The following is a 71,628-nucleotide window of genomic DNA, read 5'->3' as shown; positions in this document are numbered from 1 at the left end:
TGTAACAAAGGTAATGCAATAATTGTGGAGGATTTTAATCCTCATATAGACTTGGCAAATCAAATTGGCAAAAGTAGTTTGGAGGATGAGTTCATGGAAAAATGCATTTGAGACAGTTTCCTAGAACAATATTTCATGGAACCAGCCAGGGAACAGGCTGTTTTAGATCTTGTCTTGTGTAATGAGATGGGGTTAATTAGTAATTTCATTGTAAGGGATCCTCTGGGGAACAGTGATCATAATATGTTAAAATTTCACATTGAGTTTGAGAGCGACATAGTAATTCCAAAACTAGAGACTTAAACTTAAACAAAGCCAATTACATAGGGATGAGGGGCGAGTTGGCTAAGGTTGATTGGGAAAGTAGATTAAAAGATGTGATGGTAGATAAGCAATGGTGAACGTTTAAAGAAATATTTCATAATTCTCAACAAATATACATTCCATTGAGGAACAAAATCTCCACGGATAAAGTGATCCATCCGTGGATAACTAAAGAAGTTAAGGATAGTATTAGATTAAAAGAAGAGGCTTATAATGTTGCGAAGAAGAGTAGTAAGCCTGGGGATTGGGAGAGTTTTAGAAACCAGCAAAAGATGATCAAAAAATTGATAAAGAGGGCAAAAATAGAATATGAGAATAAACTAGCAAGAATCATGGAATCATAGAAGTTTACAACATGGAAACAGGCCCTTCGGCCCAACATGTCCATGTCGCCCAGTTTATACCACTAAGCTAGTCCCAATTGCCTGCATTTGGCCCATATCCCTCTATACCCATCTTACCCATGTAACTGTCCAAATGCTTTTTAAAAGACAAAATTGTACCCGCCTCTACTACTGCCTCTGGCAGCTCGTTCCAGACACTCACCACCCTATGAGTGAAAAAATTGCCCCTCTGGACCCTTTTGTATCTCTCCCCTCTCACCTTAAATCTATGTCCCCTCGTTATAGACTCCCCTACCTTTGGGAAAAGATTTTGACTATCTACCTTATCTATGCCCCTCATTATTTTATAGACTTCTATAAGATCACCCCTAAACCTCCTACTCTCCAGGGAAAAAAATCCCAGTCTATCTAACCTCTCCCTATAAGTCAAACCATCAAGTCCCAGTAGCATCCTAGTAAATCTTTTCTGCACTCTTTCTAGTTTAATAATATCCTTTCTATAATAGGGTGACCAGAACTGTACACAGTATTCCAAGTGTGGCCTTACTAATGTCTTGTACAACTTCAACAAGACATCCCAACTCCTGTATTCAATGTTCTGACCAATGAAACCAAGCATGCTGAATATAAAAACAAATTGTAAGAGCTTCTACAAGTATGTAAAAAGGAAGAGATTAGCAAAAGTAAACATGGGTTCCTTAGAGGCTGAGACAGGAGAAATTATAATGGGGAATAAGGAAATGGCAGAGACATTAAACAAATATTTTGTATCTGTCTTCACAGTAGAAGACACAAAAAATGTGCCAGAAATAGTGGGGAACCAAGAGTCTAATGAAAGCGAGGAACTTAAAGTAATTAAGATTAGTAAAGAAAAAGTACTGGAGAAATGAATGGGACTAAAAGCCAACAAATCCCCTGGACCTGATGGCCTGGGGTTCTAAAAGAGGTGGTTGCAGAGATAGTGGATGCATTGGTTCTGATTTTCCTAAATTCCTTAGATTCTAGAACAGTCCCAGTGGATTGGAAGGTAGCAAATGTAACACACCGCTATTCAAGAAAGGAGGGAGAGAAAACAGGGAACTACAGGCCAGTAAGGCTGACATCGTAGTCGGGAAAATGTTGGAATCTATTATTAAGGAAGTGGTAACGGGACACTTAGAAAATCATAATATGATTCGGCAGAGTCAACATGGTTTTATGAAAGGGAAATCATGTTTGACAAATCTATTAGAGTTTTTTGAGGATGTAACTAGCAGGGTAGATAAAGGGGAATGAGTGGATGCAATACATTTGGATGTTCAAAAGTCATTCAATAAGGTGCCGCATAAAAGGTTGTTACACAAGATAAGGGCTCATGATGTTGGGGGTAATATATTAGCATGGATAGAGGATTGGTTAACAGACAGAAAACAGAGAGTAGGAATAAATGGTCATTTTCAGGTTGGCAGGCTGTAACTAGTGGGGTGCCGCAAGGATCAGTGCTTGGGCCTCAGCTATTTACAATCTGTATTAATGACTCAGATGAAGGGACCGAGTGTAATGTATCCAAATTTGCTGATGATACAAAACTAGGTGGGAAAGTAAGCTGTGAAGAGGACACAAAAAGAGTCTGCAAAGGGATATAGACAGGTTAAGTAAGTGGGCAAGAAGGTGGCAGATGGAGTATAATGTGGGGAAATGTGAGGTTATTCACTTTGGTAGGAAGAATAGAAAAACAGAATATTTTTTAAATGGTGGGAAACTATTAAATGTTGGTGTTCAGAGGGATTTGGGTGTCCTTGTACATGAATCACAGAAAGTTAACGTGTGGGTACAGCAAGCAATTAGGAAGGCAAATGGAATGTTGGTCTTTATTGCAAGGGGTTTGGAGTACAAGAATAAGGAAGTCTTGCTACAATTGTACAGAGCTTTGGTGAGACTACAGCAGGAGTACTGTGTACAGTTTTGGTCTCCTTATCTAAGGGAGGATATACTTGCCTTAGCGGGGGGTGCAACGAAGATTCACTAGATTGATTCCTGGGATGAGAGGGTTGTCCTATGAGGAGAGATTGAGTAGAATGGGCCTACACTCCCTGGAGTTTAGAAGACTGAGAGGTGATCTCATTGAAACATACAAGATTCTGAGGGGGTTTGACAGGGTAGATGCTGAGAGGCTTTTTCCCCTGGCTGGAGAGTCTAGAACTAGGGGGCATAGTCTCAGGATAAGGGGTCGGCCATTTAGGACTGAGATGAGGAGAAATGTCTTCAGTCAGAGGGTTGTGAATCTTTGGAATTCTCTACCCCAGAGGGCTTTGGATGCTCAGTCGTTGAGTATATTCAAGACTTAGATCAATAGATTTTTGGACTCTAAAGGAATCAAGTGTTATGGGGATCGGGCAGGAAAGTGGAGTTGAGGTCGAAGATCAGCCATGATCTTATTGAATGGCGGAGCAGGCTCAAGGGGCCGGATAGCCTACTCCTGCTCCTCTTTCTTATATTCTTATGTTCCCCTTAAATGCATCTATTTAGTCGCCTCAACCACTCCTTGTGGTAGCGAGTTCCACATTCTAACCACTCTCTGGGTAAAGAAGTTTCTCCTGCATTCCTGATTGGATTTATTAGTGACTATCTTATATTTATGGCTCCTAGTTCTGGTCTGCCCCACGAATGGAAACATTTTCTTTACGTCTACTCTGTCAAACCCTTTCAAATCTTAAAGACCTCTCTCATGTCACCCCTCAGCCTTTGAAAAGAGCCCTAGCCTGCTCATCTTTCTTGATAGATGTAACCGCCCAGTTCTGGTATCATCCTCGTAAAACTTTTTTTGCACCTTCTCCAGTGCCTCTATATCCTTTTATAATATGGAGACCAAAACTGTTCACAGTACTCCAAGTGTGGTCTAACCAAAGTTCTATACAAGTTTAACATAATTTCTCTACTTTTCAATTCTATCCCTCTAGAAATGAACCCTAGTGCTTGATTTGCCTTTTTTATGGTTTATTAACCTGCTTCGCTACTTTTAGTGATTTGTGTATCTGTACCCCAGATCCCTCTGCTCCTCTCCCCCATTTAGACTCTTATTATCCAAGCAGTGTGGGGCCCCCTTATTCTTCCTATCAAAATGTAATACCTCACACTTATCTCTATTGAAATTCATTTGCCAACTACACGTCCATTCTGCAAGTTTATTCATGTCTTCCTGTATTTTGTCACAGTCCTCCTTGATATTATCTCTTCCCCCCAATTTGGTGTCGTCCCCAAATTTTGAAATTGTACTTCCGATTCCCGAGTCCAAATTGTTTTTTGTAAATTGTGAACAACAGTGGTCCCAGCACCGATCCCTGCGGAACACCACTCCCCAACTTTTGCCAGTCTGAGTAACTACGGGCATCCTTAAGAGAAACTCTGGGAACGGATAGTGGGAGCCCCATATTAACTGTTACACTGTGTTCTGTACATGTCACATAAATATCTATCAATCAGAATGCATGTTAAATCACAGTGTCTGTACGGTCAGTAAAGACGGCAGCACAATAAATCACTAGCGGCCAATTATTTATTTATTTCCTACGGCCTGGAAGAAGTGGAGAATTAATGGCCCAGATTTTCCCGGAGTGGGGCATCTCAGGCCCTGCCCCCTCAATTAGACACTTTCCCTCACCATTTAGCTTGAATTAGAGTCAAATCAGGTACAGAAAGAGAAATAAAGAGAGGGAAAGAAAGATTGGATTAAGAGGGAGAAAAAAAAGACAGAAAGGAATAGTAAAAAAAAAATTTAAAAATGTAAAATTTTAAATTTTAAAAATCTCTAACGACAATTGATTACCTGCGGGAATGAGACTCCACAGTTTCTAATTGTTCCCTTTCTGGGCCTGAGAGGTTGATTGGCATTACAGGAACATAAGTCTCTTCATTAAAAAGGTACTTACGCTGTTAGGTACCAGCCCTAACTTTCTACGACGAGTTTAATTGGCAGTTAATGCGCAAATGCAGCAATTTCATGAAACTCACGGGGTGGTTGAGGGTGAGCTGTTGTTTTCACGAGGTTAACGGCGGAGCGGCTCAAATAGTCCAGCGACTTGTGATGATTCGCAATCCACGGGGTAACTCTTCCTCGCCACAGGCTGCTGGACGATTCACACATTAATAACAGCGAGCCATTAAACTCGCCGTGATCTTTTGCCAGCAAAAATCTGGGCCATTAATTTATTTTTGCAGCTGGGTGGAGTGGGAGGGTGCGGGGGTATGAATAAGTTACTTAAGTTACTAGAGCCCAAATCTAAGAAGAGTTCTGAATAAATTGTAGAAGTAAAATACTTAAAGATTTGGAGTTTTGAAGAGCAAAGTTTCGAAGCAGCCATTAGCTGTGGGATTCTTGCAGTGAGTGAACAGGTCACTAGATTCTTGCAGTGAGTGAACAGGTCACTAGAGGGCAGCGAGTCAACACATTGGATTAGAGGTTCAGCAGTGCCACCAATGGAGGAAGTGTGTATTGCAGACTTTACCCGATTGGAAAAGAAAGACTTGCATTTATATAGCGCCTTTCACGGTCTCAGGACGTCCCAAAGTGCTTTACCGCCAATGAAGTACTTTCGAAGTGTAGTCACTGTTGTAATGTAGGAAATGCGGAGGAGAAGCCCGAGAGCAAGAGGATAAAAGAAGCGGGAGTGAAGGCCGAGAGCGAGAGCGGAGGAGAGGCCCGGGAGCGGGAGGAGAGGCCCAGGAGGGCAGGAGGAGAGGCCTGGGGGTGGGAGGAGAGGCCTGGGGGTGGGAGGAGAGGCCCGGGAGGCAGGTCCAGGAGTGGGAGGAGAGGCCCGGGAGCGGGAGGAGAGGCCCAGGGGGCGGGAGGGCAGGTCCAGGAGTGGGAGGAGAGGCCCGGGAGCGGAGGAGAGGCCCGGGGGGCGGGAGGGCAGGTCCAGGAGTGGGAGGAGAGGCCCAGGGGATAGGAGGAGAGGCCCGGGAGCGGGAGGAGAGGCCCGGGGGACGGGAGGGCAGGTCCAGGAGTGGGAGGAGAGGCCCGGGAGCGGAGGAGAGGCCCGGGGGGCGGGAGGGCAGGTCCAGGAGTGGGAGGAGAGGCCCAGGGGCGGGAGGAGAGGCCCGGGGGCGGGAGGAGAGGCCCGGGGGTGGGAGGAGAGGCCCGGGGGCGGGAGGAGAGGCCTGGGGGTGGGAGGAGAGGCCCGGGGGCGGGAGGAGAGGCCCGGGGGCGGACGGACCTCCTTCAATTACAGTTGAGATCAACTCACACAGGCTGAAATTTGAAAGAGCAATGTCAGAGGACAGCAGGTAGGTGATTGGTTGGTGAGTATTACTATATTTTTTCTTTTAAGTTAGAGCAGTGGGTTAAACTAAGAGCTGGGGAACTATAACTTGCTATTACTTTATTAAATTAGTAACTTAAACTAGATAAACTAATTAGTTAATAAAACTAAAAACAAGTGAATAAAAATTCTAATTAAGTAAATATATGAAACAAGTTTGGATAAAGATATCAGGGCAGGTGGTGTGGTGTAACTGGAGCCTGTGGGAGTTTGTGGAGACCAGCGAGATCCCGAGCAACCACATCTGCAGTAAGTGCCTGCAACTCGAGGAAACGCGGCTCAGAGTTGTTGAGCTGGAGTCCGAGCTGCAGACATTGCGATGTATCCGGGAGGGGGAGAGTCACCTGGACACTTTGATCCAGGAGGTAGTCACACCCCTTAGGTTAGGTAGTAGTTTAGTTTTGGTCAGTGGTCAGGGACAGGAGGATGTGACTGCGAGTCAGGCCGGGACGGGGACCCAGCGTGCAGAGATGAAGGAGCCTCAGCCTTTGACCTTGTCCAACAGGTACGAGGTATTCGCTACCTGTGTGGATGAGAACAAAGGGAGGATGGGCAAACTGACCACGGTACCGTGGAGGCCATTCAAGTGGGGCGGGGGTGAAAAGGAATGTGCTGGTGGTAGGGGATAGTATAGTCAGGGGATAGACACTGTTCTCTGCAGTCGCGATCGGGGGTCCCGAAGGCTGTGTTGCCTGCCCGGTGCCAGGGTTAAGGATATCTCCTCGCGGCTGCAAAATAACTTGGAGCGTGAGGGGGAGGGTCCAGTTGTCGCGGTCCACGTAGGGACCAATGACATAGATGGAACTAGGAATGAGGTACTGCTGAGGGAGTTTGAGGAGCTAGGGACCAAATTAAAAAGCAGAACCTCAAGAGTAATCATCTCTGGATTATTACCTGAGACACACGCACATTGGCATAGGGACAAACAGATCAGAGAGTTAAATGCGTGGCTGAAAGGGTGGTGTGGGAGACAGGGGTTTCAATTCACGGGGCACTGGCACCAGTACTGGGGAAGGAGGGAGCTGTTCCATTGGGATGGGCTTCACTTAAACCGGGCTGGGACCAGTGTCCTGGCATCGAATAACTAGGGCGGTAGATAGAACTTTAAACTAATAAGGGCAGGGGGAGAGTTCAGGTAAGGGTAAATTTAATTTTATCAGTCTAAAAAGAAAAGTCAAGGCTGTAGAGCAGAGTAGCCATTTCGATAAGAACAAGCAGAGTGTGTCAGGAAGGGACAGAGAGTTTAACAAAGGTAATAGGGCATTAGTGACTGAGGTCACATCAGGGAAAAAAGTAAAAAGTTAAAATTAAAGGCACTGTATCTAAATGCACGAAGCATTCATAACAATCACTGGTGGGAGTAGTCTACAGGCCCCCTAACAGTAGCTACACTGTAGGGCAGAACATAAATCAAGAAATAAGGGGGGTTTGTAAAAAAGGCAATGCAATAATCATGGGCGATTTTAATTTTCATTTAGATTGGACAAATCAAATTGGCAAAAGTAGCCCTGAGGAGGAGTTCATACAGTGTATTTGGGACTGTTTCTTAGACCAATACGTTGTGGAATCAACCAGGGAACAGGCCATTTTAGATCTGGTAATGGGTAATTTTTTTAACTCATTCATGGGATGTTCATGGCAAGGCCAGCATTTATTGCCCATCCCTAATTGCCCTCGAGAAGGTGGTGGTGAGCCGCCTTCTTGAACTGCTGCAGTCCGTGTGGTGAAGGTTCTCCCACAGTGCTGTTAGGTAGGGAGTTCCAGGATTTTGACCCAGCAACGATAAAGGAACGGTAATATATATCCAAGTCGGGATGGTGTGTAACTTGGAGGGGAACGTGCAGGTGGTGTTGTTCCCATGTGCCTGCTGCCCTTGTCCTTCTAGGTGGTAGAGGTCGCGGGTTTGGGAGGTGCTGTCGAAGAAGCCTTGGCGAGTTGCTGCAGTGCATCCTGTGGATGGTGCACACTGCAGCCACAGTGCGCCGGTGGTGAAGGGAGTGAATGTTTAGAGTGGTGGATGGGGTGCCAGTCAAGCGGGCTGCTTTGTCCTGGATGGTGTCGAGCTTCTTGAGTGTTGCGGGAGCTGCACTCATCCAAGCAAGTGGAGAGTATTCTATCACACTCCTGACTTGTGCCTTGTAGATGGTGGATAGGCTTTGGGGAGTCAGGAGGTGAGTCACTCGCTGCAGAATACCCAGCCTCTGACCTGCTCTCGTAGCCACAGTATTTATGTGGCTGGTCCAGTTAAGTTTCTGGTCAATGGTAACCCCCAGGATGTTGATGGTGGGGGATTCGGTGATGATAATGCCGTTGAATGTCAAGGGGATGTAGTTAGACTCTCTCTTTTTGGAGATGGTCATTGCCTGGCACTTGTCTGGCGCGAATGTTACTTGCCACTTATCAGCCCAAGCCTGCATGTTGTCCAAGTCTTGCTGCTTGTGGGCTCGGACTGCTTCATTATCTGAGGGGTTGCGAATGGAACTGAACACTGTGCAATCATCAGCGAACATCCCAATTTCTGACCTTATGATGGAGGGAAGGTCATTGATGAAGCAGCTGAAGATGGTTGGGCCTAGGACACTGCCCTGGGGAACTCCTGCAGCAATGTCCTGGGGCTGAGATGATTGGCCTCCAACAACCACTACCATCTTCCTTTGTGCTAGCTACGACTCCAGCCACTGGAGAGTTTTCCACCTGATTCCCATTGACTTCAATTTTACTCGGGCTCCTTGGTGCCACACTCGGTCAAATGCTGCCTTGATGTCAAGGGCAGTCACTCTCGCCTCACCTCTGGAATTCAGCTCTTTTGTCCATGTTTGGACCAAGGCTGTAATGAGGTCTGGAGCCGAGTGGTCCTGGCGGAGCCCAAACTGAGCATCGGTGAGCAGGTTATTGGTGAGTAAGTGCCGCTTGATAGCACTGTCGGCGACACCTTCCATCACTTTGCTGATGATTGAGAGTAGACTGATGGTGTGGTAATTGGCCGGATTGGATTTGTCCTGCATTTTGTGGACAGGACATACCTGGGCAATTTTCCACATTGTCATGTAGATGCCAGTGTTGTAGCTGTACTGGAACAGTTTGGCTAGGGGCACGGCTAGTTCTGGAGCATAAGTCTTCAGCACTACAGCTGGGATATTGTCGGGGCCCATAGCCTTTGTTGTATCCAGTGCACTTAGCCATTTCTTGATATCACGTGGAGTGAATCGAATTGGCTGAAGACTGGCTTCTGTGATGGTGGCAATATTGGGAGGAGGCCGAGATGGATCAATGAGGCAGGATTAATTAATGATCTCAAAGTAAAGGATCCCTTAGGAAACACTGATCATAATATGATAGAATTTCGCATCCAGTTTGAGAGTGAGGGTCTTGGACCTGAAACTACTATATTAAAGCGAAATAAGGCAATTACAATGGCATGAGGACAGAGTTGGCTAAAGTGGATTGGGAAAATAGATTAGAAGGTATGACGGTGGATAAGCAGTGGCAAAAATATATTTTATGACTCGCGACAAAAATATACCCCAGTAAGGAGGAAAGACTCCACGAGACGGGTGCTCCAACCATGGCTAAATAAGGAAGTTAAGGATGGTATCAAGTTAAAAGAAAAGGCATGCAACATGGCAAAGATTACTGGTAAGCCTGAAGATTAGGAAAACTTTAGAAACCAGCAAAGGATGACTAAAAGAATAATAAAGAGGGAGAAAATAGATTATGGGAGTAAACTGGCAAGAAATATAAAAACTGACAGTAAAAGCTTCTACAAGCATATAAAAAGGAAGAGAGTAGCTAAAGTAAACATTGGTCCCTTGGAGGATGAGACTGGGGAAATAATAATGGAAAACAAGGAAACGGCAGAGGCATTGAACAGATATTTTGTATCTGTCTTCACAGTAGAAGACACTAAAAGCATATCAATAATAATAGATAATCAAGGGGCAAAGGAGAGAGAGGATCTAAAAATAATCACTGTCACTAGAGAAAAAGTACTAGGTAAACTAATCGGTCTAAAGGCTGATAAGTCCCCTGGACCTGATGGCTTGCATCCGAGGGTCTTAAAAGAAGTGGCTACAGAGATAGTGGATGCATTGGTTGTAATCTTCCAAAATTCACTAGATTCTGGAAAGGTCCCAACGGATTGGAAAACTGCAAATGTAACGCCCCTATTCAAGAAAGGAGGGAGACAGAAAGCAGGTAACAATAGGCCAATTAGCCTAACATCTGTCATTGGGAAAATGCTAGAATCGATTATTGAGGAAGTACTAGCAGGACAATTAGAGACTCAAAATAAAATCAAGGAGAGTCAACATGGTTTTATGAAGGGGAAATCATGTTTGACAAATTTCTTAGTGTTCTTGGAGGAAGTAACAAGCAGGGTGGATAAAGGGGAACCAGTAGATGTAGTGTATTTGGATTTCTAAAAGGCATTCGATAAGGTGCCACATAAAAGGTTACTGCACAAGGCAAGAGCTCATGGTGTTGGGGGTAATATACTGGCATGGATAGAGGATTGGCTAACTAACAGAAAACAAGTCGGGATAAAGGGGTCATTTTCAGGATGGCAATCTATAACTAGTGGGGTGCCGCAGGGGTCTTTTAAAAAATTTGTTCACGGGATGTGGGCGTCGCTGGCGAGGCCGGAATTTATTGCCCATCCCGAATTGCCCTTGAGAAGGTGGTGGTGAGCCGCCTTCTTGAACCGCTGCAGTCCGTGTGGTGAAGGTTCTCCCACAGTGCTGTTAGGAAGGGAGTTCCAGGATTTTGACCCAGCGACGATGAAGGAACGGCGATATATTTCCAAGTCGGGATGGTGTGTGCCTTGGAGGGGAACGTGCAGGTGGTGTTGTTCCCATGTACCTGCTGCTCTTGTCCTTCTAGGTGGTAGAGGTCACGGGTTTGGAGGGTGCTGTTGAAGAAGCCTTGGTGAGTTGCTGCAGTGCATCCTGTGGATGGTACACACTGCAGCCACAGTGCGCCGGTGGTGAAGGGAGTGAATGTTTAGGGTGGTGGATGGGGTGCCAATCAAGTGGGCTGCTTTGTCCTGGATGGTGTCGAGCTTCTTGAGTGTTGTTGGAGCTGCACTCATCCAGGCAAGTGGAGAGTATTCCATCACACTCCTGACTTGTGCCTTGTGGATGGTGGAAAGGCTTTGGGGAGTCAGGAGGTGAGTCACTCGCCGCAGAATACCCAGCCTCTCGCCTGCTCTTGTAGCCACAGTATTTATATGGCTGGTCCAGTTAAGTTTCTGGTCAATGGTGACCCCCAGGATGTTGATGGTGGGGGATTTGGCGATGGTAATGCCGTTGAATGTCAAGGAGAGGTGGTTAGACTCTCTCTTGTTGGAGATGGTCATTGCCTGGCACCTGTCTGGCGTGAATGTTACTTGCCACTTATGAGCCCAAGCCTAGATGTTGTCCAGGTCTTGCTGCATGCAGGCTCGGACTGCTTCATTATTTGAGGGGTTGCGAATGGAACTGAACACTGTGCAATCATCAGCGAACATCCCCATTTCTGACCTTATGATGGAGGGAAGGTCATTGATGAAGCAGCTGAAGATGGTTGGGCCTAGGACACTGCCCTGAGGAACTCCTGCAGCAATGCCCTGGGGCTGAGATGATTGGCCTCCGACAACCACTACCATCTTCCTTTGTGATGCTATAGACAGAGCTAAGCGATTCCACAACCAACGGATCAGATCAAAGCTCTGCAGTCCTGCCACATCCAGTCGTGAATGGTGGTGGACAATTAAACAACTAACAGGAGGAGGAGGCTCTGCAAACATCCCCATCCTCAATGATGGCAGAGTCCAGCACGTGAGTGCAAAAGACAAGGCTGTAGTGTTTGCAACCATCTTCAGCCAGAAGTGCCGAGTGGATGATCCATCTCGGCCTCCTCCCGATATCGCCACCATCACAGAAGCCAGTCTTCAGCCAATTCGATTCACTCCATGTGATATCAAGAAACGGCTGAGTGCACTGGATACAGCAAAGGCTATGGGCCCCGACAACATCCCAGATGTAGTGCTGAAGACATGTGCTCCAGAACTAGCTGCGCCTCTAGTCAAGCTGTTCCAGTACAGCTACAACACTGACATCCACCCAACAATGTGGAAAATTGCCCAGGTATGTCCTGGCCACAAAAAGCAGGACAAATCCAATCCGGCCAATTACAGCCCCATCAGTCGACTCTCAATCATCAGCAAAGTGATGGAAGGTGTTGTCGACAGTGCTATCAAGCGGCACTTACTCACCAATAACCTGCTCACCGATGCTCAGTTTGGGTTCCGCCAGGACCACTCGGCTCCAGACCTCATTACAGCCTTGGTCCAAACATGGACAAAAAAGCTGAATTCCAGAGGTGAGGCGAGAGTGATTGCCCTTGACATCAAGGCAGCATTTGACCGAGTGTGGCACCAAGGAGCCCTAGTAAAATTGAAGTCAATGGGAATCAGGTGGAAAACTCTCCAGTGGCTGGAGTCATACCTAGCACAAAGGAAGATGGTAGTGGTTGTTGGAGGCCAATCATCTCAGCCCCAGAACATTGCTGCAGGAGTTCCACAGGGCAGTGTCCTAGGCCCAACCATCTTCAGCTGCTTCATCAATGATCTTCCCTTCATCATAAGGTCAGAAATGGGGATGTTCGCTGATGATTGCACAGTGTCCAGTTCCATTCGCAACCCCTCAGATAATGAAGCAGTCCGAGCCAGCATGCAGCAAGACCTGGACAACATCCAGGCTTGGGCTCATAAGTGGCAAGTAACATTCTCGCCAGACAAGTGCCAGGCAATGACCATCTCCAACAAGAGAGAGTCTAACCACCTCCCCTTGACATTCAACCGCATTACCATCGCTAAATCCCCCACCATCAATATCCTGGGGGTCACCATTGACCAGAAACATAACTGGACCAGCCATATAAATACTGTGGCTACGAGAGCAGGTCAGAGGCTGGGTATTCAGCGGCGAGTGACTCACCTGACTCCCAAAAGCCTTTCCACCATCTACAAGGCACAAGTCAGGAGTGTGATGGAATACTCTCCACTTGCTTGGATGAGTGCAGCTCCAACAACACTCAAGAAGCTCGACACCATCCAAGATAAAGCAGCCCCGCTTGATTGGCACCCCATCCACCACCCTAAACATTCACTCCCTTCACCACTGGTGCACTGTGGCTGCAGTGTGTACCATCCACAGGATGCACTGCAGCAACTCGCCAAGGCTTCTTCGACAGCACCTCCCAAACCCGTGACCTCTACCACCTAGAAGGAGAAGAGCAGCAGGCACATGGGAACAACACCACCTGCACGTTCCCCTCCAAGTCACACACTATCCCAACTTGGAAATATATCGCCGTTCCTTCATCGCTGGGTCAAAATCCTGGAACTCCCTTCCTAACAGCACTGTGGGAGAACCTTCACCACACGGACTGCAGCGGTTCAAGAAGGCGGCTCACCACCACCTTCTCAAGGGCAATTAGGGATGGGCAATAAATGCCGGCCTCGCCAGCAACGCCCACATCCCATGAATGAATAAAAAAAAAACTCCAGCCACTGGAGAGTTTTCCCCCTGATTCCCATTGACTTCAATTTTACTAGGGCTCCTTGGTGCCACACTCGGTCAAATACTGCCTTGATGTCAAGGGCAGTCACTCTCACCTCACCTCTGGAATTCAGCTTTTTTGTCCATGTTTGGACCAAGGCTGTAATGAGGTCTGGAGCCGAGTGGTCCTGGCAGAACCCAAACTGAGCATTGGTGAGCAGGTTATTGGTGAGTAAGTGCCGCTTGATAGCACTGTCGACGACACCTTCCTTCACTTTGCTGATGATTGAGAGTCGACTGATGGGGCGGTAATTGGCCGGATTGGATTTGTCCTGCTTTTTGTGGACAGGACATACCTGGGCAGTTTTCCACATTGTCGGGTAGATGCCAGTATTGTAGCTGTACTGGAACAGCTTGGTTAGAGGCGTGGCTATTTCTCGAGCACAAGTCTTCAGCACTACAGCTGGGATGTTGTCGGGGCCCATAGCCTTTGCTGTATCCAGTGCACTCAGCCGTTTCTTGATATCACGTGGAGTGAATCGAATTGGCTGAAGACTGGCTTCTGTGATGGTGGGGATATCGGGAGGAGGCCGAGATGGATCATCCACTCGGCACTTCTGGCTGAAGATGGTTGCAAACGCTTCAGTGCTGTGACCTCAACTATTTACAAGATATATCAATGACTTGGATGAAGGAAGCAAATGCACTGTGGCCACATTTGTTGATGACACAAAGATAGGTGGAAAAGTAAGCTGTGAGGAGGACACAAAGTGTCTGCAAAGGGATATAGATAGGTTAAGCGAGTGGGCAAAAATTTGGCAGATGGAGTATAACATGGGAAAATGTGATGTCATCCACTTTGGTAGGAGGAATAAAAAAGCAAAATATTATATAAATGGAGAAAGACTACATAACGCTGCAGTACAGAGGGATTAGGGTGTCCTCGTACACCCCTCTATTCTCTTCTCCCTCATGTATTCCAAAAGCCTCCCCTTAAATGTATCGATGCTCATTGGTCAAACACTGACCTTTCACCTCTGGGAAAGTCTCCTCTGTCTCCTGGCTCTAAGGAGTCTGTGTGAAATAAATTTGTGACATTTTCAATCCTGTTCACAATGGGCGTGGATCCCACAGTACATAACTGCCTCTAATTCGGCACTAATTAGCACTGAATCGGCAGTCTTACTCCTCTTAACCTTCTCTGCTCCATTGGAAATTATCCATGTACCTCAAATCTCTCCTAATAACTACAACCTGGCAACCTTTTGGTGAATGTACAGTGTATAGTCCAGTTGAAGAGGTAACATCAGCACAGGCACGATGGGTGGAATGGCCTCATTCTGTACTGTAAATTCTACTGGGGTATTTTAACCCACCCCCGCCCAGCGAGGATGGTGCGGGTGGGGGGAGGGGTGGTTAGATAGCTGGGGGCAGGGGGTTTGCACCCCATTCACAACCCCAACATCTTAACACCTTTAATCTGGCTCTGGATGGCCCCATCACCACCCCCCACCTCCTGCCGATGCCCATCCCGTTAAAACTGGGGCTTATGATTCTAAGGGAGTTAGAAAAGCATACGGGATCCTGGGCTTTATAAATTGGGGCATAGAGTACAAAGGTATGGAAGTCATGATGAACCTTTATAAAACACTGGTTCGGCCACAACTGGTGTATTGTGTCCAGTTCTGGGCACCGCACTTTAGGAAAGATGTGAAGACCTTAGAGAGGGTGCAGAAGAGATTTACTAGAAGAATTCCAGGGATGGGGGACTGGAGAAGCTGGGATTGTTCTCCTTGGAACAGAGACAATTGCGAGGAGATTTGATAGAGATATTCAAAATCATGAAGGGTCTAGACAGAGTAGATGGAGAGAAACTGTTCCCATTGGCGGAAGGGTCAAGAACCAGAGGACATAGATTTAAGGTGATTGGCAAAAGAACCAAAGGTGACATGAGGAAAAACCTTTTTACACAGCAAGTGGTTAGGATCTGGAATGCACTGCCTGAGGGGGTGGTGGAGGCAGATTCAATCATGGCCTTCAAAAGAGAACTGGATAAGTACTTGAAAGGAAAAAAATTTGCAGGGCTACAGGGATAGAGTGGGGGAATGGGTCTTGCTGGATTATTGTACGGAGTCGTACAACAGAGACGTATAACCTGGTGTTGTACGACTCCGTACATTTGTCCACCCCAGTCCATCACCGGCATCTCCACATCTAGCTGGATTGCCCTTGCATAGAAGCAGCATGGACTCGATGGGCTGAATGGCCTCCTTCCGTGCTGTAACCTTTCTATGATTCTATGATTCACCAATGCTAATTGAATTATTTTCTGTGGAACAAGTCAAGGTTGAGCTAAATTGCATATTGAATCCTAGACACAAGTATAAATCCTAATGCATTTCTCTACATCACTAGTTTCTCTCAACAAACAAAAGAAACCTTTAGCAAACACTTTTTCATAAAGACTGTGCCCCCTTAATTAAAAAAAAAGTTGTCCCTCTCTGGTCTGGTTAGTGATGGTCACTAAATCCAAAGAGAGCCACTTGTAACAACATCAACCAATCATCACTTTGAACATTGGAAGTTCTTGTCATTTTTTAAAATCTACATTCCTTCTTTAAATGTAACTTTTTGTACAGTTTCTAAAGTTGAAGATTATAAAACAGGATTAAGGGAATACTGATCCCTATGAATATTTACCCACACATTCTGGGTCTAAACTGAGAAATTGGAATCTTGTACTTTTGTTGCTGAACTGGTAAGGCAACCTACAGTGAAAGGAAATTTTGAAACTGAAACGAACGCCTTCACTTCCTCCCCCCGCCCTGGGCAGTGTTTACTTAGGATTCCACTCCCTCTCTCGTTGTACACTTGCCACTGTGCTGTGTGAAGCCTCTCCTTTGGGGGTTGGAAGGATGGAAGCCAGAGCTTTAGAAGAGGAGTTGACCTGTGCTGTGTGTCTCGAGGTGCACCAGGACCCTGTCGCGTTGCCCTGCCAGCACAGTTTCTGCCTGAAATGCATCGAGGATGTTTGGACCCATGCAATAGATCGAGATGGGTTCAGCTGTCCTCAGTGTCACAGGAAATTCAACCCCAAGCCCAGTCTGGAGATGAGCTTTCCCAACGTTACCTGTGATCACTGCATCGAGAGTCCATCCCCAGCCACAAAGACCTGTCTGAAATGCGAAACCTCCTTTTGTTCTCTTCATTTGAAGCTGCATTTGACAAAAGAGATCTTCAAAGACCACCCGCTAGTCGACCCTGTGACCGATCTTACTCACAGAAAGTGCCCGGACCATAAGAAGATTCTTGAGTTCTTCTGTACAGATGATGGAGTCTGTGTGTGTGCTTCATGTGTAATAATAGGCAGACACAAATCTCACACAGCGGTGAGCCTAGATCAGGCAGAAGCTTCGATTAAGGTAAATTCCACTTCTGTTCTTGTGCCAGACCCCATGATATCTCAGAGGCTTCATCGATCAAATGCAGTTTTAATCATTTTAAACGGAAATAATTTTTATGCTACAAATGTCTTCAGGGGAAATAAGGGTGAGTTGCATCATCAAAACGAAATCTTGAAACAAAGCGAAGGAAATGTTAACCTGGCTTTTTCTTGTTTAGATACGGATCAACCAGATGTACATTTTAAACATTTGTCTTTCTCCAATCCTGGCCTCTTGTGCACCTCCCTCTTCCTTCGCTCCACCATTGGCTGACGCGGTCCGAAGCTCTGAAATTCCCTCCCTAAACCTCTCTGCCTCTCCACCTCTCTCTGCTCCCTTAAGATGCTCCTTAAAACCTGCCTCTTTCCTGTCCTAATGACTCCTTCTTTAGCTCGGTGTCAATTTTTGTCTGATTACGCTCCTGTGAATCACTTTGGGACGTTTTACTACGTTAAAAGCGCTAAATAAATGCAAGTAGTTGTTGTTATTTCTGTCTTTAATGCGTAAGGTGAGAACGGAGGAGATTGTGCTCCAACGTCTGAGACTCCCATCACATACGGGAGAGTTTACAGATGTGCAGACCAGAGTGACTGCCATGGCAACTCCCACTGCTGGAATTATGGAGATTAGCCCATCGATTGCACCACCAGGACTGTGGTTTTCTGCCCTCTGAAGAGCACTTAAAGGAATATTTTCATTGGAATGGAGCGAAAAGGCTCCTTTGTACTGCGTGGGATTAAGGATTGTATTCAAAAATGGATTTCACCCACGCCTGTAACAATTACAAACTTATTTCAGGAATGCTGGCCTGCGGCTGCGAGTCCAGCCCGGGGTGTGACTGTAAAAAGCAGCAGTGGAGCAGTCTAAACTGAGAAATAAAGTGGGTTAATTCTACAATCACACGCCCCCGGGAGGGTCCTGAGGATCACAGGGAGCACAGGTTGGATGTGGGTTAACAACATTGTAGTCCCGATTTAATGAACCCAAAACACCCCATAGGAGTGCCTCTCTCCGCTGGGATCTGAGGTAATCCATAATATTTCCATTCAGTGACCAGAGACCAACCATCTCCTGAACCACTTTTGCTCCACACCCACCTGGGACTAAATCATTTTCCTTTTAAATTCCTGCTTGGAATCCCATTTTGAAATATTTCAATTATCTTCATAGGAAGAACTGAAGAGCAAAGTTGAGAACCTTCGGAGAGTTCAGCAGAGTTGTTCCATCAAGCAGCAAGGTTTGGAGAAATCAGAAGCTGAAGTAAAGGTAGAGACAATTGTGTGTAATGGGATTCCCCTCTAAGTTGAATAAATACTCACCTCAGAGACAGTCCTTATAAATCATGTTAGTCCTGTTAGAGATTCGCAAATGTTCAATAAATAAATTAAATAGAGTAGGGCCTCTTAAGGATCAACAAGGTCATCTATGTGCGGAACCACAAGAGATGGGTGAGATCCTGAAAGAATATTTCACATCGGTATTTACGGTTGAGAAAGGCATGGATGGTAGGGAACTTGGGGAAATAAATAGTGATGTCTTGAGGAGTGTACATATTACAGAGAGGGAGGTGCTGGAAGTCTTAACGCGCATCAAGGTAGATAAATCTCCGGGACCTGATGAAATGTATCCCAGGACGTTATGGGAGGTTAGGGAGGAAATTGCGGGTCCCCTAGCAGAGATATTTCAATCATCGACAGCTACAGGTGAGGTGCCTGACGATTGGAGGGTAGCAAATGTTGTGCCTTTGTTTAAGAAGGGCAGCAGGGAAAAGCCTGGGAACTACAGACCGGTAAGCCTGACATCTGTAGTGGGTAAGTTGTTAGAGGGTATTCTGAGGGACAGGATCTGCAGGCATTTGGAGAGGCAGGGACTGATTAGGAACAGTCAGCGTGGTTTTGTGAGAGGAAAATCACGTCTCACGAATTTGATTGAGTTTTTTGAAGGGGTAACCAAGAAGATAGATGAGGGCTGTGCAGTAGACGTGGTCTACATGGACTTCAGCAAAGCCTTTGACAAGGTACCACATGGTAGGTTGTTACATAAGGTTAAATCTCACGGGATCCAAGGTGAGGTAGCCAATTGGATACAAAATTGGCTTGACGACAGAAGACAGAGGGTGGTTGTAGAGGGTTGTTTTTCAAACTGGAGGCCTGTGACCAGCGGTGTGTCTCAGGGATCGGTACTGGGTCCGCTGTTATTTGTTATTTATATTAATGATTTGGATGAGAATTTAGGAGGCATGGTTAGTAAGTTTGCAGATGACACCAAGATTGGTGGCATTGTGGACAGTGAAGAAGGTTATCTAGGATTGCAACGGGATCTTGATAAATTGGGCCAGTGGGCCGATGAATGGCAGATGCAGTTTAATTTAGATAAATGTGAGGTGATGCATTTTGGTAGATCGAATCGGGCCAGGACCTACTCCGTTAATGGTAGGGCGTTGGGGAGAGTTATAGAACAAAGAGATCTAGGAGTACAGGTTCATAGCTCCTTGAAAGTGGAGTCACAGGTGGATAGGGTGGTGAAGAAGGCATTCGGCATGCTTGGTTTCATTGGTCAGAACATTGAATACAGGAGTTGGGATGTCTTGTTGAAGTTGTACAAGACATTAGTAAGGCCACACTTGGAATACTGTGTACAGTTCTGGTCACCCTATTATAGAAAGGATATTATTAAACTAGAAAGAGTGCAGAAAAGATTTACTAGGATGCTACCGGGACTTGATGGTTTGACTTATAGGGAGAGGTTAGATAGACTGGGACTTTTTTCCCTGGAGAGTAGGAGGTTAAGGGGTGATCTTATAGAAGTCTATAAAATAATGAAGGGCATAGATAAGGTAGATAGTCAAAATCTTTTCCCAAAGGTAGGGGAGTCTATAACGAGGGGACATAGATTTAAGGTGAGAGGGGAGAGATACAAAAGGGTCCAGAGGGGCAATTTTTTCACTCAAAGGGTGGTGAGTGTCTGGAACGAGCTGCCAGAGGCAGTAGTAGAGGCAGGTACAATTTTGTCTTTTAAAAAGCATTTGGACAGTTACATGGGTAAAATGGGTATAGAGGGATATGGGCCAAGTGCAGGCAATTGGGACTAGCTTAGTGGTATAAACTGGGCGACATGGACATGTTGGGCCGAAGGGCCTGTTTCCATGTTGTAACTTCTATGATTCTTATTATACAGGGAACAGCAGGCTGTTGGGAGTGTGTTACATGGCTGTGACACCCTCCAGGGGTTTGTATCACATTATAAACTGTGAGAGCCTTGCACTTGGGGTTTAAATCTTCACCTGAAGCCTGATACAGAAACGTGAGGGTGTCAGTGTGGGTTTACACAGGCTCTTCCAGTTTCTGTCACATCACCGTCATTTTGCACTTTAACATCCCTGTCCCGGGATTCAGCTTTAATGCAGGGAAAACTGGGACTATCCCAATCTATTCTATCCAACTGCGATTCACCGTGTGTATAAAAGAAATGGCCCTGCACCTTATACAGTGCCCATGTTCAGAGGGTAACAGCTCTGTGTAAGAGCAACTTGTAATGAGAGTGTGGGTTGGATTTTTAGACACTCACCAATGAGCTGAAAGGAAACCTGTTGAAGAAGTTCTCGGAAAGGAGCAAACAGTTGGAAGAAGTTGAAAAGTACACACTGGAACTGATCGATGAGGAGGAGCATCGAGTGATCTCACAGATTAGGAACTGTTCTAAAGCATTAAAGAAGATGATGGAACAGATTAAGTTAATAGACGATGAGGCACAGAATCTGATACAAGGGGACTGTCTCTTCTTTATTCAGGTACATTTATTTTATTTTACTATTGTTTTTCTCCTGCTCTCCCTCCGTTCCTGAAGTCACTGGTATTAATGTGGTGCAGTTCCACAGATAATCCATCATCAAAGTCAATTCTTCATGCATAAGAATGAAAGAAATTTCCTTTCTTTTACATGTTGTCATGTCTTCGGGACATCTCTCAAACACTCCGCAAGGCAGGAGTTACTTTTGAAGTACAGCACCGTTGTTGTGTAGGCCAGTGCAGTAGCTGCCAATTGTACATAGCAATGGTGCCCCATGTAGCAGAAGACATGTATGACCAGTTAATACGGGGTCGAATTCGGCTGTTCCCGCCAGGCAGAACTGGGGAGCGGCTGGTAGGCTGCCTAGCCCGAATTTTCTTTAGTGGAAAGGAAAATCAGGCAGGGTGTAAAATGGGTAAATGGACGGTGAGAACAGTTAAAATAGACCCGTATATTTTCAATGGTGTAAGTTGAGGGAGGAATGTTGGCCGGGACACCAGGACATTAATAGACGATGAAGTGCAGAATCTGATACAAGGGGACTGTCTCTCCTTTATTCAGGTACATTTATTTTACTATTGCTTTTCTCCTGCTCTCCCTCTGACGAACCGGATTCTTTCCCCTCAGTCTGGTTCAGCAAGAACTGATTCGAGTACACCGTAAAGTTCAAACAACTTTAATAGCAGATCTTAGTCTGTAGCTTCAATTCAGATTCCTGAGAGAATCCGAACGATTCTAACAGAATAAGGAAAGACAAAGACAAAGACAAAAACTCATACCTTTATACAAATCCATAGAGGTTGGAACATCATTAACACAAGAGTCAACACCAATCATAAGCCGGGCACAGGTTGCCATGCGGGGTTACATTATTTCCGGCCAATCATAGACAATCCATGTGCTGACCATGTTGCTATTAGACATCAAAGGGGATACTTCCTCACCTTCCAACTTGGAATGTTCTTCCCTGTTCCTTCTATTCCTTATCTCCCAACCTGGAATGTCTTTCAACTTTGGCTAAGCTCGTTCCCTATATTGATCTGCCATAAACATGGAGACATTCAGACCAGTCCTTGACTCACATCAAAGACCTATCATTGATAAGACAATGCAGGCCTGCTGACTAAGCAAACATATGGCCCAGCAGGAGGGCCAGGCCACTTGTATCAATCTCAGTTACTAACTAATTAACCCTTTCTAACCATTTTGCATTCTGCTTCTTTGCCACGTAGGCATTTCAATATTTTACTAAAACTTGACCACGTAGGGATTCTCACCTCCATTCCTGAAGTTCCCTGCTGTTCTTCTAATAGTACTGCAGGACCTTTTATGCTCACCTGAACAAGCAAGCAGGACCCTGCTTTAACACCTCCTTTGAAAAATTGCATTAAAGTATCAGCATAGATTTTGTGCTGAAGTCCTAGAGTTGGGCTTCAACTTATGACCTTCTGACTTAAACCAAAGAGTGCCACCAACTGACCCATCAAACCATGGGGTTATGGAGGCCATCAGCACTGAGTCCAATCCAATATGATGCCCACAACTGCACATTTACCAGCAGGACTCACTGGATAGTAATGATAAGCAGAAACCCTGGCTGAATTTTCCCCTCCTTAGCCCAGGGAAGCTGAAGCCAATTTTAGCACTCTGCTGCCCTGGGTGAGATCTGTTATCTTAGCATTCACTGTAGGGCTGGAGGAATTTTGAGAGATAGGGAGGGGCAAGGCCATGGATGGATGATAATTTGAAGTGTTGGGGGACCAGGAGCCAATGTAGATCATGCAAGGACGGGTGTTGGGTGTGTGGTACACGGTGCTGTAGAAGGTACAGTCCACAGAATTTTGGTTGAGCTGAAGTTTATTGAGGGTAGAGGATGGGAGGCCGGCCAGGAGAGCATTGGAGTGATCAAGTCTGGAGGTGACAGCGGCATGGATGAGGGTTTCAGTGGAAGATGAGGCTGAGGTAGGGGTGAAGGCAGACGATGTCACAGAGGTGGAAGTAAGCAGTCTTTGTGATGGAGAGGGTTGGAAGGTCAGCTCAGGGTCGAATAGGACGCCCGAGGTTGAAAACAGTCTGGTTCAGCTGGAGACAGTGGCTGGCAAGGTGGATGGAGTCGGTGGCCAAGGCATGGAGTTTGTGACGGGGGCTGAAGATGATAGCTTCAATCTTCCCAATGTTTACTTGGAGGAAATTGCGGCTTATCCAAGTCTGAACGTTGGACAAACAGTTGGATAGCACTGAGGCACTGGAGAGATTGAGAGAAGTGCTAAAGAGGTAGATCTGGGTGTCATCACCATGCAGGTGGAAGCTGACCCCCATGTCTGCGAACGATATCACCAAGGGGCGGTATGTAGATGAAGAAGAGGAGCAGGCCCATGATAGATCTTTGGGGGAATCCTGAGATGACAGAGTTGGGGTAGGAAGAAAAGCCATTGGTGGAGATTCTGTGGCTACGATCGGAGAGGGAAGAGTTTAACCAAGTGAGGGGAGTCCCATTCAACTGGACAATGAAGGAGGAGGTTGGTGTGTTCAACCATGTCAGAGACTGCAGTGATGTTGAGGAGGACAAGGAGGAATAATGCATATAGTCACAGAGAATGTTGGTTGTGACTTTGGTTGGAGCAATTTCTGTACTGTGGGAGACAATAAATGCTATGGAAAAGATAAGGCCCGAAAACAACTTTAAATTATTTGAAAGGGCCCAATGTTTTAAACTATTAAAAAGTAAATTCAGGACTGATATTAGGAAGTTCTTCAGAGAGTGATTAACACAGGAAATGATAAAGTTGGGCAGACAAAGACTCTTGCATCATTTAAGAACCAATTGGATGCTGCAACTTTAGGGTCTTTCTGGATGAATGAATTAAGATGGGCCGAATGTGCTTTCCTCTCTATAACTATCTTGTGATCTTGTGATGAACAAGGCCGGTGGTGAGGCTGAATTATTCGCACATTGCTGTACCCCAGCATTGCTGCTGCTGCTGCTGCTGCCTCACACCTGAGCTCAGGATGTCCTGTGGAGAAATGTTCACAGCTACCGTGACTCACTCTACCTGCTCTCGTACACTGAGCCCTTCACTCTGAACCTCATCCCCTTTTGTTTTATTCGACTGTATGTTGATTTGTTAACTCAATAATTTGATCCCCGCTCTTTTTGTTTACAGGATTCTAAGCAGCTCCTTTCCAGGTAAGTTTCTTTTTAATTGTACAGTAAGCGCTGCTGGTAGGGACCCTTGATTCCGGGAGAAGAGTTAAAAACCAGGAGAGTGTGCAGTAAACCTTCCTCGATAACGTATTTCAAATCGCTGATAATACCTCTGATTTGAAGTGTCGCTGGTATGGGCAGCCTATAGGGAAACGTGAGTGACACGGACTCTTTTACCTGTCTGTGGCATTTCTCAGTAACTTGCTATTGACAGTAAGTAAAAGAGAAACTTGCAGCGACTTGTAATGAAAGAACTTCCACTTATATCGCACCTTATCACATCCGCAGGACGTCCCAGTGTGGCTCAATTGGTGGCGTCTTTGCCTCTGAGGCAGAAACATGCGTGCTCCACCCCGCCAGTAGGAAGCACTGGTCAGGGAATCAGCCTATTAACCACATAACATATGTAAACAATTTTACAACACCAAGTTATAGTCCAGCAATTTTATTTTAAATTCACAAGCTTTCGGAGGCTACCTCCTTCCTCAGGTGAACGATTTGGAAATTTGCACCTGAGGAAGGAGGTAGCCTCCGAAAGCTTGTGAATTTAAAATAAAATTGCTGGACTATAACTTGGTGTTGTAAAATTGTTTACAATTGTCAACCCCAGTCCATCACCGGCATCTCCACCACATAACATAGACTGACCCTTCAGTGCAGCTCTGAGGGAATGCTGCATTGTCAGAGGTGCCGTCTTTCAGATGAGGTGTTAAACTGTCGTGATAGAATCATCCTATCGAGAGGTAGAGAAATGATTTAACCCCGAGATATTCCCGTAACGCCAGTGTCACTGGATGTGTTGGGAGGGAATTCCATGGATCCAAGATTCGTGGGAGGCTGTTCCTTCGCCTCTTACTTTACATGGTTGCACTCGGTGCATTCCTGCAGAGACTGGGGCTAGCACAGACTGCAAACCCGCAGGATTATACACCCTGCCTGATTTTCCCGTCCACCGTGGAACGGAAAATCAGGCGGGCTGTGTGTCGGATGGCCCGCCGAAGTCGAATTTCATCCCCGATGATTCCCGTACAGAGGGAATGAATTGGAATGCAGACAGCTTTGAAAATCCCGAAGGGAGCTGGAACAGCAGCAAACCAGGATCTCACTGCGTGTGTGGAGATCAGTACGACTGCAGGGACAGCTGCAAATCCCTGGAATCTGAGGTTTTCGGGATGATTTGCCGGTTGATTTCAGGAGGAACATTAATCGTTGCACTCGTTAACCCTTTGGGTTTCTATCTGAAATCTTCCCATGGGTTAAAGCCCTGTTTCCTCTTTCACTACAGAATTACTGAGACTCAGAATGTCACAGGTCCAGATGCTCCAGAGCTCACCCTCAACCTGTCCAACGTATCTCAACTTCTCGAGAAGAGGATGGAGCAATCTAAAAAGTACCAGTCAGCCATAGTGGAAGTGATACGAACGTACGAACTTACGAAATCGACGGGCAGGCAAAGACTGGCTGATCCATCGAGCCCGCCCCACACACGGAGCAGCTCATCAAACCTACTCCTTGCACAGACAAGTAAGAAAGTGCAGCTTTTATTTAATATAAAAGAACTGACAAGAAGTTTGTTTACTCGTGTTTGGAGACCTGAGAATATCCAAGAAAACTCTGGGGAAAACAGAGACAGACACAGTCACACGATGGGCCGAAGGGCCTCTATCCGTGCTGTATAACTCTATGAGATGAGTGTTGGGAGATTAAAATTGTGGGTAAGTGGAATTTAAAAGAGTGGGGTCAATTAAAGACAAGTGTCATAATGAGGGATTGGGGCGGGGCGGGGCGGGGGGGGGGGAACAAAAATTCAGCAAGCTTTGGAGAGCCCTAAAAGGTATCAGCGGAGTTTGCCAAGGCTAAAATGGCAAGGGCAGAAACGGAGGGATAGCGAACTCTCGACGTATGCTATGAGTCTGCAGACAAGGGATGGAGCAGCCCAACACCAGACCCCGTGTTTGATGGCTGCTGAAGTCGAGGTGGGGTTGCACGAGCTGTTTGCTGGCAGAGCTGCCCTCTGTGCCACTCAGCGGCACCATGCCATGGTCATGCGTTCCAGCTCCTGCGAGGAGATGTGGCCAAGACTCCTGCACGTGCCACCCTCTGCTGATTGGTTGGCCCCAGCAACCCTGGACAGAAGAGCCCCAAAATTCCTCTGTTTTTCTTTTGGAGCAGAAAGTACACAATCTGGACGGGGAGGGAGGGGTGGATGGGGAAATTTGGGGTGTAACCCAGTTTTGCCAGGTAATTCCCCACCCACCCCCAATTCTGGCCCCAGCAATAATACAGGGCGCAAATGCTTCTTCTGCCTGTCCACTCCTCCCTGATGTTACTGTGAGAGGTGGGACTGGAAGAATAACATTTACCCTGCTGGAAATCCCACCAGTTCCGCTCATCCTGTGGCCGACGTAAAGTTCTTCTGCGTTGTGCAGGCATACTTGCCATACGGGAGGCATAGATCAGACCCACAATGCTATTTCCTAATGGAATCGACCTCAGAGTGATCAGTTGCCATTAGCAAAGCCCTTTTCCCAAACCGGCCCACCTCCCCATCCCCCGGGCAGAAACACGAGACCTTGCGGGGGCAGATGCCCAGGGAGCGCTGCAAATGGCATGGGCGCCTGCACCCTTTTATGTGAAGGACCCCGTCCCTGGAATACGGGGCAATGCCAACACCGGGACAGGCTGGCGGGCGGAACTTGTGTCAGCACAGTGGCCCGCCAGGAATCTCAAGGCCCATGTTTCCTCGGCGTGATGCGGACTTGGCATCTAGCATGCCTGCTGGTAACAGATTAGAGGGAGGGGCTTCCATCCTCCACTTTGAAGAAGTCAATGAAGTCGCTACCTGCTATGAAGGGGAGCTTCCGTGGCCGAGCCCAGACAAAGTACAAACTGGGTGGAACTCAGGTTGCCACCATATTTCCTAGTCGAGCTGTGCTCAAAATGAGGGTGTAGAGGACACGACTGTAAATAACATCTCAGCCTTAGCTAGAGTTTGCTTAGTAACAGTATCACAAAGCTGTCTTCAATGTTACTGGATGGTTCAGCAGAGAATTTGCATTCTACATGTTGCTGAAAAGTTTCCAGCATTCAGCTCTTCCTTTGTAATAGGAGCGTAACACGTACAATCTCTGGTCTGCTTCTCCTCTGGCAATGCCCGTGGTGAGTCTCCACCCACAGTCATTAGCTTCTTTCTTCGGCTGTCTTCTTCTCATCCTGGTTTGACTTACCTTGCCCTTATGTTACCTCTCTGCATTGTTACTGTTACTTTACTCTCTGGGTTCAGAACTAGAATCCAAGGTCAAGGAGTGCACCTTTAACTGTTGCCAGCAGCAGGCGCACATCGATGATGTTGTCCCTCTGGGGTGGGGCGTCAGCATCTCCTGGATTCCACGGATGCCACTCCCAAGCGCATAGATTTATACAGCTCATGTGGCGGAGCAGCGGGAAGCTTGGGGTTAGCGCACACCCAGCGCAAGGGCACGAACCCCGATTTCCCAGCCCCGTGTACACACGCTCTCCATTATTCCCTGTTACTCGTGCATTATTCATTTTATTTCTGGCGGCAGCTTCCATACCAAGCATCTCGAAGGCGATGGCATCAAGTGAACATCAGGCAACATCTGTCGTGAAGGATGCCACTGCGGAACCGTGTGGGAACATTCAATCTCTACAGAACTGCTCAGGTGGGTAAAGGGGAAACTGTCAATAATAGCAGGGAATGGGGCCAGTGACAGTGCGATCATGTGCCAGGGATTTGAAGGTTCATTGTCCATTGTACCCACACTGTATGTTTCACTGCCTGTTGTACCCAACTGTCTGTATTGCTGCCCTGATACCCGCACTGTCTGTATTGCTGCCCTGATACCCCCACTGTCTGTATTGCTGCCCTGATACCCCCACTGTCTGTATTGCTGCCCTGATATTCCCACTGTCTGTATTGCTGCCCTGATACCCGCACTGTCTGTATTGCTGCCCTGATACCCCCACTGTCTGTATTGCTGCCCTGATACTCCCACTGTCTGTATTGCTGCCCTGATACCCCCACTGTCTGTATTGCTGCCCTGATACCCACACTGTTTGTATTGCTGCCCTGATACCCCCACTTTTGATTGTTCCTAATCTCCTTGCTGTATTCCTTATTTGTAGTGGCAGCTTCCAACAAGAACTGTCGCCAAACAGAAACCCGAACCGGGTTCTCTGTAAAAGCAATGTTAGCACAACAGAAGGCAGCAGCCAGTCCACAGTACGGCAATCAGCAAACTAATGCATTGCAAAGATTATCAAGAGGATCAAAAGGTGCGTTTATAATATTAGGCAAAATCACATGGGGAAGTGATGCTTCTCCTTTATTTACCCTTTGTTTTACTGTGAGGTGTTGTCAGTCCCTGCACACACCCTAGGTGGGTGAGGGAAGAACTACAGTATAGGCAATGAGCCAGGGACAGGAGCAGCAGAGGCTGTGGTGCTGGAGAATTTATTGGTTGTGTTCATGTACTTGTCCCTCCCCAAAGCTCTGAATAGGTCTTTTTTTAATATAAATAATAACTAACAAATCCCAATGGCGGGCACAGGTAAATTTGGAGGCAGGAAATTGTGCCAAGGGAAGGAGCAGCATCACACTTGAACTCTCAGTTTGATGGCTGACGAAGTGGAGGTGATGCTGAGTGAGGTGGCATCACGTAAGGCACCATTGCAAGGCACCCTCGCCATAGAACAGCGCTGAAGGAAGTGGAGGCAGAGAATTTCAGGGCATAGCAATGCCAGCTCTACACTGCACATCAGCTGCAAGTGCTCTTTTAGCGGGTGGCACAGCTCTCTCACTGCGGCCCTTTAATCTGCTGGAGACCTTTAAGACCTGCAGCGGCACGTGACTCCCCCCCAAACCCCCCCCCCCCCCACACAGTGGGTGAGTTACCAATCCCAGGCGGTAACTCGCACCCACAGCGCACCCAGAATGCGCTCATCGAGCTGACTGCAGAAACTGGACCAGGTTCAACGTTGGCCGATTCTGGCGGGTGCCAATCAGCCCCAATTGGTTCAGATCTCAATATCTGGCTTGCTCTGGAAAGTAAAAACACTGCAAGTTCCAGCAAAAATAATCATAAAGGGAGGTATTTTCAAATACTTCACTGATGCTCCACTACTGTTGTTAACTATATCAATACAGGCAAAGCACGATATGTTGTTTATCTATTGGGGATATCCTGAAAACTCATTCTGCAAGATTATTAAACCAGGAAGCACTCCTTTAACTGTGGTGATTTGTTCTCAGTGCAGCACTAATTGGAGGATTTTGTGAATACAATACTGTTCCAGTGGAATAAATCTGCAACTAAATTGGTCCCTTCTTTATCCCCCTTCATGCCCTGAGTGGCAATAACGGCACCAAAATGTTGTTACCAAAGCAGGTCAGAGGCTGGGTATTCTGCGGCGAGTGACTCACCTCCTGACTCCCCAAAGCCTTTCCACCATCTACAAGGCACAAGTCAGGAGTGTGATGGAATACTCTCCACTTGCCTGGATGAGTGCAGCTCCAACAACACTCAAGAAGCTCGACACCATCCAGGACAAAGCTGCCCGCTTGATTGGCACCCCATCCACCACCCTAAACATTCACTCCCTTCACCACCGGTGCACCGTGGCTGCAGTGTGTACCGTCCACAGGATGCACTGCAGCAACTCGCCAAGGCTTCTTCGACAGCACCTCCCAAACTCGCGACCTCCAGCTCCTAGAAGGACAAGGGCAGCAGGCACATGGGAACAACACCACCTGCACGTTCCCCTCCAAGTCACACACCATCCCGACTTGGAAATATATCGCCGTTCCTTCATTGTCGCTGGGTCAAAATCTTGGAACTCCCTCCCTAACAGCACTGTGGGAGAACCTTCACCACACGGACTGCAGCGGTTCAAGAAGGCGGCTCACCACCACCTTCTCGAGGGCAATTAGGGATGGGCAATAAATGCCGGCCTCGCCAGCGACACCCACATCCCATGAACGAATTTAAAAAAAAGTGTTAAGAAGCTTAATACTTTTATAATTTATATACTTTTATAATACACAATTCTTTTATGGATAAGCAGAAGAACTGAATTGATTAACCAGTCCATTGGACTTAAATGTGAAGAGAAATGTTTGATTCAGTGTGTGTGGATTGAAACCTCAGATACTTAGAATTCCACATAACAGTGGTTAATAATTGAGTTTGCACAATACTGAATTCTCACCAACTCCTACACAACAAAGGGATGGAACTTTCTACAGTGCTCTTACTCTGCTAAGCTTTAGGTTTGTAAATGCTACAAGCTGGCTTGCTTATGAACCTGTTTTCTTTGTATTATTTTGAGTGATATTTCAAACGCACCTTGGAACTAAAACTGCCACGCCCTGTAAAACTCTGGGCGACACCAATGAATTTCTCGGCCTAGGTTCTGTGGTGTGTATTTGTCACGGGGACCCAATGTGTTTCTGAGTGCTCCCCGATCTTGCATTTGGCTCTAAGCTCTTACCGACGCCCAGTTTATGAATCTGACGCAGATTAATGACAACACCAATTTAGATCGAGTTAGGTCGAAACTGCAGCACAGAAACAGGCCATTCTGCCCAACTGGTCTATGCCGGTCTTTATGCTCCACACGAGCCTCTTCCCACCCAACTTCATCTAACTCTATCAGCATGTCCTCTATTCCTCTCTCCCTCATGCACTTATTTAATTTCCCCTGAAATGCATCTATGCTATTCGTCTCAACTACTCCTTGTGGTTGCATGTTCCATATTCTTTGGGTAAAGAAGTTTCTCCGGAATTCCCTATCAGATTTTATTAGAGACTATTTTATATTTATGACCTCTACTTTTGGACTTCCCCACAAGTGGAAACATTTTCTCTACGTCTACCCTATCAAACCCTATCATTATCTTAAAGGCCTCTATCAGGTCACCCCTCAGTCTAGAGAAAAGGGTCCCATCCTGCTCAGCCTTTCCTGATAAGTATATCCTCTCAGTTCTGGTATCATCCTTGTGAATCTTTTTCGTACCTTCTCCTATGCGTCTATATCCTTTCTATAATATGGAGACCAGAACTGTTCACAATACTCCAAGTGTGGTCTAACCAGGTTCTATAAAAGTTTACCATCACTTCTTTGCTTTTCAATTCTATCCCCCTAGAAATGTACCGTAGTGCCTGATTTGCCTTTTTTATGGCCTTATTAATCTGCGTCGCTACTTTTAGTGATTTGTGTATCTGTACCCCCAGATCCCCTTGCTCCTCGTTTATTATGTGCATCTCTGAATGGCCCTATCCCTATTCTGATTTTTCTTTTGTTATTTATGTGCCTGTAGAAAATGTTACTATTTCTTTTTATATTCCTTCATAATTTAATCTCGAAGTTCCTCTTTGCTTTCCTGATTGTTTTTTGACTTCTTTCCTAACCTCTTCGAATTCCCATTTGTCATCCTCTCCTTTGTTGTCTATGTACTTAGATTATGCCTCTTTCTTTAGTTTCAATTTTACCCTTGTCTCTTTATTCATCCATGGTCGTTCATTACTGGGTAGTTTGTTCTTGCATTTTAGAGGAATATACTTCTCCTGAATTCTATTGATCACCATTTTAAATATTACCCACTAACAGCTATCAGCATGAGGATCTTGGGCTCGTAAAAAAGCCATGATATTAAATACTCAAACCAAACACATACCAGGGATTGTCAACAGAAATATCAACCTTTTAAGTATTGAAATCAATGAGATAGCCTCTCCAAAACTTGGCAGGGGTCGGGAGTCCATCCGAGGGCCCAGTGGTGTCCAGGAGCAGAGCCTCGATAGGGGTCCAAGGGCAAAGCCTCCGATCACTCTTGCATTTTAAGCATTTTTGGAGGCAAGAGAATGGTTTTCTTTGCTTGCAAACCTTCAACCTTGTTTTGAAAATCATTAAATAAAAAGCTCTTTAAAAGTGTTGAAAAAATAAAAGTCGTAAAATGCACTTGGGAGAAAAAAATATTGATTCCATTTAATTACATACCTTAAAAAAATTATATAAATAACCTGGATTGTTCTTTTAAGTTAATAACAATGTATATGCAGCCAGGCTTGGTGAGAAAAGGCTTTCACTCATCCGTAATGGTTGGTTTAGAAATTCGTTTGAACTCAACCTGCCCCCAGATGATTTCTCCTTTGTGCATTTGCTTTCTAAAATTTTTATTTCCATTTCCCTGGCGTCTTTGAGTTTCTTTAAGTTAAAAGCAACCTCTGCTTTAAAATTAAACCGAATAAAATAAAAATGATTTCCAGAGGTGGAGTCCATTATTACATAGAATTACTTAGAAGGTGCAGCACAGAAGCAGGCCATTCGGCCCAACAGGTCCATGCTGGTGTTTATGGTCCACACGAGCCTCCTCCCAACTCTCTTCATCTAACCCTATCAGCATATCCTTCTGTTCCTTTCCCCTCATGTGTTTATCTAGTTTCCCCTTAAATGCATCTATGCTAGTCGCCTCAACTACTCCTTGTGGTGGCACGTTTCACATTCTGTCCACTCTCTGGGTAAAGAAATTTCTCCTGAATTCCTTATTGGATTTATTGGTGACTATCTTATATTTATGGCCCCTAGTTCTGGTCTCCCCCACAAGTGGAAACATCTTCTCTACATTTACCCTATCAAACCCTTTCATAACCTTAAAGACCTCTATCAGGTCACCCCTCAGTCTTCTCTTTCCTGATAGGTATAACCTCTCACTTATCATCCATATTACCCGGGGCCCAGGTACTGCACGACAATAATGCAAAGCTTAAGGACGCTACTGAAGCCGCAATCATCGATTGCTTACATTCGCGTGCTCAATACTACCCCCCCTCCCCACGTTGCCAATTTGCGCCCTTGCTCGTGCGCCTTCCTGTCCCGATAGCAATGTGATGTGCTCGTGAGACGTGCAGATGGGAATCAACCTATCTATCGATTGGTTAAAAAGCCCGCGTCAGGAGTTTAGAGGCAGAGCATGTTTAAGTGAGACTTGCAAACAAAACGGCCATCTCTGGTTAAGAAACTAGCCCAAACTAGCCAAAAAATTAGGCACCCACCCACGACAAAAACAAGCCCAATTGGCCTTGAACCCGCCCAATCTGGCAACATTGATTGACAAACTCACCAACATTGGTGGAATTGTTTTGAAGGGAGGGAGCTGTGAAACAGGTTGCCTCTTGCCCCACAGCACAGCTCATGTGTTTAATACAAGCACATGACTGGATGGTAGAAGTTGGCTTCTTAAAGGTGTAAAAAATGTCAAAGATTAAAAACGAAGTTTTTTTAAAAAAAAGGGGCCAACACTAGCCTGATAAATGTTGTGGAGATGCCGGTGATGGACTGGGGTGGACAAATGTAAGGAATCTTACAACAGCAGGTTATAGTCCAACAAATTTATTTTAAAATCACAAGCTTTCGGAGATTATCTCCTTCGTCAGATGAATGAATGAAAAGGTTCTCAAATCGCATATCTTATACTAGGCTGGGACAGCATCACACCAATCAAAAGGTGTCGTTGTTATTCAAACAGGCCAGTCACGGAGAACAGCACGTCCCAGTACACTCGATATACATTGTGTCTATTACACAATGTATATCGAGTGTAATAGACACAATGTATATCGAGTGTACTGGGACGTGCTGTTCTCCGTGACTGGCCTGTTTGAATAACAACGACACCTTTTGATTGGTGTGATGCTGTCCCAGCCTAGTATAAGATATGCGATTTGAGAACCTTTTCATTCATTCATCTGACGAAGGAGATAATCTCCGAAAGCTTGTGATTTTAAAATAAATTTGTTGGACTATAACCTGCTGTTGTAAGATTCCTTACTGATAAATGTTGCTGGAGGGGTTTCTTCTACATTAAAAATAAACTAATATGAATTTCCCAATTTGCGACAACGTTTGACTAGATAGAATTGACAGTGTTTGTACTAACTGGCCAGCACTGGGACGCAGACACTGGAATTCAACATGGATTCTGATTGATAGACATTTATTTAACATGCACAGAATACAATATAAGAGGTTATCTGGGGCTCCCACTATCTGGGAAATACTGTCAATCTTACCCTGCAGTAGTCAATCATTGATCTGATAAACCTGTTTTTTGCCTCTCTAGGGGAATGTTCATGGATGACCCTGAATCCAAAGACTGCAAGCAGACACTTGATTCTTTCTAATGACCTGAGATCAGTGATGTACACTTATCAGGAACAGCCCTACCCAAGTAATCCAGCGAGGTTTAAAACCTACTCTCAAATCCTCTGCTCCCAGAGTTTCTCCTCGGGATGCCATTCCTGGGATGTGGAAACTGATGGTAATTGGTGGGGAATAGGGATCGCGTACGGGAGCGTACAGAAAGTGGGTCGCAACTCTGATTTTCGAATGTCCAGGAAATCCTGGTGCTTGCATCTCTGCATTGGTTCTCTGTCAGCCTGTCATAATAACCAGTGTACACGCCTACCACTGAACCTCTCTATCGAAAGGATCCGAGTTCGGTTAGACTATGACGCAGGAACAGTGTCATTTCTCCAGGTCACCGACACACTGCTGACACACTTGCACACGTTTAATACCACATTTGCCGCACGAGTGTTTCCAGCATTTTGTTGTGAGGACAAATCTGGGCTAAAGCTGTTAAATTCATTCTGAATTTCTTAGAGTCTTTAATTTAAAAATTGATTCATTCTCGGGATGTGGGCACCATTGCCCATCCCGAGTTGCCCTTACCAGTCCACTTCAGAGGGCATTTAAGAATCAGCCACGTTGGTGTGGGTTTGGAGTCACATATTGGGCCAGACTGGATAAGACCTTCCCTAAAGGTCATTAGTGAATCAGTTGGGTTTTTGTTGACAATCCGACAGCTTCGTAGTCACTTTTACTGATCCCAGGTTTTTTAATTTCCAGATTTTGTTTTCAAACTGATTTTAGTTTCTCAATCTGCCGTGGTGGGATTTGAACTCATATTCTCTGGATTGTTAGTCCAGGCTTCTGGATTACTAGTCCAGTATCATAAATATTACACTCGCCTGTTAATGGTTAATGGTTAAACTGTAGTCAAAATGTATCCCTTATAATAAAATGTAGTATAATCACTGTTGGGTATATTCACCTCAGGGATTACAGTGTTAGAAAAACTATGTCGGGTAAAGTGGTGAAGAGTACTGATGTTTATGTAAATATACAATTCTCTCATGTGTAAGGTGGTGAAAAGCTAAATAGCAAAAGAAATGCCAAATTAGTGGCTTGTTAAGTGCTTGCTAATATATGGGGTGGGGGGCGGGGCTTGCTAACATATGGGGTGGGGGCGGGGCTTGCTAATATATGGGGTGGGGGCGGGGCTTGCTAACGTACGGGGTGGGGGCGGGGCTTGCTAATATATGAGTGGGGGGCAGGGCTTGCTAATATATGGGGTGGGGTGGGGCTTGCTAACGTACGGGGTGGGGAGATGCAATGTCACCAGGCGTGGGAACAAGAAAGTCTGTCGCATGGTCCCAGCTGCCATCAGACCCAAGCTGGCGGGACCCAACTTCCATTGGACATGAATGGCATGAGATACTCTCTGGTATTTTTGTTCCGGGCTTAATGTGCACCCGGTATAGTGAGAGTATCGAAAATTGGGAGAGATACATAACAGACGGCTGATCCGATATTGCCCGCTTTACACTGTCGGCCAAAGTCAAAACTCCCCCCAATAACTCACAAAAATCAGGCACTTAGGGTTAGAAACCTGTCTTGGGCAATACTGCAAAACGGGCGATGGTAAATCACTCGCCCGCTTTACACTCCATTTGACTTCAGTGGAAAAGAAAATGGGCGGAGTGTAAAACGGGCGGCCGATTCGCCATTGCCCGTTCTGTGCTGCCGCCTGAGACGGGTCCCTTAATCTCCAAATATTGTTGCCATGTCGGAGCATTTCCCTTTAGACATTTCGTCAGAGCCGTTGGCTTCATTTCAATCACAAAGTTGTTCCCATTTCCAAATGTGCCTGTGCTGTCCAAGTGAACAGAGGCTGACTTGAGTTGAGAAGGAGCAGCTTGTCGGGGCTGTGAATGAAACACTCTGATGAGTGACGGCGGGGGTAAAATGACCAGGCAGGGAGACAGGGAGTGAGGCGAAGGAGACTGGCATAAACTGCTCTTCTGCAGTTATCCCTGAGAATGATAGAGAGCTCTTTAATTTGTACGGTTTCTTTGTTTGAATACAGATGTACATTCCTAAGAGCTGCACATGTTTATTTTTGCTTTCAAAGTAGTCCGTTTCTGACTTAATTAAATTTTCTGTTGAATAAAATGAGTATTGGATGCAGCGTGCAGTGCAGGTTGTGTGTTGTTAATTTGATTTTTTGGTGAATGTCGTGTCTATTGTGCAGGTGATTTCTCACCTCATGCAGCATGTGAATAATGAGTTTCTACAAGGGCATGGTGGCTGGACCCACGATCTGGAGAGTGTGAGTCAGTCTACCCGCTAGCTGTATGAGCACAAAATCTAGGCTGACACTCCGGTGCAGTACTGAGGGAGTGCTGAACTGTCGGAGGTACCGTGTTTCAGATGAGATATTAAACTGAGGCCCCGTCTGCCCTCTCAGGTGGACGTAAAAGATCCCATGACACTAATCAAAGAAGAGCAGGGGAGCTCTCCCTGGTGTCCTGGCCAATATTTATCCCTCAACCAACATCACTAAAACAGATCATCTGGTCATTATCACATTGCTGTTTGTGGGACCTTGCTGTGCGCAGATTGGCTGCCATGTTTACAATGACTACATTTCATTGTACATCATTGGCTGTAAAGTGCTTCGGGGGACGTCCTGAGGTCATGAAAGGTGCCATATATCCAAGTCTTTCTTTTTATTTGCATCTACTCTTGATGTACCTTCATCATTACCAGAAGTATCTTCTGCATGAGTTGCTGATGTGTCCCTAATTGTAGAGGTGCCCTTAGAAGCCACTTTTATAGGGCTTATGCTGGCACAGAGCAGCTACTTGTATCACCGTCATTCAGTTTTTCCTAAGCCTCCGTAGCACAGCTCCACTGAAGACCATCTGAAGGACAGACCAGTGTCCATGTAGAAAGTAATAGAATCCTTCCTGATTCTGATGGATACCAGTTTTGATGGGCTCTTTACCTGAGTTGCTCTGGCGGCTACTGCAATTGCAAATGGTGCAGACTGGATAATTATTTATCTTTGACTTCAATGGAAATGAAAATCAGGAGAGATGTATAACGGGCGGCTGAATTTATATCACCCGTTTTACACTATCACACAAAGTCAAAATGACCCCCCCCTTATGTGTCCAGTCTACTAAGTCTCCTAGAGATCGTTCAGCTTCAACCTTACCTACTTCATCACCACTCATAGATTACATGCATTGGCCATTCCCTTTCCTAAGTGCAGTCCTTTACATCTGCCTGCATTAAATTTCATCTGTTAATCTTCTGCCCAGTCATATATATTTTTTTAACTCATTCTGTAAATTCTGAGCTGGCTCTTTTGGTCCCACTGCCCCTCCTAGTTTGGTATTGTCTGAAATTAGACGACGTTTGCATTGTGTGTCAGAGTCCGGAGGTAGATTTGGTGGTGGTGATTTGGTGCAGCGGAATCTCATTGAAACATATAAAATTCTGACAGGGCTAGACAGACAGAGGATGTTTCCCCAGGCTGGGGTGGGTGGGGGGGTCCAGATCGAGGGGTCACAGTCTCAGGACACGGGGTAGGACATTTAAGACTGAGATGAGGAGAAATGTCTTCACTCAGAGGGTGGTGAACCTGTGGAATTCTCTACCACAGAAGGATGTGGAGACCAAGTCACTGAATATATTTAAGAAGGAGCTAGATAGATTTCTAGACACAAAAGGTATCAAGGGATATGGGGAGAGAACGGGAATGTGGTATTGAGATAGAGGATCAGCCATGATCATATTGAATGGCGGAGCAGGCTCGAAGGGCCGAATGGCCTACACCTGCTCCTATTTTCTATGTTTCTATGTCCGCCCATTATAGAACCAGCCTGACCTTCAATCCATCAAAATCAGTGGAATGAAGATTAGGTAGCTTCTATGACAGGCGGACAAGTCACTCAGCCCGATTACCTCCCAGGGGCTGAAGGTGAAAATCTGGCCTCAAGTCACTGATGTAAATTAGAAACAGTCGTGGTCCCAGTACTGAGCCCTGGGGCATCCACTCAGCACCTCGCCCCCAATCCCGACATAATTCCTCTAACAAGAGCCCGTTGATTTCTACCCTTCAGCCAATTTCTTATCCATTGCCAAGTTTTATCCTGAATCCCCATACCTTTTAAGCTTAACTGGTAGCCTTTCATGTGAAACTTTATCAATTTCCTATTGGAAACCCTTAGTACACAATGACGTGGAGTTTACTCAGGTTGTCACTTCCTCAAATAAATCAGGGATGACGTAGGATGCTTGGTGTAAGGTGTTCCTTGGATTTAAGCTACTGCATACCCCACCATCATCTGTTCAGAAAGGAGAGGGCATACTTCCAAGCAAACTCCACCAACGCATTATTGCTTTTATATGTAATGAGCTTCAAAGCTATTGTACTCGGTTTGTGAAGATCAAAATGTTGACGTTACCTGTTGGGCAAATTAGACAAAGCTAGAGAAGCAGCTGCTTTGCGCCTCCCTCTTAAGCAGGGCTTTGGATGGTTTCCCATTCAATGAAAGACAATGGGGGGAAAATTGGATAGGGCCTGTTTTTGGGCGGGAGCAGCACGATCCGTTATTACCCCGCGCGCAATGGTCCCTGCGCAGGCAGGATGAGACTTTCGTCAGGCCTGAGGACTCACCTGCAATCTGCGTTGGAAATCAGCGTTGAACGAGCATTCCATGCAATTCACACTTTCCACCAACAGGGGGAGATCCAATCTCTTAAAGGCAAGCTGTCTGTTAAGAAATCTCTTAAAGGTAGCTGGTACCTGTTATTTGCTGAATATAACAGCCTGCTGTCTGCACGGAGTCTGAACAGAGTTCAGACATTGCACACGTAAAGCACAGATGCAGGTCTCATCCCTATGTTTACATACTGATGAGTTATGTTAAAACATTGGATAAAGGTTGTGCACCACAAAATCCCACATCCACCAATCCGCATGCCAGACCTCACCAATCTGCCAATCTGAGAGTCCGTGCAGGAAGGTTCTCTGCTGATGCACCAGAGGCCTTGGTGCAAGAGGTGGACAGAAGGAGGGACAGCCTATGTCCGCGGGGGGAGGGCAGCAAGATGCCCTCCAGACATACACCCAAAAGGCAGTGGGAGGCAGTAGGGGATGAAGTCAATGCCAGACGCACAGCATCATGAACATGGATGCAGTACAGGAAGAAGTTCAGTGCTTTGACATGAGTGGTCAAGGTGAGTGAGGTCAACTGTCAAGTGGCGTCTCTGACCAACTGCACCACGAGACGCATCCACTCCTCCACACACTAAACCCCCCAACACCCACCTACCAACAAACTCTTTCCATCAGAACTCAACTCTTCAAATCAGATGCTTCCTCTCACCCTCACACATTGCTACTGTTGCAAGCCGCCCACCCACAACTCACAGGCCACACACACTGGCAGCTATTCATAAATGACAGGCACATTGCCCAGACCCACGTCCCGCTTTCTTGCAGGAGAAAGTAGCGGATATCAGTAGGCAGCAAGTGGCAGTGGCATTCAGCCCCTCGAGCATGTTCCGCCATTCAATGAGATCATGGTGGATCTGTGACCTAATTCCATATTTCCACCTTAGCCCCATATCCCTTAATATCCTTGGTTCACAGAAATCTATCAATCTCAGATTTAGAATTCACTATTGAGCTAGCATCAACTGCCATTTGCAGAAGAGCTTCCCAAACTTCTCCCAACCTTTTCATGTAGAAGCATTTCCTAACTTCACTCCTGCACGTCCTGGCTCTAAATATTAGGCTATGTCCCTGCGTCCTCATATTCAAGTGTAGGAGACCTCCAAAAACAGTTGTAAATGTGTGGGCAGCCAGAAGTAATAATCCAGCCACTAACTTGTAAATCCTGCATAGTCCCTTTAAATAGCGCTGGTAGGGGGTCCTCCAGGCATTTTAAGACACGTTCAGGTGGTCGGGGTTAAGATTGTGCGTTGAGTTGAGCGTTAAGTCCCAAAATCGTGTGTATCACTTTAAATCAGCGTTGCACACTGATTGAAGCCATTTTCTCCCTACTTTACATGATTCCAGCGTTCGTTATCTGCGCCTGCGCTAACTCCTATACCAAGATGGCGTCTGGCACACGTCACGCTGGAAACGTGTGTGTGCATCCAAGATGCCATCTTGGATGTCGGAGAGGCCGTGTAGCGCCGAAATAACGGGCGTTACACGGCCCAATTTAGCGCCCAATGTTTCTATCTTTGAAGACTGTCATGTTTTTCTGTGTGGACAACAGACTGTCCAGTAACAGTCCTGCTCCTCCAATTAGGTACTGTTTTTGCTTAGAAAAGTACCATCAATGAGCACCATAACACAGTGAGTTCAGAAATTTATGTTATGCTGCATTAACTTTCTGGAACTGTCATGGTGCACTCAATATAGATATATAGGAACAGGGGCAGGCCATTCAACCCCTCGAGCCTGTTCCGCCATTCAATATCATGGCTGGCCTGTATCCTAACTCCATCCACAAGCCTTTGCTCCATATCCCTTAATACCCTTGGTTAGCAAAAATCTATCGATCTCAGATTTAAAATTATTATTTCAGCTAGCATCTACTGCTTTTTGTGGGAGAGAGTTCCACACTTCTACCACCCTTTACGTGAAGAAGTGTTTCTTAACTTCTCCCCTGAATGGCCTGGCTCTGATTTTAAGGTTATGTCCCCTTGTCCTAGATTCCCCCACCAGCGGAAATTTTTTCCCTCCATCTAACCTATCAATTCCTTTCAAAATCCTAAAACCCTCAATCAAATCACCCCTTAACCCTCTAGATTCCAGGGAATACAAGCCTAGTTTATGTAATATCTCCTCTTAATCTAACCTTTGGAGCCCTGGTAACATTCTGGTGAATTTGCGCTGCACTCCTTCCAAGGCCAGTATATCCTTTCCAAAGTACGGTGCCCAGAACTGTACACAGTTATTATGAAGTAGCTCATAAAAGGACCCATTTTCCTTATTGCATATTTCCTCAATGATATCGGTGTGAGCACAACACTGTCGCCCTCACTCCCTTAAATGTTCACATTCAAATATCTCCTCTGGTCATATTTAGCAGCATTCGCCGTTCTATTTTGGCATCATCCTCATACTTTTCTTTAGTTGAGTAACTTTTTTCCAATCTTCTCCTCGGACCATAGTGTTGTCCAGCTGGAGTTGTCACATTCACCTCCATCTCTGAGTAGTTTTACATTGTCATTTATTAGTTGGCTGCTCTCAAGCACCAAAAAGGCTATTCTGTTTTCAAAAAGTCAGTCAAGGAGGACCAAAACCTGGTCTGAAATGCAAATTTTGCAAATTACGCATGCGGCCATTGGTTCAGCCATCTCCTTTCTTCCCTGAACAGCTGTATGTGTGGCCCATCCATGTTAAATAGTGGTTAATCTGCTTGAGAAACGTTTTTAGGTGTTAGCCTCAAAGTCAGAAGGTTGTGGGTTCAAGTCCCACTCCAGAGACTTGAGCACATAATCCAGGCTGACACTCCCAGTGCTGCACTGAGGGAGCGCTGCACTATTGGAGGTGCCGTCTTTCATTTGGGACATTAAATCGAGGCCCCATCTGCCCTCTAGGGGTGGACGTAAGAGATCCCCTGGCACTATTTCGAAGAAGAGCAGGGGAGTTCTCCTTGGTGTTCTGGCCAATTTTTATCCCTCAACCAACATCACTAAAAAAAACAGAAAATCTGGTCATGATCTCATTGTTGGGATCTTGCTGTGCGAAAATTGGCTGCTGCATTTCCTACATTACACGAGTGACTACACTTTAAAATACTTCATCGGCTGTAAAGCACTTTGGGACGTAATGCTCGCTTCTAAGGCAGTTAAACATGCCAGTAATATTTGACCCCCAAAGGGAAGTGGCATGGTGGTCCCTGGGTGATTAAGGCTACTGTCTGGAGCCTTGAGCCTCTTCAGCAGCCAAAAGTAGACACAATGAGGTGCATGCTTCCATCATAGTAATCATACAATGTTGGCATGTTAAAGCAGGTCTTAAGGAGCCTGGGGAGGGCCAGAGGTATCCTGAAGTACAGCCTTATTAATGTACTGAGTATCACGGTAATGCACTGCATCCCCCACAACTTAGTGGCGTGAAGACCCATCATTGAATACCCCAGAGGAGAAAGCAGCCTCAAAAAGGACCTCAGAGAAACAGGAGGAGCCTGGAGAGACGGCAGAAGAAAACCCAGCTCTTTGCCAGAGCAATCCAGAACCAGCACCACTACTCTGCTCTCTCCACCTCCACCATATTCCTATTTCAATATTATTTAATGAGGAGAAAGAAAGGAGAGCAAACACGTTAAGGGCAATTAGGGATGGGCAATAAACGCTGGCCTTGCCAGCGACGTCCACATCCCATGAGCGAATACAAAAAATTACATGACTACTGCTTGGAGGCTTTTTTAAGCAGGGAAGATACCAACAATATATCCACCAGGGGGCAGTCAGGTTTAACAAGCCACCCAATAAATAACAGAACAACCTAGCCACCATCTGTACATATATAGAAGAATGGCAGATAAAGTTCATTGTAAGTGAGTGCAAAGAATTACACACTGAAATAAAGAATGGGAAATACATTTATTTGCTGGCTTGGGGGGATGCCAAAAGAGAGCTGGGAGTGGCAATATTAGCAGCCCCAATGTTGCTCTCCCTAGCATCCGGGAATACTGATTCGCTAGATGCTAAGGAGAGGAGAAGCTCCGCCCCCTTTATGTTGCCCCAGGATCTCTGGGGCCTCCCTCTATGGGCCGAGCAGGGCCTGCCCAATGATGGGCAGTCAATGAGGCAAAGGGGGCAGAATTGCTAGCATTTCTGCCTCAATTTCCTCCCCTTGTATCTCAGGATGCCCATTGGCAGTGACTGCCCCAAGAAGTCGGCAGTGAGCCATCCATCCATCCTGCACCCTCCTCAGATCAGCAAGGTGAAGAGGCCGGAGCAGGTAAGTGCCCGACCTCGACTGTGGGGTTTGGTGCCTGGAGGCCTGTTGGCTGCTGTTCTTCAGCGGGAGCCCGAAAGCCGCAAGGCTGAAGCTGCACTCCCGATTCAGCTCCCAATTGCTGATTCAAGGCCCCGCCAAGACATGGGCCTGCACCTGGGGGTGCAACATGACCAAACTAACAGCCCGGCCCACCAATTTCAGACACATGGCGGGCTGGACAATGGGAGCAGACTTCCAACGCGTTCCGCTTGTCCTCTCCCCCGGCGAGAGGACGGAGAGAGGAATGTTGGGGTCAGTATGTACTTGAACAGCAGCAATCAATAAAGCTCTCAGAATACTGAGGCATATTGCCAAATCACTGCCTCATACATGATGGATTTTCATGTGCGAGGGGCTGAATGACCTCCTCCTGTTTTTATGTTCCTATGTTCGCACATCCCTCGACCCCTCTATTGCCTGTGTGCTGTCAGACTGCTTGTCTGACATTAAATCCTGGTTGAGTTACAACTTACTCCAGCTCAACACTGGGAAGACCGAAGCCAACAAGTGTGTGGTTGCCACCATCAATTTGGCTTCCCTGCCACGAACTGTATCGCTCTCCTGAGCCATTCCCGCAGGCCCTCTGGTTTTTAGCACATTGTTTGAAGTTAAGTTGAGTTTGACAAGCACGTGCTATCCTTCACCAGGATCGCTTACTTCCAACTCCACAGCATTGCCTGCCTCCAACCTTACCTCACTCAGCCCCTCTGTCGCTGAAACTTCACTTTCAGACTCGACTATCCCAATGCTCTCCTTGCTGAGGTCCCAACCCCCCCTCCCCTTCTATAATCTCCAAGATGTTCAAGTCTCTGCTCCTCATGTCTTGTCCCACACTAAGGCGCATTTGTCCATCAACCTTGTCCTCACTGACGGTCAATGGCACACCGTCCCCCAACATATTAAATTTAAAATGCTCATCCTTGTCTATATATCTCTAGTGGCTTACCCCACCCCACTTCTACAGGTTCCTCAATCTCTATAACTCCACCTGAGCGTTCCACACCTCTGACTCCAGCCTTCTATTCATCCTCTCCCCTTCACCCAATCATTGGCGGTAGAGTCTTCAATCGCCCGAGTCCTAGGGGGCAATTTTAACCTGACTCGCGAGGCGGGAACTCCGCGGGATCGGGATTGAGATCGGGACCTCAATTGGAGAGTAAAATCAGGCGGGAGGGTTAGGTCAAAATGACTCACTACTCTCTACTGAACTCTCTCCTTAGATTTCACCACCTCTCTTTCCATCTCTGAAAACATTTTCAAAACCCATCTCTTCAGGTAAGCTTTCTGTCGCATCCCCTAATCTCTCTCTTCCCAGCTCAGTGCCTACTTCCAATGTCCATCTGTGAAGTGCCTTCAGGTGTTTGATATGTTAAACCCACTTCACAAATTCAAGGAGCCTATCCAGGGGGCGCCATCTCACTTATCTTGGAGCCATTAATGGAACCTGTATCTGACTGAAAAAAAATACTGTTATGTTTTTCATCCCTCCTTTCCTTTAGGTTTTCCAGTGACAAGAAAGCTTAACTGACTTGGAGACTATAAGGGAGATTTTACACTTCAGCACATGCCTAGAAATTGGGTAACCCCAACTCATGATTTTCAGGCCATTAATTTTAAGCAAAGTGGAAAATCACCTCTTATAAACCAGTCGCAATGTCTTTTTTCAAAATATTTTATTAGGGCAGTCTCACTTTGTAATCATTTAGTGGACCACATAATACTTCAGGCATGGAAGGAGTCACTTATGCATCGGCAGGTGGAATCAAGTCTCTCCATTTTGTTGGATCAATCCTTATTGCCTTCTCATTCTCATGTTCATATTATCCTCAGAAACACTTAGGTCAATCACATCAGGTTTAACTTTCTTGTAACAAGATGCGTTCTTTCTGACTCCGTGACCATCTCCTCCTGCGGTTACAGCTGATCCTGTCCTGTTTATGTTTGCGATGTGTACGGAGGGGAATTTTCCTTACCCATGGTCACACCTTTTCTCCTTCCTAATATTATTGTCCCTGTCTATTAGGCACTCTATACCCTGTAGTGCCCACTGGTCATGGAAAGCCTCAAAAGTGGGCAACGCATGCTGCCCCCCCCCGCCCCCCCCCCAGGGCCACTCGGTCACGGACAAGACTGCGGAAAAGAGGCAGGCAGCCAGAGCGAATCCCCCTCTTCCCCCCTTCCTCTCCGGGCCGTGCTCATCCTCGTCCCGTGAATAGCCATCTTCGCCACACCTAGGAGCAGAACCCCAGGGAGGTCCTCCGACTTGCCTGCCCGGCTCCCACTCCGCATCGGGTGGCCAAAACTCAGGAGCGAAGGGCTAAAATGTAACCAAAAAATGAGGAGCAGCCCCTTCATATAATTAAGTAGCGGCTGCAACCACACACTCTCTCAGAATATGAAACACAGGTCACGTGCTGCCAATCACTCTCCATCCCAAGTTCACCCCCCTGGGGGTGGGGGGCATTAGATAGCGAGCAAGTCACAGGGGAATGCACGGAGTGAGGCACAAAACATGAGTGGGCAGGAGGAGCTGGGGGCGGATTGATGCAATTTTTTCTTTGCAAAGATTGGTTATGTACTTCCATAAAGTTCCATATTTAATGATAATCAGGGATACATTTCAATCACAATTTAAGCATAAATTGGTCCAAGGAATCACAATGAATTGAACAGTTTGAGACGGGATTAGAAATGGCAACAAAATGCTGGAAACACTAGCTCAGTGACCTGGTCAAATGACACGGTCCCTACCCCATAGTCTAACTGAACCACCCAGATCCAGTCGATACGTGCGGTAAGTGAAAGATTGTGTTTCTAAGACTAGACCCATCACTCTCCCTCTCTATTCTCCATACACAATCCCAATTTCCTACCAGTTTCCATCAGTTACCTCATCCCAGGAATGTCATCCTGAGGATTATACGGGCAGGACTGTTCCTGGTTAATGGGGCCGATTTTAAACGCCTCTGCTTGGTTGAAACGGGACGGTAACAGCCTAGAGAAACGACGTCGGGTCATTTACCGCCCCTTTTAAGCTGGGGCTCCAGCCGCCGCCATCTTGCGTGGAGTCCGAAGAAGGGTGGCCGGAGCACCGGCCGTGTTTCAGGTGGGAGACCACTCGTAATATGTAAATCGGGGGTCCTACAAGGTGCATAGAATCCCGACTGCAACTTTAAGGTACGAACACACTCTGCCAACGCTCCTCCCGTTTGTAGTGGCGTCGAGCGACTTAAAGGGCTCATAAAACGGACAAAGATATCTTTTAACTTTCAATTTTGTGGCGCCAGGAGGAGCATGAGCGCAATAAATGTCAACTCCACGAGAGCTCTACCGGCCCATGCGAGGGATCCCCCCCCCCGCAACCCTCAGGGATCACCTCCCCTCTCCCTGTCTCCTCACAGGAGCTGGCTAGTTTTCTGCCATTCCCAACTGGTAAGCTGCCCCGAAGCACTGGTTTGGTTCCGGCAGCTCTCCAGCAGCATGCAAATGAGGCTCGGGATTCTTGGCGGTAACAACCCGAGAGAAGGACACCTTGGACCGAGTGCGGGTTGTCTTCAAAAATCTCTGCCTGGTCCCACTGCGTGTTAGCATTCTCACAAAATAGGAGTCGGCCAAGTTGCCATTTGGATCAAGGGTCACCGGTGAACTTTTCCCTAGAGAGGAGAGAAACAGATTTATTAGACAGCGTTAGACACTCAGATCAATGATTGACAACTGCGGGGTAAGACTGTCAGTGTCTGGTGTGAGCTCCATATTACCCGTTGTACTATGTTCTGTACATCTTATAATACTGAATAACAAGTAATATGGGACTCCCTCGACCTGGCCGATTGCAGCTTACTATCCATTTAGTCCCATTCCCCTGCCCATTCCCCATACCCTTTCAAATTTTTCTTTTTCAATTATTTATCCACTTCCCTTTTAAAAGCTATTGTGCATTCTGCTTCTGTTTCTGGTCCTAACAACTCTTTACATGAAAAGATTTCTCTTAACCTTGCACTTAGTTTTTTTTTGCTGATCGTAAACTTATGCCCTCTAGTTACTGACTCACTCCCAATGGAAATAGTTTGTCCAAATTTCCCTCATCAAAACTCCTCATAATTTTGCTAACCTCTGTCAGATCTCCTCTTAACCTTCTCTGTTCTAATGAAAACAACTCCGTTTCTCTAGCACCTCTCCTCATAACTCAAGTCTCTCAGCTCTGGTATCATGTTAGTGAATCTCTTCTGTACCCTCCTATGCAGCAGCTTATCAAATACCTTTTAAAAATCCATATCCACAACATCCACTGCATTGCCTTTGTCAATTCACTGTTATTTCCTCAAATAAATGCCCATCAATCAGAACCCATGACTACGTCCCAGTGCTGTACAGTCAGAGCAAACACTGTCAATTCTATATAAATATTATACTGTGTAAATGTCTTAGAGACCTTCGAGAGGGAGATTTACTAGAATGGTACCAGGGAAATGGGCCTTCAATTATGTGGAGAGACTGGAGAAGCTGGGATTATTCTCCTTCGGGCAGAAGGAGGAGATTTGTTCGAGGTATTCAAAATCATGAAGGATTTTGATAGAGTAAATAAGGAGAAACTGTTTCCAGTGGAAGGGTTGGTAACCAGAGGACACGGATTTAAGGTAATTGGCAAAAGAACCAGAGGTGACATGAGGAGAAATTTTTTTACGCAGCGAGTTGTTCTGATCTAGAATTGTAAGATTCTCAAAATTCACAGATCCCCCAAAACTTGGAGAAAAACCCTAAGGAAAAGGACTTTGGACTCTTTTCTAACCATTTCAGGGTGATGAAATATTGGGCCTAACAGAGGGTGATTCAAGGTCAAAAACCAAGATTTGGTATTTTAAAAAGGCATGTTTGGGCTTGTAAAGGAAAAAAAGGCTGCAACAGGAGTTGGGATCAACCTCTGTAATAGACGGTTTGAGTATTGGAGTTAATCAAACTGTCTGGGGAACTGTGTGACCTCACTCAGCCCCTACTAGACATTTACATTCAGACAATAGACCCACGGAAGAGCAGTCCCCACCCAAATTACAGGACCCATCCAAAACATGCATAAAACAAATCCAATCAGCCCACTCCATAGAAATCTCAGGCCCAGTCAGGAAACTCAAAACCTGAGCACAATGATTACAATCAAGCAAGAGCTCAACAACTCATGAAACCATCCCGAAACCACTTCACACATTCACAAACAAGTTACTCTTAACGAGCCAGCCAGAATCTTACAATAAACCGGGTCAGATTTGGCGCGCAGATAAGGAGGCTTCAATTAGTATAATTGAAGGCCCATTTTCTCAAGAAGTTCAGTTCAGCCAGGAGTTCGACAGCTCGGGAGACAACAGTTCAACAAGGCGAGGGGGCAACAGAAAGAAGTTTAACAGAGAAGGTCAGCAGCTCTAGAAGCAGGCCGACACACAAGAAGAAACCAGAGCAACAGCCCCAATGACCATCAGACATCTTGCGGCAACAAGGGCCTTACGAAACAACCAACCGAATATTACCACCAGCCAACCGTGTAATATTGGGCCACCGCGTCCAAAGAAAACCAACTCGGGAGAAAACCGAAGATCCGCAAAGTTTCCACTCTACAATCTATTCCTGACTTACCTCTGGGTAAGTTTTCTACTCAAAAGACTCTAAATCCTATCGCTTTACGAAGAAAAGTGGGTACTCACCCGATAGATCCAGGACGCACCCTACCGCATCAGCGGACCCCCGAAGACTGACCAGCTACGCAGTTGAAGTCCTCTACCGTGTCCGGGGTACGGCAGACACCAACCAACACATACAGCGAACCCCGAAATCGCGAACCAGCTCAACTGTCAAGGATTCGTTTGGTGAGCATTATCTCTGGTCCTTTAGAGCCCAACTTAGCTAGTAAAGTGGGATTGGGAGGGGTGAGGTATCTTTCTACTGTAATTTCCCTCGTGTGTACCGAAGTGTTCCCCATTTTATTAGAGTGTTAAGATTGTTGTGTTGTATTTCCTCTCTTGAATAAAGATCAAAGTGTGACTTGGAGGGGAACGTGCAGGTGGTGTTGCTCCCTTTTGCCTGCTGCTCTTGTCCTTCTAGGTGGTAGAGGTCGCGGGCTTGGGAGGTGCTGTCGAAGAAGTCTTGGCGAGTTGCTGCAGTGCATCCTGTGGATGGTACACACTGCAGCCACAATGCGCCGGTGGTGAAGGGAGTGAATGTTTAGGGTGGTGGATGGGGTGCCAATCAAGCAGGCTGCTTTATCTTGGATGGTGTTGAGCTTCTTGAGTGTTGTTGGAGCTGCACTCATCCAAGCAAGTGGAGAGTATTCCATCACACTCCTGACTTGTGCCTTGTAGATGGTGGAAAGGCTTTGGGGAGTCAGGAGGTGAGTCACTCGCTGCAGAATACCCAGCCTCTGATCTGCTCTCGTAGTCACAGTATTTATATGGCTGGTCCAGTTATGTTTCTGGTCAATGGTGACCACCAGGATGTTGATGGTGGGGGATTCGGCGATGGTAATGTCGTTGAATGTCAAGGGGAGGTGGTTAGACTCTCTTGTTGGAGATGGTCATTGCCTGGCACTTATCTGGCGCGAATGTTACTTGCCACTTATGAGCCCAAGCCTGGATGTTGTCCAGGTCTTGCTGCATGCGGGCTCGGACTGCTTCATTATTTGAGGGGTTGTGAATGGAACTGAACACTGTGCAATCATCAGCGAACATCCCCATTTCTGACCTTATGATGGAGGGAAGATCATTGATGAAGCAGCTGAAGATGGTTGGGCCTAGGACACTGCCTTGAGGAACTCCTGTAAACAATTTTACAACACCAAGTTATAGTCCAACAATTTTACAACACCAAGTTATAGTCCAGTAAATTGCTGGACTATAACTTGGTGTTGTAAAATTGTTTACAATTGTCAACCCCAGTCCATCACCGGCATCTCCACATCTTGAGGAACTCCTGCAGCAATGTCCTGGGGCTGAGATGATTGGCCTCCAACAACCACTACCATCTTCCTTTGTGCTAGGTATGACTCCAGCCACTGGAGAGTTTTCCCCCTGATTCCCATTGACTTCAATTTTACTGGGGCTCCTTGGTGCCACACTCGGTCAAATGCTGCCTTGATGTCAAGGGCATCTCCATCTTGATGTCATGGGCAATCACTTTCACCTCACTTCTGGAATTCAGCTCTTTTGTCCATGTTTGGACCAAGGCTGTAATGAGGTCTGGAGCCGAGTGGTCCTGGTGGAACCCAAACTGAGCATCGGTGAGCAGGTTATTGGTGAGTAAGTGCCGCTTGATAGCACTGTCGACAACACCTTCCATCACTTTGCTGATGATTGAGAGTCGACTGATGGGGCGTTAATTGGCTGGATTGGATTTGTCCTGCTTTTTGTGGACAGGACATATCTGGGCAATTTTCCACATTGTCGGGTAGATGCCAGTGTTGTAGCTGTACTCGAACAGCTTGGCTAGAGGCGCGGCTAGTTCTGGAGCACAAGTCTTCAGCACTACAGCTGGGATGTTGTCGGACCTATAGCCTTTGCTGTATCCAGTGCACTCAGCTGTTTCTTGATATCACGTGGAGTGAATCTAATTGGCTGAAGACTGGCTTCTGTGATGGTGGGGATATTGGGAGGAGGCCGAGATGGATCATCCACTCGGCACTTCTGGCTGAAGATGGTTGCAAACACTTCAGCCTTGTCTTTTGCACTCACGTGCTGGACTCCGCCATCATTGAGGATTGGGATGTTTGCAGAGCCTCCTCCTCCCGTTAGTTGTTTAATTGTCCACCACCATTCACGACTGGATGTGGCAGGACTGCAGAACTTTGATCTGATCCGTTCGTTGTGGATTCGCTTGGCTCTGTCTATAGCATGTTGCTTCCGCTGTTTAGCATGCATGTAGCTTCACCAGGTTGGCACCTCATTTTTAGGTACGCCTGGTGCTGCTCCTGGCATGCTCTTCTACACTCCTCATCGAAATTGGAGGATTTGAGATGGGTCAGGCAGCAAGAAGGTGGAACCAGAAAAAGGGCAAGTGCCGTTTTCCCCAGGTTGTCTGGAAAAGCTTCGGAGCCTGACGTCTTCTGGCTGCTGTATTTGGACAGAAGGCCAGGCAGCCCAAGGGCACCGAGTTTCTCAGGCCTGAAAGCGGTTGTCTTTCTGCCCCCGAATCTGGGCACAGGTCCCTGCCAAGGGGCAGGTCTGTACCAGGGGAACAGACATCCTATTAATATGACCTGTACCCAGAAATACAGACAGCTTCATGTCACCTCTATTTGGGTGTTCTCCACCTGACTAGAGCCCAGGGGATCAGAGGGAGGAAAAACAGCCCCTTTCTGCTCTCGGCTCTATGTCTGTAAGTATGATTGTATGTGTGTTTCATAGAATCATAGAAAGGCTACAACACGGAAGGAGGCCATTTGGCCCATCGAGTCCGCGCCGGCTCTATGCAAGAGCATTCCAGCTAGTCCCACTCCCCTGCCCTATCCCCGTAGCCGTGCAATTTTTTTGCTTTCAAGTACTTATCCAGTCCCCTTTTGAAAGCCATGATTAATTCTGCCTCCACCACCCCCTTGGCAGTGCATTCCAGATCCTAACCACTCGCTGTGTAAAAAAGATTTTCCTCATGTCACCTTTGGTTCTTTTGCCAATCACCTTAAATCTATGTTCTCTGGTTCTTGACCCTTCCGCCAATGGGAACAGTTTCTCTCAATCTACTCCGTCTAGACCCTTCATGATTTTGAACACCTCTATCAAATCTCCTCTCAACCTTCTCTGCTCCAAGGAGAACGCCCCCAGCTTCTCCAGTCTATCCACGTAACTAAAGTCCCTCATCCTTGGAATCATTCTCGTAAATCTCTTCTGCACTCTCGCTAAAGCCTTCACATCTTTCCTAAAGTGCAGTGGCCAGAATAAGTGTTTAATAAAGGTTGATCATGATTTCCATACTTTTGTACTCTATGCCTCTATTTATAAAGGCCAGGATCCAATATGCTTTTTTAACTGCTTTCTCAACCTGCCCTGCCACCTTCAACGATTTGTGTACATATACCCCCAGATCTCTCTGTCCCTGTACCCCTTTTCGAATTGTGCCCTTTAGTTTATATTGCCTCTCCTCGTTCTTCCTACTGAAATGTATCACTTCACATTTTTCTGCGTTAAATTTAAATTTCATCTGCCACGTATCTGCCCATGCCACCAGCCTGTCTATATCCTCTTGAAGTCTATCACTATCCTCCCCCTTTCAAGTTTTGTGCCATCTGCAAATTTTGAAATTGTGCCCTGTACACCCAAGTCCAAGTCATCAATATATATCAAGAAAAGCAGTGGTCCCAGCACCGACCCCTGGGGAACACCACTGTACACCTCCCTCCAGTCCAAAAAACAACTGTTCATCATTACTCTCTGTTTCCTGTTACTTAGCCAATTCTGTATCCATGTTGCTACTGCCCCATTTATTCCATGGGCCGCAATCTTGATGATAAGCCTTCCATGCAGCACTTTATCAAACGCCTTTTGAAAGTCCATATACACCACATCAACTGCATTGCTCTCATCTGCCCTCTCTGCTACCTCATCAAAAAACTCTATTTTGGTGATTTGGGATATTTTCAGGTCTCTAAACATGACTAAAACTTGCAGTCTGATTCTTATATATTTGATAAACACTGAACTTGCTTACTTATCATTTCCAATATGGCTGAGGGGTGGCTTATAGATTTTTTCATCCTCTCCATGATAGGTTGAGTTATATTGGACCTGTCTAGGATGAGATCTGGATCATCTGGATCTGTGACATTCTGAGTCTCAGCAACTCTGTAATGAAAGAGGAAACTTTTAGTGCTTTAATCGGTGGGAAGATTTCAGACCAGAGTCCCAATAGGTGATGAGTGATCACGACAATAACTTGGACATTTTCTAATGGTCATGCTGAGACCGACCAGCAAACTATTCTGGAAAGTCAGAATCCAGGGATTTGCAGCTACCCCGCACTCACGCCGATCTCCACACGAGCAGTGGGATCCTCGAATGCTGCTGCTTCACCTCGGTTTGCGATTTTCAAATTGTTTGTCCTCTTTTCATTACTGATTAATATTAATAATAATTACTCGTCAAAAGCCAGTGGTGTTGCACCACACGGATGCAAGCCTAGTTTGAATATTTCAGGTCAAGCAGGTGTCCTGGGCCAATATTTATCCCTCAACCAACTTCACTCAAAAACAAATTATCTGGTCATTATCACATTGCCGTATCTGAGACCTTGCTGAGCACAAATTGGCTGCCGCGTTTCCTACATTACAGCAGTGACTACATTTCAAAAGTACTTCATTGGTTGTAAATCGCTTTGGAATGTCCTGAGGTCATGAAAGGCGCTGTATAAATGCAATATCTTTCATTCTTTCTTTAGAGGGTAGGAGATAATGGAACCAACGTGGGGGAGAGGGAGAGTGGGAGTTTGGGAAGGGAAGTAGGGGAGCGGGAGAGGAGATGAAGGGTTAAAGGGGCAGGAAAGAGAAGCAGGGAGAGGAAGGGAAGAAGAGGGGAGAGGGAACACAGTGGAAGGGGATGGAGAAGACTGTAAGAGAAGAAGGGAGGGGTGGGAGTGGGGAGGGGGAGATGGAGGGAAAGATGTGGGGGAAAGGGGAGAGGAAGGGAGCGTTGATGAAGGGGAATTTAAATTAGAGGGTCGGGGTATTGAAGCATAGAACAGCCAACCACCATAATACAGCCAATGAGTGGTAGGGTGCTATCGAACACAAATGCTTTTGGGGGGTGGGGAGTGGGGGCAACTGTGAAGGATGAAATGGAGTGTGGTCAGGGTAGCCTGTGAGGGACAAGAAGACAAAACCTAATCTCCATCTGTGAAGATCCTGGCCAGTATCCCACCTGGTAGATGAACAATGCCATTACAAACATTCCACTTCACTAAAAAACCCCCTTACAAATGGAAAGCCGCGTTGTAACCAGGGTAAGTGTGACCATGGGTCACACCATCGGTCCTATAGTGTTAAGGGGCTATCTCCAATCCCTGTCCGTGTTCAGCCAGGTTCCGAGCTAAAAATGGAGCGTTGCAAAGTTACCCCTTCACTCTTCTCCCAGATCTGAGTGAAGGGTCCCCACCAGCAGCACTTACTGTACGACTGAAAGAAATTTACCTGGCAAGGAGCTGCTTAGAATCCTGTAAATAAAAAGAGAGGTGATCAAAACATTGAACTAACAAATCAACACACCGTGAAAGTAAATGAGATTCACAGTAAAGGATTCAGTGTACACTTTTTTTGATCTGCCACATGCAGGAACCCACCACCATATCTAAGAGTCTCCAAAGCTACTGAGAAATTTACACTTGTGGAATTCTGTGTGCCTGACAATCTTCTGTTGGGATAGATCCCAAAATCATCAGCTTCAGGGGAAGAGGTGGCAACACTGGGAAAAGCCACAAAGATGTACCTGAATAAAGGAGAGACAATCCCTTTGCAGTTGTTTCTGTGCTTCATCGATTATTAATTCGATCTGTTCCATCTTTTTCGCCAGTGATTCAGAACAGCTCCTAATCTGTGAGATCACTCGAAGCTCCTCCTCATCGATCAGTTTCAGTGTGTACTTTTCATCTTCCTCCAACTGTTTCCTCCAATCAGAGAACTTCTTCGACAGGTTTCCTTTCAGCTCCTCGGTGAGTGTCTAAAAATCCAACCCACACTCTCATTACAAGTTGCTCTTACACAGAGCTGTTACCCTCTGAACACGGGCACTGTATAAGGTGCAGGGCCATTTCTTTTATACACATGGTGAATCGCAGTTTGATAGAACCAATCGGAATTTTCCCCGTTTTCTTCTCCACTAAAGCTGAATCCCAGGACAGGGATGTTAAAGTTTTTAAAAATTCATTCTGGGGATGTGGATGTAATTAGCAAGGCCGGCGTTTATTGTCCATCCCTAGTTGCCCCTTGAGAAGGTGGTGGTGGGCCGCCTTCCTCTTGAACCGCTGCAGTCCGTGTGGTGAAGGTTCTCCTACAGTTCTGTTAGGTAGGGAGTTCCAGGATTTTAACTAAGGACGATGAAGGGATAGCTGAGATGTGCCCAAGTCAGAGTGGTGTATGACTGGGAGGGGAACTTGGAGGTGACGGCGTTCCCATGCACCCGCTGCCTTCTGGGTGGTGGAGGTCGCGGGTTTGGGAGGTGCTACCGAGGTAGTCTTGGTGAGTTGCTGCAGTGCATCCTGTAGATGGTACACATTGCAGCCACGGTGCGCCGGTGCTGGAGGGAGTTGATGTTTGTAAGTGGGTGGGCTGCCAATCAAGTGGACTGCTTTGTCCTAGCTCGTGTCGAGATGCTTAAGTGTTGGTGCAGCTGCACCCAACCAGGCAAGTGGAGAAAAGTGCAAAATGACAGTGATGTGATGTGACAGAAACGGGGGGGTCATTTTTGGTTTCGGCAAGGGTGCAAAACAGATGGTAGCAGATCGGCCAGGCATTATACACCGCACTGGAGTCAATGGATATATGGGTGGATAACAGGTGGCCAAACAGCTAGCCCCCGTTTTTCCCCCCCCACCGCTGAAATTGAAAGAACCCATGTAAACCCACACTGACACCAACACATTTCCACATCAGACATTGCAGAGTAACTGTGCTCCTGATGGGAATGTTTGCCTGCTGGAAGCACGTCAGAAATTCTATTCGAATACTACTCCAATCATTGAAATGAATGGTTGGAAAGTCGATAAGAAAACTTATGACTGTAACAGAAAACTAAATACTGCAGAAAGCCTAGAGGAGTATAGAAAGTACAGGGACGACGTAAAAAAGGAAATAAGGAAAGCAAAGAGAGGGCATGAAAAAATATTAGCGAGTAAGATTAAAGAAAACCCAAAGATGTTTTGTCAGTACATTAAGAACAAGAGGATAGCTAAGGAAAAGATGGGACCTATCAGGGATGATAAGGGTAACTTGTGTGTAGAAGCAGAGGATGTGGGTAAGGTTTTAAATGAATATTTTGTCTCCGTCTTCACAAAGGAAAGGGATGATCCAGACGTAGTAGTTAAAGAGGAGAGGTGTGAAATATTGGATAAGGTAAACATAACGAGAGAGGAAGTACTAGAGGGACTGGAATCATTGAAAGTTGATAAGTCACCAGGGCCGGATGGATTGTTTCCTAGGCTATTGAAGGAAGCCTGAGAGGAAATAACGGATGCTCTGAGGATCATTTTCCAATCCTCACTAGATACAGGGAAGGTACCGGAGGACTGGAAGACGGCAAACGTAATACCATTGTTTAAAAAGGGTATGAGGGAAAGACTGAATAATTATAGGCTGGTCAGTCTTACCTCGGTGGTGGGCAAACTATTAGAATCAATACTGAGAGATAGGATAAACTGTCACTTGGAAAGGCATGGTTTAATCAGGGATGGTCAGCATGGATTTGTTCAGGGAAGGTCATGCCTTACAAATCTGATTAAATTCTTTGAGGAAGTGACAAGGAGGATTGATGAGGGTAGTGCAGTGGATGTTGTCTACATGGATTTTAGTAAGGCATTTGACAAGGTCCCACATGGCAGACTGGTCAGAAAGGTAAAAGCCCATGGGATACAGGGAAATGTGACGAATTGGATCCAAAATTGGCTCAGTAACAGGAAACAAAGGGTAAAAGTCGATGGAAGTCTTTGCGAATGGAAATCCGTTTCCAGTGGTGTGCCACAGGGCTCAGTGTTGGGTCCCTTGCTGTTTGTGGTGTATATTAATGATTTGGACTTGAATGTAGGGGACGTGATTGGCAAATTTGCAGACGACACAAAAATTGGCCATGTATTTGATAGTGAAGAGGATAGCTGTAGACTCCAAGAAGATATCAATGGGTTGGTGGAGTGGGCGGAAAAGTGGCAAATGGAGTTCAACCCAGAGAAGTGTGAGGTAATGCACTTAGGGAGGGCGAACTGTAAAAGGGAATACGCAGTAAATGGGAATATATTGAGAGACCTTGGAGTGCATGTGCACAGGTCCCTGAAGGTGGCAGTACAGGTAGATAAGGTTGCGAAGAAGGCAAAAGGAATGCTGTCCGTTATTAGCCGAGGTATAGAATACAAAAGCAGGAATGTAATGATGGAACTGTATAAAACGCTGGTAAGGCCACAGCTGCAGCATTGTGCGCAGTTCTGATCACCGCATTGTAGGAAGGACGTAATTGCTCTGGAGAGAGTGCAGAGAAGATTTACAAGGATGTTGCCAGGGCTTGAAAATTGCAGCTACGAGGAGAGATTGGATAGGCTGGGGTTGTTTTCCTTGGAGCAGAGGAGGCTGAGGGGAGACTTGATTGAGGTGTACAAAATTATGAGGGGCCCAGATAGAATAGACAGGAAGTATCTGTTTGCCCTAGCGGAGAGTTCAAGAACCAGAGGACACAGATTTAAGCTGATTGGCGGAAGGATTAGAGGGGACATGAGGAAAAACTTTTTTACCCAGAGGGTAATTACGTCCTTCCTGTAATGCGGTGACCAGAACTGCGCACAATACTCCAGCTGTGGCCTTACCAGCGTTTTATACAGTTGCATCATTACATCCCTGCTTTTGTATTCTATACCTCGGCTAATAACGGACAGCATTCCTTTTGCCTTCTTCACAACCTTATCTACCCGTACTGCCACCTTCAGGGACCTGTGCACACGCTCCAAGGTCTCTCACTTCCTCTAAACGCTGCCCGAATTGGTGGTAGAGGCAAAGACCCTCAACTCTTTTAAAAAGTACCCGGACCAGCACCTAAAGTGCTGTAAGCTGCAGGGCCACGGACCGGGTGCTGGAAGGTGGGATTAGAATGGGCACCTGGTTGTTCTTCGAGCCAGCAACGGACACGATGGGTCGAATGGCCCCCTTCTGTGCTTTATCTTTTCTATGGTTCTATGGTTTCATGAAAGCCATGGGCTATTGCAGCCACAGATTTGATATACATTCCAGGCATGTGAAGGTCGCCCCTCCCCCCATCGAGTGCCAGCTTGGGTCAGTCAGTGACACCCTCACCCCTGGGTCAGAAGGTTGTGAACTTGAGTTGGGCTGTCAATGCCTAGCAACATAGGAACAGGAGGAGTCCATTCAGCCCCTCAAGCCTATTGCCCCATTCAGTTAGATCATGGCTGATCTGCACCTCAACAAGATTTACCCGTCTATGAGCCATATCCATTGATACCCTTACCTAACAAAAATCTTTCGGTGCAGATTGACGTTCCGGGTAACGAGAGTTATGGAACTAAGGCAGGTAAGTGGAGTTGAGAACAGATCAGCCCTGATCTAATTGAATGGTGATGATGTGGAGATGCCGGTGATGGACTGGGGTGGACAAATGTAAGGAGTCTTACAACACCAGGTTATAGTCCAACAGTTTTATTGGAATCACAAGCTTTCGGAGCTTTCCTCCTTCGTCAGGTGAGTCACCGAAAGCTTGTGATTCCAATAAAACTGTTGGACTATAACCTGGTGTTGTAAGACTCCTTATAATTGAATGGGGGCAAAGGTGCTCGAGGGGCTGAATGGCCTCCCCCTGTTCCTTTATTCCTAAATTGCTCCCTGTATAATAGCAGAGGCTTATTTCTTTATTAACATTTTGGGAAACTCCTATATTTTTAGCTGACTGGCCCTTAGCAATCACATCGCAATCAAATCAGGCTTTTGGCCGAGTCAGTTTCAGAGAACACAGATGACCAATGATATAATAACATTCTGTCTGACGTGTGGGTGGAGCTGAGCAGCTCTCCCCGCCCCACATCAAACACAGGGGGAACGTGGTGTAATCAGTGACACGTCCCTAACAGGACCAGCCTGATTTACAAGGACTGTTTCTGAGGTGGGTGTTTACTTACCCTTCCTAAATCCAGTTACACACAGTTTTCTGTACCTTTATTTCAGCTTCTGATTTCTCCAAGTCTTGCAGTTTGATTGAACAATTCTTCTGATCTCCAAGAAGGTTCTCAACTTTGCTCTTCAATTCCTCCTATAAAAAGCAATTAAAATAGTTCAGAAAGTGGATTCCCAGCAGGAATCTAAAAGGACAATGATGCAGTCCCAGGAGTGAGCCCGCTGGCTGTGGATAGAAAGTGGGTCTGGAGATCAATAATATCTGGTCACTGAATGGAAATCTTCCCTTTTCAGATTCTCGGTGACGAGACATTTACTGCACTGTTATAAACTGAGTAACAGCACACAGGCCTACAGCTCTTCACTGCCACACATTGGGCTGGGCGTTTGGCTTCGCATTTGATTTTTGCAGCTTTTTTGGAACATGGAGGGGGAGACGTCCAGTTTGGGCAGGACTGTCGGAGGTGCCGTCTTTCAGATGTGATGTTTAACCGAGGGTCCCGTCTACTCTCTCAGGTGGACATAAACGATCCCATGGCGCTATTCGACGAAAAGCAGGGGAGGTATCCTGGCCAATAGTTATCCCTAAAACAGATTAACTAGTCATTTATCTTATCGCTGTTCGTGGGATCTTGCTGTTCCCAAATTGATTGCCATGGTTCCCTACATTACAACAGCGACTACATTTCAAAAAAAGTACTTCATTGGTCGTGAAGCACTTTAGGACGGTCTGAAAGGTGCCATATAAATCCAAGTCATTTCTTTCTTTGACTCGCAACTGAACATCTCCCATCTGGGCTTTGGACCTTTCCTACGCTGGCAGCTTTGTTTTCACACACCTCCTAATGCACAGCTTGTCCTCTCAGCTGGACAGAAAAAGAGTGGGGAGGGAGGGGACGACAACAAACCCAATAACAGAGACCCGGTGCTGGCAAGAACGAAAAGGAACATTTCTCGAAATAGGGAGATCCATCAGCACCAATACTTTGGGTAGAGCCTACACTGGATGAAGACTTAAACATTAACCTGTCTCTTGCCTTTACAAATTCAGATAGACCTGCTGAATTTTCCCAGCATTTTCTGTTGTTTGTTGAGATTTATAATTTTTGCAGTTTCTTTTTAATTCTGACGAGCAAGAAAACACTAGCTTCAAATTCCTTCTGTCTACAATCAGTTGTAATTAATTGACTAATTGTCCGTTGTGGCTCAGTGGGCTGTACTCTCACCTTCTGTGAGTTATGTAGGTTCAAGTCCCACTCCTGTGACTGAGAGCACATGGTCTGACACTCTGGTGTGGTATGAGGGAGCACTGTGTTGTTGGAGGTGCCGTCTTTCAGATGAGATGTTAAACAGAGGTCCTGTCCACCCTCTCTGTTGGATGTAAAAGGTCCCAGGACACCATTTTGAAGAAGAGCAGGCGAGTTCTCCCTGGTGTCCTGAGCCAATATTTATCCCTCAACCAACACCACTAAAACAGATTATTTGGTTATTATCACATCGCTGTTTGTGGGATCTTGCTGTGTGCAAATTGGCTGCCGTGTTTCCTACATTACAACAGTGACTACACTTCAAAAAGTACTTCATTGGCTGTAAAGCGCTTTGGGACGTCCTGAGGTTGTGAAAGATACTATGTAAATGCCAGTTCTTTTAATTTAATATTGTGAATTGTAACTCACCTTAATCGCTGCTTCTGCCTCATCCAGGCTCAGTAATGTGTGGGATTTGTGTTTCCCTATTATTGTACAGGATACACACACACACTTTTCATCCTCTTCACAGTAGAACTCCAGAATCTTCTTATGGTCCGGGCACTTTCTGTGGATAAGATCATGCACAGGGTCGACCACTGTGTGATCTTTGAAGATCTCTTTTGTCAAATGTGGCTTTAAATGAAGGGAACAGAATGCGGTTTCACACTTGAGACAGGTCTTCACAGCCAAGGATGGATTCTCGATGCAGTTGTCACACATAACAGGGGCGGATTCAGCCGCAGTCCGAGACTGACTGTATTTTTCCACTATGTTCCGCAGAGTGAAGTTTTTCTCCAGACTGGGCCGAGTGTCGAATTTCCTGCAACACTGAGGACAGCTGATCCCATCTCGATCTACTGCATGGATCCAAACAACCTCGATGCATTTCAGGCAGAAACTGTGCTGGCAGGGCAACACGACAGGGTCCTGGTACACCTGGAGACACACAGCACAGGTCAACTCCTCTTCCATAGCTCCAGCTTCTACTCTTACAACCCCTGAAAGAGAGGATTCAGGCAGCACAGTGGAGAGTGTACAAGCAGACCAGGAAATGAAACTGTAATATCGACTCGCAGGAGCTTACATGTCAGATTCAGTTTCACTTTCTATTCTTAACTCTGAGTCAGAAAGGAAAGAACTTACATTTCTATTGTGCCTTTTTACGACCTCAGGATGTCACAAAGCACTTCAAAGCCAATGAATTACTTCTGAAGTGTAGTCACTGTTGTAATGTAGGGAAACACGGCAGCTGATTTATACACAGCAAGGTCCCACAAACAGCAATGAAATAATGGCTAGATAATTTTTTTTAGTGATTTTGGTTGAGAGATAAATATTGGCCAGGACACTGGGGAGAACTCCCTTGCTCTTCTTTGTATAGTGCCGTGGGATCTTTTACCTCCATCTGAGAGGACAGACGGGGCCTCGGTTTAATATCTCATTCAAAAGGTGACACCTCCGACAGTGCAGCACTCCCTCGCTGGGAGTGTCAGCTTAGATTATGTGCTCAAGTCTCTGGAGTGGGTTTGTGATCTCAAGCTTCATTCCAGGAACACAAGCATCTCATCCAGGCACTGAGGGTGTTTTAGAAGTGCTCTCTTTTTGGATGAGGTGTTAAACTGAGGCCCTCATTCCTGTGGACAAAAAAGATGCCGTGATCCTATTTTAAGAGCGGGCGGCTTCTCTCGGTATCCCTGGCCAACATTCACCCCTTAATCAACACCATCAAAAAACAAATTAACTGAATGTTTATCCGATTGCGATTTGTAGGATCTTGCTGTGTGCAAATGGATGTTTGCCTACATTATCAACAGTGACTACAGTTCAGCAGAAATTCATTGGGGCTGTAAAGTGCTCTGAGGTTGCGAAAGGTGCTTTTCAAATGCAAATTCTTTCTTTATTTATTCCTTTGAAGCCTGTAGTAGTAAATGATCAGTAAAAGTACAATGTTCCACTTTCACAGTTTATACCCAGAATATTGTGAATAAACATTTACTGAGATCAATGCTTTTACCATATAACTTTCAACTTTAGGAACTGGAGGAAATGTTATGTGAATTGAAAGAGATGTGTATTTTGAAAAATAATAAGCGGGGGAGTTCAAAACTAGAGGCCATCACTATAAAATAGTCGCTAATAAATCCAATAGGGTAATTCAGGAGAAACTTCTTTACCCAGAGAGTGGTTAGAATGTGGAACTCGCTACCACAAGGAGTAGTTGAGACAAATAGCGTAGATGCATTTAAGGGGAAGCTGGATAAACACACGAGAGAGAAAGGAATAGAAGGGAATCCTGATAGGGTGAGATGAAGTAGGGAGGGAGGAGGCTCGTGTGAAGCATAAATGCCAGCGTAGACCAGTTGGGCCGAATGGCCTGTTTCTGTGCTGTTATTTCGATGTAACTCAATGAAGTAAATCACTAACAAAGGCTTCCGATGGGAATGTGATATTTGAGTGATTTCAAACCCATGAGATCATTATGCCCTTGCTCACACGGTCTGATGTTTTACTGTTTTAAATAATTTATGTGAGATAATATAGTCAGTATATATATATATATATGTAAGGGCAGGGGAGTAGGACTAATTGGATAGCTCTTTCAAAGAGCCTGCACAAGCACGATGGGCCAAATGGCCTCCTTCTGTGCTGTAAGAGTCTATGATAAGTCAAGTGAGATTATTAAATGCCTTTTGACACTGTAAGGAGGTCATTGGGGTTAAGACCTCACAGCCACCTCCTTCCACAAGGCCCTTGCTTTATAATTTAATTCATTCTTGGGAAGTGGGTGTCACCAGCAAGGCTGGCATTTATTGGGCATCACTAGTTGCCCTGATACAGCTGAGCGGCTTGCCAGGCCCCTTCACAGGGTAGTTAAGTCAACCACATAGCTGCGGGACTGGAGTCACAAATAGGCCCAGACTGGGTAAGGACGGCAGGTTTCCTTCCCTAAAGGACATTAGTGAACCAGTTGGGTTTTTATGATAATCTGACAGCTTCATGTTTACTTTTACTGATTTCGGCTCTTTATTTCCAGATTTGTTAAACTGAATTCAAATTTTCAAATTACCATGGTGGGATTTGAACTCATAGCCGTCTGGATTAACTAGTCCAGTAACATTGCCACTACACTACCATCCCCAGAACTGCTGCTGCATGTGATGGCTTCCTCCCTGGTACTCCAACAATGGCAACCCTCCAGTATCTAATTTGTGTCAGCAGCACTTCCAAATCAGCCTCTGAAAAGTTAGGAGCTTGCCCTGTACCTTCCTTAGCTCCAGCTATTGTAATCCCTCTTCCAAGCCCTTTAACTGTTTAAGGAAGCTGCCTTGCTCTGCTCCCTTCCCGAACTTTCCGCGATTCCCCAGTGTTTCTGGCTCCTGTTGTTGTCCCACCAGCATTATTTAAATCAGCTGGCCGTAGAACTCTGATGGGACAACCATGAATTTCGGTGAGGGTAGGTTCCTCTCCGTCGCACTTTCACCGATGGAGTGGACCTCCAGGAACTTCCAGGCCATGGAATACAGCACTCGAGACACTGGGGTAGATCTCGACTTTGTGCGACAGTGTAATACGGGCAATGGCGAGCCACTTTGACATCTCTGCCAATTTGTATTTCCAGAGACTTCAACAAAGTCAAGATCTACCTCACTGTGCTCACAGCACATGGCATAACCTCCAGACGGAAGAGAAATCTGCTGCCTTTGTCGATCCCCTAGGATTACATTGCAGAGCTGGTAGGATCCCCTAGGATTGGTGCATCTCAGTTTGCAAAGCTGTGATCTAAACTGAAGTTTGGCTTAGCTCTTTAAAGTTCTAAATGCTCAACAGAGGTTCCTTTCTTCTGAGAACTTACTATCTTGTTCCTTTTTGGGAAACCAACACACTGACAGAAATTGTCAATGATGTTAAGATGGCTCCCATGTCTGGGTAGGCTCCTCTAGCATCCCTCACTTGCTCCTGGACAGAATGCAAGAAAAAAACTTGTAGTTTGATAGGCTGCAACTTTCTCTCACCTCTAGCCTCCAATTTCGCTCTCACCTTTACAACCTTCTCTTGTCCCTAGCCTCCAACCTCTCTCTCATCCTTACAGCCTTCTTTCACCACTGTGGTCATTGCTTTTCTGAATGTGTTGGGGGAGGCAAAGCTGGTTAGGTTAATGAGGACAGGGGATGGCTGAACAGGATCTCGTGTGGGACAGGATACAGGCGGTAGAGGTTCAGATGGGTTGGAGTTTATAAGGGCGGAGGTGGGGAGGCCAGCGAGGGGACCATGGGAGAAGTCAGTGATGAAGGGGATAAGTGGTGGCAGTGAGGGTGAGGTAGGGGGCAGAGATGGGCAATGGTGTGGAGGCTGAAGTAAGCAGTCTTGCAGTCATCCTTGTCACTCTGCTCCGATCCCATTCCAATTTATCCATAAGTGTCATAGATATCAAAAGTGGTTCAGATTCTTAAAAGCAGAATGAGTGAGTCTCACTCATAACGGTCGAGAGTTGGGACTGCTGATACAATGGGGGTGAATTCCCGCGAGGGGTTCTCCCGATCTTCAGTGGAAGGACGGCGTAAATAGTTCTTCTGCCTAAGTCACGGAGGGCCGGGTGGGAGACCCCTCCCTGCCGACATTCACCCCAATCTTCGCTATCTCTTCGAGTAACGAGAGCTTTGTTGGCCTGTCACTGGGCACTGTGCCCACTAAAGGAAGCTGCACCAAGCCGGGATTGATTCATTGTATTGCTGAACCAAGCAGAGGGAGCAAGAAATGAACTGAACTGCTGCAGTGTGTCAATAAATAGCTCAGAGTCGACTAAAGCTGCAGTAATACTGCAGAGACTGGTCCCAGACCCATCTCTATAGTATGATGCTCAGTCAGCAAACCCTAGGTTATACTGCCGCCTGCGCATTGCATTGACGCAGAGCTCGATGCCCTGGGTGGATCATTTCTATGAGAGCGGAGGGTAGAAGAACCACATCTCTCTCAATGTGAAGACAGATGGGGATTGATTTTGACTGTTGGGCGACCAACTAGCAGAGTGCGTTGACCGACTGCCCGTTCCAGCGGTGAAGATGCCCCTCCCACCCGCGATTTTGAGGCTCCAGCCTCATTTGAAGCTGCCAGGCGAGCAGCGGAGAGCCAAACAAGCCCCTCCGGTGTAGCTCACTGAATTGAGGCCTCAAGAATGGGCTGGGATGGCGAGGTAAGCTGAGGAGGGGGGCTTACCATGGCGGGGGGTGCGGGGGTCCTGGGCCGGCAGCGGCGCATTGTGCATGGCACAGGCTCCGACCTGAAATGGCAATCGGGGTCTTATTTACAGCATAGGACCCCGATTTCCATATTAAAGGGGGCCCATCGCCTAAATCAGGCAGGCACTTTGGACACCCAGAGGGAAGCCCCTTTCAAAATGTCGTCGGCTGCATCTCTGGTGTTAATGGGACGGTAACGCTACTGACCTCATTTTGAGACCGTTACCGGCCCATTAACACCAGGCGAGGGCAGTAAGAATCGACCCCACGCAGTGCAAACTCCCACCTGAGCTGGGCACACAATTATTCTTTTAGTGCACCCCAGCCACCTTCAGATCAATGTGCACTCAGAATCACGTCAGTCGGCCTACAATTGCCTATACACCCGCGTCCCCTCCCACGTTCAGTTCATGACACCAGTATAACTGAAATATATAATGATTTTCAAATTTCCTCAAAGGCAGAGAACATTAGGAACAGGAGGAGGCCATTCAGCCCCTCGAGCCTGCTCCGCCTTTCAATTAGATCATTGCTGATCCGTACCTCAATTCCATTTACCTGCCTTAGTGCCATATCCCTTGATACCCTTGCCTAACAAAAATTTATTGATTAAAGTAAAGGTTTGATTTTCTAAATATCTATGGTGCAGTGACTGTATTATAAGCCTCATTGCTCCTATGGGTTACCATATTGCTGCTCATGGCAGCTCCAACCTCAGGAGCAGGGCTGAGAAGTAAATGCAGGAGTGCTGTTTGCCTCTACAGATGACAAGGTGCACCCTGATTATGTCAACCTTGGCTCAGTGGGTAGCACTCTTGCCTCTGAAGTCAGAAGGCTGTGGATTCAAGTCCCACTCCAGAGCCTTGAGCACATAATCCAGGCTGACACTCCCAGTGCAGTACTGAGGGAGTGCAGCACTGTCGGAGGTGCTGCTTTCAAATGAGAAGATAAACCGAGGCCCCGCCCGCCCTCTTAGGTGGATGTAAAAGATCCCATGGAACTATTCGAAGAAGAGCAAGGGAGTCCTTCTGGTGTCTTGTCCAATATTTATGCCTTAACCAACATCATTAAAACATCTTATCTGATCATAATCCCATTGCTGTTTGTGGAACCTTGCTGTGCGCAAATTAGCTGCCATGTTGCCTACGTTACACCAGTGGTTACACTTCAGAAAGTACTTCTTTGGCTGTGAAGAGCTTTGGGACGTCCTGAGGTTATGAAAGGCAATATATAAACGCAAGCCTCTCTTTCTTTCGAAGAGGTGGTTTTCTCCATCACCCCTGGAGACAACAGCACCAGTGACGATAAATGGAAATGCTGCCTGTAGCACCATCTGCAATTTCTTCCAGATACAAGCTGAGCCTGCCCGTAGCGACCAGTGATGCAGGTTCCCCATCATCAGGTTTATTCAGACCTCCCCAAACCATAGTGCAAAGTCCAGCACTCAGAATAAAGTTGAAAGGGCATGTCTCAGACAGCTGTGGATACGCAAGCTTATGCCAGGAGCCCCTGAGTGTTACAGGAACACATCAACTAGAAATGGTTCTTCATCTGCTCACCCCTCCCTCTCTCTGTAACTGCACTTTGGCAGGAAAAATCAGAGAGCAAGTTATTTTCTTAATGGCGAGAGACTGGAAAGTACTGCAGTACAAAGGGATCTGGGGGTCCAAGTGCAAGAAAATCAAAAAGTTGGTATGCAGGTGCAGCAGGTGATCAAGAAAGCCAACAGAATGTTGGCTTTTATTGCTAGGGGGATAGAATATAAAAACAAGGAGGTATTGCTGTAGTTATATAAGGTATTGGTGAGACCGCACCTGGAATACTGCATACAGTTTTGGTCTCCATACTTAAGAAAAGACATACTTGCTCTCGAGGCAGTACAAAGAAGGTTCACTCGGTTAATCCCGGGGATGAGGGGGCGGACATATGAGGAGAGGTTGAGTAGATTGGGACTCTACTCATTGGAGTTCAGAAGAATGAGAGGCGATCTTATTGAAACATATAAGATTGTGAAGGGTCTTGATCGGGTGGATGCAGTAAGGATGTTCCCAAAGATGAGTGAAACTAGAACTAGGGGGCATAATCTTAGAATAAGGGGCTGCTCTTTCAAAACTGAGATGAGGAGAAACTTCTTCACTCAGAGGGTGGTAGGTCTGTGGAATTTGCTGCCCCAGGAAGCTGTGGAAGCTACATCATTAGATAAATTTAAAACAGAAATAGACAGTTTCCTAGAAGTAAAGGGAATTAGGGGTTATGGGGAGCGGGCAGGAAATTGGACATGAAGCTGAGTTCGGATCGGTCAATGCCCTGTGGGTGGCGGAGAGGGCCCAGGGGCTATGTGGCCGGGTCCTGCTCCGACTTCTTGTGTTCTTTAGATTTGTGGTTGGGATCAGATCAGCCATGATCTTATTGAATGGCGGAGCAGGCTCGAGGGGCCGATTGGCCTACTCCTGCTCCAATTTCTTATGTTCTTATGTTCTAACCCCCCTCTCCCCCCCATTCCCAAACTTTCCGCTCCTCTGGTTCTAGCCTCCCGTGCATGTCCTCTCTTCGTTTGACCCATCATTGTTGAACACACTTTCAGCCAGCTAGGTTGCACTCTCTGCGATTCCATCCCTATACTCCTCTGCCTCTCTATCTCCTTCTTCTTCTATAAAGACCTTCCTTAAAACCCACTAGTTTGGCCAAGCTTTTGGTCACCCTTCCTAATATCTCCTTATTTGGCTGGGCACCTATTCTTTCTTAATTATACCTCTGTGAAACGCCTTGGGATGTTTTTCGACATTAAAGGCACTTATATAAATGCAAGTTACTGTGTCCAGTTTTAGTCGCCTCACACACTGGATGATATTGAAGTCCTGGCACTATATTGATACCTGGTTCAAAGGGCAGCAGTTACCATAATAGGTCTAGAGAGCCTGGGATTTTCACTTTAGGAAAGTGTAGACCTTGAGGTGATTTGATTGAGGTCTTTAAAATAATGAAAGGATTAGATGTGGCCCATGTGGATAGCCTTTTTGAGTTAGGTAGGTTAGGGAGGACCAGGGGATATCAATATACATTACATTGAACCCAAGCTGGAGGTACATATGTGTAGACTCAGGTGAAGACAAGATTGGGCTTAGGTGAGATAACACACAAGTCAATGTAGTGGGATAGGTGGAGAAAAAACTGGGGAGAGGGGACAGATTTTGATTTTATGCACATAATTTGTAGTTAACTATTCTCCACGCACTGCATTTTGTTGGAGAAATAATCAATTTGTATTATGTAACTATCCCCTACTCGCTGCAGTTTGCTGGTGAAATAACCCTGCTTTTATCAGGAGACTTTGCTGTAGTTTCAGTCATGAGTTCTGTTTGCTGTAATGTGTAGAGTCTTTGTTTAAAAAGACTCTGCTGAGTAAATAGACTGTTTGCTGTAGAATAGACTGTTTACTGTAGTGCACTGTTTAAATATATTCTGCTGCAAAATACATTCTGTCCTTTGCTGAGTAAATAGACTGCTGTAAAATAGACTGTTTGCTGTGAGTCCTACCGTAAGTCCCGCCCTGCCTCCAACTCATTGGCTGACCAATGGACAGCTCATGAAAACAGTTTCCTCTAAGTCTGCAAAAAAATGCTATTTCATTTTAGAGATGGCAGGCTTTATTTTATACCAAATGAAGTACTTGCGGTTTACGAGATATTATCTGTTGTTATGCAGCTTCCTGCTAATACAATTTCCAGGTCTACTGTTCTGGGACATTCCTATTTATTTCTCCAACCAGCTTCTCACTTGTTTGCCTCGGTGTAGATCAGGTATTATTTACCAATCCAAAGAGCTGAACGTTAATAACAAAAAGGAGTTTCCAACTCTTCCAAAGTTTAAGCTGAATGGCAGTATCACAATCAATCTTTCTCGGTAAGAGTTATCGATTTGGTCTTCTCCATGTCAAAGATAATGTACCATCTGTTTCATCTTTTCTGATTGTCTTTTTGAAGTTCACTGCAGTTACTTTCATCATTTTTAATTCATCAAAAACAAGGCGGGGGAAGCAGAAAGAATTTACTGCCGGTAGCAACCGGTCTTAAAATATCCCCTCCACACATTTTGGGATATAGGGCGTATAGTAAGGCAGTTATAGGATCAGTGTAATGTGTCAGTATTTGCATTCATACAATGCCTGATCAAAGGTCTCAAAACACTTCACGCAATCAATTACTTTTGAAGTTCAGCGACTATGTGCTAATCTAATCTGTGCTGAAGCAAATAGATTAGAAGGTGGTTGGCAAAAGAACTGATGAGCAGGAATCATGATAAAAAGTTCTATCAACATCAGCGATTCCTCAAAGCCTGTATCTTCTGAGTGATAAACACTGATGTGCCATAACAGTGGGCCTATAAATCATATTATTACGAATTGCATTACAGTAGATAATCTTTTGTCAACCACACGTACTTGAGGCAGAGTAAACCTGTCTTACGGTGACTGTCACAATACTTTGCAAAACTGATTAAGTGATTGTTCAGCTCATTTCAGCTCATGGCTGCTGCATTTGCCCACGTAACAACATTCGCTGCACTCTGAAAGTGTGAAGACCTTTTGATGTGATTAGGTGCTGTGTAAAGGTTAGTATCATTATTGTACTTTGTGCACTGACACATTGCACGGATCCTGCAATGAATGGCCTTATTATGTGTGTCTGCATCCCGAGTGATTCTCAGTTACAATGCCCCCAGAAACAAAACGTTAAGACTTCAACTTTTAAAGGCAACCGATTAGAATTTTAGGTGCTCAACTCCATCGATTTCAAGATGAAAATTAATTTATAAAATGACACGCACATACGCAAAATATACAATTTAATTGCTATGTTGAATGGGATCTTTCTAGATTATCACCTACTCAACTTTAGGGCATTGGTCCTGAAGGTAGGAACTAAACAGACTCGGTAATATTTGATCTTTGAGACACTTTTTAAAAATCATATATGAGCATCAAAACATTCTTAAAATGCCACCTTCTTGGCTGCTCCATGTGGTACTGAGCTACACAGGGCACCAAGGTCCCTGGTTTGATTCCCAGTCGACGCTTGCTTGGTTGATTCAAGCCCATAGCAGCATTTAGATACAAATAGGAACATAGGAACATAGGAACAGGAGTAGGCCATTCAGCCCCTCGTGCCAGCTCCGCCAAATGTACCAAAATGACAGGCAGAAAAAGACCATCTAGTCTATCAAGCGTTCCCCATGCGGGTTGTGATTAGACAACCCCCTTCCCACCAGCTGCCATGTAATCTCCTGGGAGAGGAAAGAACCAGATAAAAACCCAATGCCAATAAGGGGGAAAAAAAACAATGGAAAATTCCTCTCCTACACCTCCCCCCCCCGCCCCTCCTCCCCTTAGGCAAGCAAAACTAATCCAGGAGACCACACTGACTATGCACACATTACTTGATGTTTCACCTACCTATTAGAAGACGTGATCTCCACCCCAGCCAGGAATTGGTCCAGCTCTCTTTTGAAGGCATGCAGAGAGCCAGCACTCGCAGCTCAAGCCTACTTTCTTCTGGGAAAAGAACTGACCAACATCGAACCTAGTCCTACCCTTTCATAACTTATAAGCATGACCCCCCCTTGGTGTTTCCCAATTTATCAAATTGAAATAATCTCTCAATAAGAACATAATTTAGCCCATTAATTATTTTATATACCTCGATCGAATCACCCCGAAGTCCACACATCTCTAAATCGAATAGACCCGGCTTTTTCAGCCCATCTGAGTAACTACGGTTGATTAAGCTGGGAATCATTCACAAATCATTTGTGGCATTCCAATTGGCCCCATTGCCCCTGGACTAGAATTGTAGAACCATACAGCGCAGAAGGAGGTCATTCGGCCCATCTTCGCCTGTGCTGGCTCTCTGAAAGAGCTATCCAATTAGTCCCACTTCCCCTGCTCTTTCTCCATAGCCCTGCATCCCTTTTTAAGTAGAGATCCAATTCTGTTTTGAAAGTTATTGTTGAATCTGCTTCCACCGCCCTTTCAGGCAGTGCGGTCCAGATCATAACAACCCGCTGCATATAAAAAAAAATCTCCTCAACTCACCCCCAACTTTTTTGGCAATTATTTTAAACCTGTGTCCTCTGGTTGGTTACTAATCTTTCTGCCAGTGGTATCAGTTTCTCCCTATTGAC

General features: G+C 46.0%; 2 protein-coding genes across 2 annotated transcripts; one reads left to right on the top strand and one right to left on the bottom strand.

Moving 5' to 3' along the window:
• The first annotated feature begins 16,418 nt into the window (after positions 1-16,418).
• On the top strand, positions 16,419-34,614 carry LOC137327022 (E3 ubiquitin/ISG15 ligase TRIM25-like). The gene is made up of 7 exons (XM_067992399.1): positions 16,419-16,925; positions 18,117-18,212; positions 20,506-20,736; positions 23,900-23,922; positions 25,226-25,464; positions 28,093-28,236; positions 34,082-34,614. The coding sequence occupies exons 1-7, from the start codon at positions 16,419-16,421 to the stop codon at positions 34,612-34,614; spliced, it is 1,773 nt and encodes a 590-aa protein (XP_067848500.1).
• An 11,090-nt stretch (positions 34,615-45,704) lies between these two features.
• On the bottom strand, positions 45,705-61,272 carry LOC137327489 (E3 ubiquitin/ISG15 ligase TRIM25-like). The gene is made up of 6 exons (XM_067993367.1): positions 60,638-61,272; positions 59,002-59,097; positions 54,571-54,801; positions 54,276-54,298; positions 52,802-52,935; positions 45,705-46,773 (listed from the first exon to the last, which is right to left on the bottom strand). The coding sequence occupies exons 1-6, from the start codon at positions 61,181-61,183 to the stop codon at positions 46,529-46,531; spliced, it is 1,275 nt and encodes a 424-aa protein (XP_067849468.1). The 5' UTR covers positions 61,184-61,272; the 3' UTR covers positions 45,705-46,528.
• Between the last annotated feature and the right edge of the window lie 10,356 nt (positions 61,273-71,628).

This window comes from Heptranchias perlo, chromosome 11 (genome assembly GCF_035084215.1).
Source record: "Heptranchias perlo isolate sHepPer1 chromosome 11, sHepPer1.hap1, whole genome shotgun sequence".
NCBI lineage: Eukaryota > Metazoa > Chordata > Chondrichthyes > Hexanchiformes > Hexanchidae > Heptranchias > Heptranchias perlo.
This window is presented reverse-complemented; position numbering and strand designations above follow the sequence as displayed.

What these genes read in the sequence shown, in the direction of transcription:
- LOC137327022 (XM_067992399.1), top strand. Translation starts at nt 16,419, where the DNA reads ATGGAAGCCAGAGCTTTAGAAGAGGAGTTGACCTGTGCTGTGTGTCTC. An exon ending in AGGCAGAAGCTTCGATTAAG is followed by an intron (nt 16,926 to 18,116) that starts GTAAATTCCACT and finishes TTATCTTCATAG; the next exon opens with GAAGAACTGAAGAGCAAAGT. An exon ending in CCTACTCCTTGCACAGACAA is followed by an intron (nt 25,465 to 28,092) that starts GTAAGAAAGTGC and finishes TTGTAGTGGCAG; the next exon opens with CTTCCAACAAGAACTGTCGC.
- LOC137327489 (XM_067993367.1), bottom strand. Translation starts at nt 61,183, where the DNA reads ATGGAAGAGGAGTTGACCTGTGCTGTGTGTCTCCAGGTGTACCAGGAC. An exon ending in AATCAGAAGCTGAAATAAAG is followed by an intron (nt 54,802 to 59,001) that starts GTACAGAAAACT and finishes TTGGATTTTTAG; the next exon opens with ACACTCACCGAGGAGCTGAA. An exon ending in ATTGTCTCTCCTTTATTCAG is followed by an intron (nt 54,299 to 54,570) that starts GTACATCTTTGT and finishes TTTTATTTACAG; the next exon opens with GATTCTAAGCAGCTCCTTGC.